Genomic DNA, 72,089 nt, shown 5'->3' with positions numbered 1-72,089 from the left:
AAATATGAGTGTTAGCTACCTAAAATTTGTGCATGTATTTCCTAGAGGGCATCGACATCCTATTGAGGAGGTGGCGTGTGAATGATACGTGGTCTCTTGATAATGACCAACATGGTCCAAGTATAATGCACAAGCATCATATTGTAGTCCATATCATGCCCTACATAATCCAAGGCATAATCATTCCTATAAGTTGGATGACATTGGGATATGGACTAGCCCTGGAGTAGGTGTTTGAAGTATCATACCAACCATATAGAGAATCCTCATCCCAATCTATAGTAGCATAAATGATGCAATAGGAAGAAATATATGTGATGCCTCTATTATCCCTATTGTCTAGAAATATGCTTTCCAAATGTGTCCAAGTATTGTTGATCCACAAAAGTCTCCCAAAAGCAATAGCACGGTGAAATAAATTTTTGAGTGATGGCTACCTAAATTTCTTGCATGTATACGTGTAATACATCATCGTCCTCTTTGAAACAGTAATACCATGGGAGAGGTCAATCATAAACAAAATTGGTATGCTTTCATGTAGACTTATGCAAGTTACCTCTTGCTTAAGCATGATGCACCTCAATTCAATGACACCAAAGGGAATCCCCACGTTCTCTCAAAATTATTGACATGAGAGAATGTAAAAATGTTAGCTCTTGAGCTTGGAGGGAGCCTAAAGAAATCGGGTCACCGTTCGTGGACCTGGGGCGAATGAAAAGAAACTAAGCCAAATGTGGTTCATGAATTGGACCGAGACTTGTACGCCTCTACGACCATAAACAAGTGGGGGCTCATAGAGGCCAATGAGCGTGTAAAGAAGCGGGTAAAGCCATGTTACGATCTCTTTGTGTTTAGACCATCTGAAATTCGTAGGTGCTGGCGAGGACAAAGAAACTAGAGCTCGTGGATGCTAGCGAGCAATACAAATAAGTGGGCAAAGCTAGGTCGTGTCTCCAAAGTCGAGCTACTGTGTTGGTATGGCTGGAACGGCGGAGCAGGTGCCAAAGGAAATGCAACTGCCTAAGGGCGAGTGGTTATGTGGTCCACTATAAAATAACACTTACCCTATGTGGGGACCCTTTCGGATGCCTGGCTACTGGGATGTATGGATCGTGATGGTGGATGTGTGTAATGCTCGAAAACCTGGAGCGAGCTAAAAGAAGTTGGGCCCATGGATCACTCGCTCTCCCTCCATCTTGACAAGCCGCGCAGGGAGCCATAAGTGAGGAGTCAAGTGGACTGGATCGAGTAGTGGGGGCCCCCTCACAACACCAAGCCATGCAGTACGTCACGAGCAACTACACCAAAATCTGACGCTCAGGCTATGGTAGCATCTCCGTTGTGTTCTTAGTGAACATGATTGTGCATCAATGATGATGTGGATATGCATTATTTTTGTGCATGTGGTAATTTGATGTGTCTATGTATGTTTATGGATTTGGTTACCTTGTGATTTTGAGTTTAATTTTATACATGAGTGAAGAAGTGCTATGAAAATACACGCTTTCTATGTGTGTGTGTGTGTGTGTGTGTGTGTGTGTGTGTACTAGGCGCTCCACGCCTAGCTCTCGGTGCTTCGCACCGGGAGAGAGAGAGGGAGGGGGGTGACACGTGGTGATAAGGGGGGTGCACAACAAACTCTAGACCACTTACTATATAGAAAGTTCACACTATAACTAGGAAGAATAGCAACCAAACTAGGAAAAATGCAACAAACTCTAGTCAATTACATAAATTGAGATTTACAACATCATATGCTAGGTAGCCTTAGATCCGAACTCTTGTTTGTTGTCATGAGTGGGTTACAGTAATTAATGTTGTCATCCAATTCCTCTACTAAAGATAATAACATGAACCCTCAGATAGCTTGGTGATAATTGGATAAGTGTCTAAGTAATAATTGTGACATAGATTAGATTACCCTATGTAATGCATTTTGTGTCAAGTTGAGTAATCTATAATATAAAGCATCATTAATTGGTGACTTGGAGAGTTATTTTATGAGCAGATAATGATGTACATCAAGGTGTTTATGCTATCATGGAATTAATAAGACTAGCATGCAAAAATGCTAATGTAGAGATAGATGTGATTGTTGAGGAAGAGTTAAACATGCTCTAGTGGCAATTAGTTGAATATGTGAGTCTCAAGATCAAGTGGCTAACCTTAATAGAAACGTGGCTAAGCCTTGAACTAATCATTGGGTGCAAGAAGCAGGCATCACCTCGAAGGATTATCATTTTCCCCCCCCAAGCATTTTGATCTATTGTTTTGAAAGGCTCTAAAACTCTATGGGATATCGGCTACAAATGGGGACTCGTAAATGGAGGAGCCTTATATTGCTACTATACAAAACTAGCATGCTTAGGTAATGATTTGCCTTACTTGTTCAAGCTTTAAAATTTTAACCCAAGTTAGTTGGCATCATAATTAATATTCTACATTTTGCTTTATCTTTACTAATCAGTAATCAAGAATGCATGGCTATGATTTCTCCCCCTTTTCCCATAACAAAATGACAATGGTCTAGCTAGAAAGCATGGCACACACTTGTCTCTTTTGTATTCTCTCTTAAAAATATGTATGTTTCTCTATTTCTATTTAGTTTCTTCTAAATTTATTTATTGTTATGTTGATTTTTTTATTGATCACATTGATTTAAAGGAGTTCCTTTACTTGTTCAAAATAAATCAATTAGTTATATTGTAGATGATCTAGCATTGCAATTGGTGGAGATTTTAGTAGATGACACTAATAATGAGGTCCTCAGACATATACAAAATGTCACATATTGACAAAACTTGCTTCTACAATCCCTCTTCTCAATTCCTTTGAATTTTAAACTTGTAACCCTACTAGATGAAGTATTTATTAGATGAGATGTTAGCTCTTTGCAAGAAGACAACAAGTTGAGATACCAAGTACATGCTATTTCTATATTTGAAATTCAAGTTATCTTTATGTCATTGTAATAAATAGCACATCATTTCCTTTAAAAGGATCCAAATGGCTAATTATATTGCTACATCATTTTCTTTAAAAGGATCCAAAGGACTAAATTATATTGCTAGACTACACCCTATTTTATTGTAAATGTGGCATGAAGTCCCAAAAAAGGAAGACTTATTATCAACATTGTTCTAGTACTAGGCATGGTTTTTGACCTCTTGGCAAGAAGTCCCAAAAAAGGGTTTTTGACCTCTTGGCAAGAAGCGTTAGGTGAAGACAGCCCCAACGTCTGGATCACGTCTCGCAAAATGGCATCGACTACCTCAAGGACGCGGTGCTCAACCAGGTTTTGCAGAGCTCCATCCCCCTTTCGCTCCCAAACATGATCAAATCTATCGGATTCCCTTTTGGCGGACAGATGCACATCGCCATCACGAATGTCACCCTCATTCGGCTTGTTGTGCCTAAGCTTGTCGTCTCCCTTGGCAATACCAGTGTGGCCGTGCGGGCCTCTAATGTCCAAGTTGACTTGACTTTGGATTGGAGATACTCGTATAGCAACACATGGCTTCCTCAACCCCTGTCCGATGCAGGTGAAGCTGACATCCAGGTGCTTGGGATGCATGCAGGGGTCTCAACAAATATCAAAGAGGAAGGAGGATCATTGCAATTCACCATTCTTCAATGTGGGACTTACATTCAAGATCTGAATGTGCAATTGCATGGTGATAGTTCCTGGTTTTATCAATGGTATGATCTGTCAACCATTTTTTGACCTGTTTTCTGTAGCTGTTTCTTCAAACAGGGCAATGTACTGTTTTCTAGTTACATATATTAGCTTACATTTTATGGATCTCCCATATTTATGTCCTTATGTAGCTGAAGTACTTATAGCTAGTACAGTGGGTTTGTGGCTAACTCTCTGAATAGGCGTGCAATGTGAATGAACATCGAGATATTTGGTGCACAAGCCCAAAGTCAAAGATCCAAGATCCAAGTGAGTTGTCATATCAAGGGCTTTGGCCACATCATGGTTAGTCAGTGACAATAGAAGCAATCGGATGCAAGAGTAAATGCAAATACATTATTGAGTTTGGCAGTTGAATTTTTGAAGATTATGTCAGCTATGTCATTTGTATTCAATCCAGGGTATAAGGTGAACCTGCCATGATGGGAGATGCCATGAGTTCCATCCTGTTATTAAATCTCTTAGATTATATAGTCTGGAACTTGAAGTGGTAATCACATTGGACACTTCAGTTTTTAAGTCGATTTAGGCGTTTTGGGCTGCAACAGGGCCAGTCCCAGTAGAGGCAAGAGCCACAACAGCAGATTTTAGTAAGCTACATGATGGAGAGGATTCAGTTAGATGCAGTTAGATTGTTGTAGGTTTAAGTTGGTTGGGCATCGGTACTGTATATCATTCTTTAATGATTATTGTAGATTATTTAGTAAGGTAGCTGAAATGATGGTTTTTTTGCACGCAGTTTGTTTTGTATTTTTCACTCTGGACTCATATTGGACCTATGTTCTTGCAAAAACAGTTCTGCTTATTGAGCTATGTTAATATAAGTGAGCTCTTAGTGTGAACTCGATGGAGAAGGTAGGCATCTAGTGGGCAGCATCATATCATGACGTGGGATACATTTTACTTCCATTTTTAATCTCCTTTGGTCATAGGAGAATTTGCATACTATGGACTTGGGTGTGCTCTTGTTTGGCATAATGGAGTACCTAGATGGGTTAATTGTTCAGGATTGTTGGATTGCTATAGTTTGTATGGGTGCTGAGTTGGTGGGTTGGCACAGCATAGTCTGGAAGTGCAAGGACAATAGTTGAGCGCCCAAGCACAAGGGCCATCTAGAAGAACATCCCCAGGCACAACAAGAGGCCAGGATACTCTGATGTCTGGAAAGCCCTTGGTCAACTCACATTTGGGGATATCCGGAAATACTTGTAAGCTTCTTCGATGCACTACTCTCGCATTTTATGATCCTTGTAGTGCATTATGACAATTTTGAAGAGCCTGTAATGTGTCCACTAGAGTCATCTAGGACACGTCTTAGCAGTCCATCGGAAAGAATGTTTAGAAAACTCCACCCGGCACTCCCATGGAATGTTATGGGTTTTGCAATCTAGGTCTTTCCGCGTCTGCCACGTAGCAGAAGTATCCTGGCCGTTTCCCACTTAGGATCGACCGGAATTAGGGTTTTCCTGTTTGGTCATTAGCTAACAGCAACTAGCGTCAGACCCGAGCGAACTACTTTACGCAGAAGCGCCAGGTCCGAGGCGGATTCACGCTGCACTTGGTTCAAGGAGAATGGGAAACGAGAGGGATGCAAGGCTCAACCTCTCTGCCATAAGGCATAGTCCCATTCCGTTCCCCTAAAACAACGTAAATCGGGTAAGATGTACCTCTAGGTCATCGTTCTCGTTATTCGTTTTCATGATGATAATCATCCTGTTGTTTTTCAAGATTTTTGAGAAAAGTTCCCGGCTAACCGGGACCACCCATCCATAGGACGGACCCATGGTCCATCCTCCGCACTTTCCTCGGTTTGTTTTAGTTATGTAATTACCTAACACATTAATTTGACATATAACAAACAGCTCCCTTGATTAATCCCGTTAAGCACTGGTTCCTTCACATAATCTTATCACGTGACATAGAAAGACAATATCAAACAACTTCTTTATTATCTTATCATCATTTATCTTTGAAATACAAGGAGTTCCGCCCGTAGGCTTGTCTATAATCCGCCCGAAGGCTTATCTAGTAATCTGCTAGGGATCACTACTCCAAGCTTCTGCCCGTAGACTAGTATGCGGGCCTCGAGATCCAATCCCGAGTCACGTTAGCCTCTTGTGCAGGACCCGGAAGGCGAGGGATTTACGGCCAGAGCCCCCCTGGCACCCAAGCGTCCTCCTACTCCAAGTAGAGCTCAACGGAAAGACCTCTCGCGGCGGGTTCGGTCCACGTTCCCGGCGCGGTTAACAACCCCCTTGGTTAGGGTCAGGCAGGCAGTCGGGGGTAACTGAGCTGCCCCTCCCTTCAGGCCTTCAACCTGAAGCATTTATATATCCTTTCATCCTTTAGTTCCTTGTACAAACAATGCAAACAGTGCTTTCTATACTGTTACAAGCACAATCAATTCTAGTGGTCGTTTAATTGGCAAACTGTTAAGGAGTGATTCCTTCTCTCCGAATGCATCCACCATTCGATCCGAAATCAATTGCAACTTGGCAAGATTCCTATTGTCCTTGGGTTAGGGTCATACCCTGTTAACCAATACCTTAGGTTTTATTAATAGTAAATCCCGGCGGCCATGTCACTTTAATTTATTGATTAATCATTTGCGTCTAAGAAAATACCTAACTTCCCTTAACTTGGCAAATTTCCCCTAATGAGGGCGAAGTAATAGGATGACTACCCATCCCCTTTGCAAGTTAAACTTGCACAGGAACCTGCCAACCTCATTCCAAGGAATGGCAAATCTTTCTTGTGATCAAACCACAAGGCTATGCGACGTTGCAACTTGTTGCGCAAGTGTCGCCTCCATTTCAAGAAATCATTTCACCTATTGAATGGTGTTTTCTGGTCAAGAATTATGATTAGACTCGAAGTAGGGTTTAGGGTGTCTTCTCACTCACCCCAATCCTAAATGCACTAGACCGACAACGTTCGGTCCTAGGGATTCCAACTCAATCCAAGCTCTAGCACTAGGCCGAATGATCCTTAGGGTAGAACCCTAGATCATTATTTGCGTGTGCGTCCCATTGGCTCAACTTTCCGGGAAGGTGGGTAGGACCTTTGGGTTTGAGGACTTCGACTTGGTGTCCAAGTACGATACTTGGCTACATCTCTAACGTGCCAAGCCCTAGCTAGTACTTGAGGTTTTTATTGAATCGGCTAGCTATGCCTATACGAAACCCTAGCCGTCATGATACCACAAATGACTTGGGTAAATTGACCTACTTGTCTTTGACAAGGACAATTTTTTTCCCTAGAGATGATATACTTGATCTAAAGTAGGAAAATAGTTGCAAAATGTTACAATACATGTAATTATGTAATTCCTCACTTCCACGCACCATATGATCCGCAATAGCCCTATCCCTTTTTTGTTAAAGTTAAAAGGCAAGATAATTTGAAGAATATCCTACATAGGGCTTACTAGGATTTAAATCAAGAGATAACACCTACAACCTTGTGTCTAAGTATTTGCATTTCATGTTTTTTTTAAATTATAAGCCATGCAATCATTCCTAAATACTACATGATGAAATGAAATTTGCGAAAGTAAAAGTGCGACCCTTAGATACAACAACATCGTGAATGAAGTTCATGCCATACTAAGGCAAGTGTCGATTTAATCTAATTGCAAGCATCTTTTTCCATGCAACTTATAAGATCGGGGTTCTTTATCATGCCGTGCAAAAGAATCCAACAATTTCCTAATTAAACCTAGGCAATATGTGGCTTTCCTTTGAAATGCACGACAAGGCAATTAAGGTCGTAAGATGGATGGACAATTTGCGTTTATATTGAAAATACCAATTTTTCCCTATTGTATTTAACTAGGTTAGGTGAATTTGAACATGCACGGATACTTCCTAATCCTTGGAGTTGTCATGCTTAATGCATTACTTTAATAGAAAAAAATAAAACCTGGGTTTGTGGGCTCGGGGATATGTCCACTTGAATGCTAGGAGAAGAACCTCCCGCAGGCGCGCCTTGTGACTTCTTGGGAGCCATCGATAGCGTGCTTACGGATTTCTGGTTTTGCCTTTACCCTTACGCGATCGATGAGTCTTCTCCAACCGCTGCGAGCGCTTCAAAATTGTACGCCGGAGATCCCTTCCAAGTGCGGATCCTTGAGAGCACCGGCTCACGGGTTTTTTTGGGTATATGGAAGGCCCGGTTTTAAAACCGAAAAGCCCGCGTAGGACCAAGGCTTATGGCCTTAACCTTAGAAGCTTCTTAAAGAAGCCTTTAAAAAAAAACTTCTGTTCTATCCAGAAGACGTGAAGGCCAATGATTGGAGTGGAATCGACGAAATAAAGAGGGGGGGGGGATTGCTGGCGATATGGCGGCGAACTGTTGGCGGCGAACTGTTGGCGGCGACCTGGTGGCGGCTCCCCAGCGGAATAGCGACTCCCCCTCTTCTTTCCACGTAGCCTCTGATGGCAGCAGCCTCGTCTTTCCTCTCCTCCCCAATGACGGCGTGGCAGCAGCATCCGTTTTTGCTCTCCCTCCCTCCTTCTCTCCTTAGAGGGAGTATATATAGGCAGGGGGGGGAGAGAAGGCCTCCACCACGTGGCCCCTTGCATGGGTTCCCCCCCTCCCATGCAGCCCACGACTCTTCCATGTCCCATTCCCCCACACTCCCTCTTCTCCAGCCATGCATCGGCTGGGGAAAAGGGATAAAAATAAAAAAATTTGCCTTGATAATATTCAATTTGCCCCTCCCAAGAGGGTGTTTACGTGTGATTTGCGGGTTTGAACTCTCGGGTTTGCCTTGCCAAAGCGGAGGTCCCGATTTCTTGCGTGTAGGTCACAGAACATACTACCGGTAATTCCAACAAGAAGGATAACCTTTGCACGAGGTTTACGTGGTGTGTGGGAAGTCAATATTCACGGGTGGGAATATTACAGAGCCCCTCTCATGCATTTTTCTAGAACCAGCAACAGCTCACATTTGGGGATATTAGTGGTGGTATTAGCTATATATAGACAAACTATATATAGTTTGTCTATATGTAGCATCCTTGGTCCCCTCTATATATTCCAACTATGTGTGATAATGAAGAGTTTGTCTTATAGAGTACTTCTTTGAGCACGCTTGATTTTTGAATTTAGGAACTTTGATGTCATCGAGACATGAGATGATCATTCAACTTCAATCAGCGCGGCCAAATTTGCTTGTGGTGGTTTCAATTTGCTGAGCGCTAGTGCGGACAAGTATGGCTTCCTCCTAAAGTCATGGTTTTTACTTTGAATTTTTAGATTCTCAAGTCTATTTTGTTTTGGCTCAACTATAAAACCACTTACCTGTAGATCAGTGGTGTTTTGCAACATAGAGGCAACAACAATGGGCATCAAGAGTACACATTATCATCAAGAAATGGCTTCTCGTGGCATAGTTTATGATATGGATATTGATCCATACAACAAGATAGCAGTAATTGTTGGACAGGTTGGAAGTTCTTTTCATGGAAGGTTACTACAAGTTTTATATTGAAACATGATTGGCTAATATGTTAAGTTATTTGTCTTGTATGGTTTCAGGATAAGAAGCTTCACCTGCTCAATTTACTATCAGATGGTGTAAAGAACAGGGCAAGAAAGGTATGTGTGTTTTGATGTTTTACAAATGGTGCATAAGATCAAATTGATGTTGTTTTTACAAGGATTTTTGCTCTCTTCAAATAAGAAAGCTCAATATAATTAGGATTGAACCTTGTTCTTCTTAAGGTTGACTACTTGAAGATACTTGGCAAAGCCTCATCTCTTTATATCTCACTTTTTCTGTTTGCAAATTTGCTACTTTTGATCTTTAAGACATTGGGTTTGTGTACAATATTTGTCATCATAGTTTCTGGTGTCTTTTGCCCCTTTCTGTGGTAGGTTCGCATTGATCCTAGTGGGTCATAAGTAGTTTGATCACATTCTGATAAGAGCATGCACATGTATGACATATCAGATGGAAGCATTTTATCCCTGGGGCAAGGTCATGCTGAAGTAATAACATGGATAGCTTTCATGCCTGATTTGCAAGCGGCTAATATCGATAAGTTTAAGGTGGCCTTTAGAGTTGTATATATGCTGACCTTGGCTTCTTTACTTTAAATTTTTCACTTGGTGATGCTAATTTATGGTTTTCAAAGAGTTCAATGGAGAGAGTTGCATATTTGTTTGGAGGCTTCCTAATCTTCTGACTAAGATGATGTGAAAGCGCTGTAGTTCTGACTCAAAAGGGCAACTAAACAATACTTCTTCAAACCCCTTGAGACGTGACTGTCAGAAGTGGAGCAACGGTGGAAGCATAAACATGTGCTGAAATAAACTGCTGAAACACAAGACAAAAAGAGAAAAGAAAAGAACACCATACAGATGAGAACTCAGATGTATGCACGGGAAATGGAATCCATATATTTGAACACGAGATAGTCGCATACAACAGTGAGTCACTGGCTGCGTGGGCACTGGCACTGGCTCCTCTCTCCACAGAGTCTGCAGATGGTGAAGATGATGATACTGACTGAGGAGGAGCACTGAGTATAAATAGGCTGAAAAAGTGGGGAGTAATAATGCTGGTTGGACAGCATTAATGCTGGCCGACTGGTGCATAAAAATGATCCACTGGCATAAAATGCCACACCAGAAAAAACCTAAAATACCTAATAAAAATGCCCAGCCCAGATCAAGCTCAGACTCACACATGAGCTGAAAAATACTCTACTAACACCCTCTCTCAGATCATGGGTGATCTGATACAATACAATAGTACAATGAAAAGGGATCAGAAACTATACAACATAGAACCACCAAGTAGAACCATGGATACCCAAGCAGTGGGTGATCAAGCCACCACCAAGGTGCCTCGAAGAGAACCTGATGTCGATGTCGAGCGTACCAAGGTGCTCCTTCTTCCTGGAAGCCGCTAACGTCTTGCAGTCCTTCCGCAAATGTCCCTTCTTGCCACAGTGGTAACACTGGGCCTTCGACTTCTTCTTCCCGTTACCCCTCTCTGAAGCTACATAAGCCTCGCCTCCATAATGTGTTGGAAGCCGCCCTTGTAATCTCAAGGATGTCTCATGCTCAAGAAGCATCGAGGTCATATGTGTAAAACTGACAGGAGTCAATGATGTCTGCGCCCGCAAAGCATTGGCCACTCCATCAAACTCCGGGGGGAGCTTGTAGAGGACCGTCCCGACGAGATGCACCTTGGGAAGAGTAGATTGCATGTGCTGAAGTTGGTCCTGTACCTGCGTAACACGAAGAAGAAAAGACTGAATAGTATCTTTGGGCTCAAACTTCATCTGCTGGAGCTGGCCATAAAGTGTGACTGCCCGCATGGTGGAAGGTGCCTCGTACATCTGCTGCAACTTCTGCCATACTTCAGGAGATGTCCTACAGGAGGTAACCGCCGGTAAGACCGCTTTAGAAATACACCGAAGCAACGCCGAGTAAGCACGGGCATCGTCCGAGTCCCATGTGAGCACCGCTTCCTCATGGTTGTCCTCATCAAAGTCTTTAGGAAGAGGAAAAGGACGGAGAGGTCGAGCAATAGCTCCACAGACGATATACCATAACCGCTTTTGCACAAACCAAGCTTTCATGATAGCACTCCATGTGAGATAATTAGGTCCATGTAACTTATCATCAGTGGAAGTGCATGGAGGAGCCATATGGAGAGGATAAGAAGAGAAGTAGAGAAGAGATGGAATTTAGAGAGGAAACACAGCCAAAACACAAGCACAGACTACAGAAAATGAGAGTTCACATGCAATATAACCCAAAATCTGATCAATAGAAGACAAAATCTGCTGCGGAAAGTCAAAAAATCAGTCAAAAACTGCCAAAAACAGCAAAAACGGCCTGAATTAACAGTCACCCAGCCATGAGAGATGCTGAATCAGCAAAACATAGGCTGTAAACTGGAGAAAAATAGGTAGAAAACTGTCGCCAGCAGCTGCAGATGAAAAACGCAGGCAACAGAGAGTGCATAGGCAACAGGCGATGGTAAGATTGCAAAAAACGCAGGCTGAAAACAACCCCAAAACAGGTCGCGTGGCTGCGACAGCAGTCGTCTGATCAGCAGGGGTACAAAACAGTCCTGAAATCAGCAAGAAAACACAGCAGAGACACAAATCCTGAAAACTGATACCATGTTAGAAGTGGAGCAGCGGTGGAAGCATAAACATGTGCTGAAATAAACTACTCAAACACAAGACAAAAAGAGAAAAGAAAAGAACACGATACAGATGAGAACTCAGATGTATGCACGGGAAATGGAATCCATATATTTGAACACGAGATAGTCGCATACAACAGTGAGTCACTGGCTGTGTGGGCATTGGCACTGGCTCCTCTCTCCACAGAGTCTGCAGATGGTGAAGATGATGATACTGACTGAGGAGGAGCACTGAGTATAAATAGGCTGAAAAAGTGGGGAGTAATAATGCTGGTCGGACAACATTAATGCTGGCCGACTGGTGCATAAAAATGCTCCACTGGCATAAAATGCCACACCAAAAAAAACCTAAAATACCTAATAAAAATGCCCAGCCCAGATCAAGCTCAGACTCACACATGAGCTGACAAATACTCTGCTAACAGTGACAAGTCTCAAACACAAGAGTTGGATGCTTCTGGTACTCTTGTTACTACTAGACCTCAGCTTGCAAGTAGTATAACTCCTGCATTTAAGTTCACTGTGTCCCTGTTGCTGCATTGGGCATAGGCCAAGGTTGTGTTATAAAGTTACTACATGGTTGTATGCCTCCTATATGCTAAGTTTATATGATAAAGTTACTACATAGATGTGATATGTTATAATTTCTTATATGGTAACTTTTTCGATGAAGTTACTATATAGATAATGTCTATTTCTGAAGTTACTATATAGTAACTATTTTTTATAAAGTTACTATATAGATAGTTATGATAATAAACTTCCTATATAGTAAGTTAACCAAAAAAAATCTTTCTATATGGTAAGTTAACTAGAAAAATGTTTTTATATTGGAAACTATGTTTCTAGATTGGCAATCTAGTAAAGTTTGATTTTTCCTATATTAGACTCTTTCTAGTTATGTGGAAAACTAACTAGAAAATTCTCTTTTTTTTCCTATATAGTAAGGCAGCAGGTAGCCCTTGTGTGAGGCAGCAGGTAGCCTTGGGACACGAAATTGCTGTGCGCCTTCTTACTCTGGCAATCATCATCATTACCTGCTCTCTCTCCTGATGATTTCACAGCATCAATGAAGGTGTAAGGGCTCAAGGCCTTTGGCTCTTCCATGATTGTCCCCAACCCTTCTGCGAGGAGGATGCTATCTATCCTCCGGATTGAATGAGTCTTGACGTTCTAGGCGTAGAGGCAGGGCAGGGACAAGAGGCTTTCTGTCTTCCTGATGATGACCATGGCTTCTTGATGGAGAACCCAAAACAGAAAAAACCATCAGGCTGCGTTTTGCAAATCTGATGGTCGTTTCCACTCCTGGCGGCTTATCTCCTACTGGCAACCCACTTTCAGGTTGCATTTTGGTGTTGGCGGCTTCTTTTCTGGTGATCTTCATCAGCTATCTTTGCACTTTGCAGATCCAGGTGTTTGTAGGCTATCACAGCTTGCGTCTTGGTGGTTGGTGACCATTATTAGTTGCAATATATGTAAATAATTGTTGCATCATTACTAGTTTGACAATTCTGATACGTTTCTCTCTCTGGTGAATTTCACAGGTTCCAGATCAGGAGACATTTGGTACACTTGGAGCCATAGTACAGAGTAGGACAGGGACTTGTCAGGTTGGGTTTCTGACAAATCGACATGTTGCAATTGATTTGGACTACCCCAACCAGAAGATGTTCCATCCACTGCCTCCAAATGTTGGACCTGGTGTTTATTTGGGTGCAGTGGAAAGGGCAATGTCTTTTATTACAGATGAGCGGTGGTATGACATTTTTACAAGTGTGAACCCAGGTTTCCCTCTTTGCTACTTTTTTTTGAGCTGTCTGCTGTTAAGGCATTCTTTATTGTCCATTTTATAAACTTCTCTGTGAGTTGAAAGAATAATTCTGGTTTCCGTTTCTTGATATGAAAATATTGATACTTGATGATGTTTGCTCATGGGGCAGAGACATTTGTGTGAGCTGATGGTGCCTTCATTCCATTCGGGGACAATTTTGATGTCTCCAAAGTCACAACTACTATCAAAGGGGTAGGTGAGATGGGAGATGTTATAACTATTGACTTGCAAGCAAGCATCAACAACATCGTGGGGAGGAGGGTAATAAAAGTTGGCAGAAGCTCAGGGCTAACAGAAGGAAGCATCATGGCATATGCCTTTGAGTACGATGACGAGAAGGGCAATTACTTTTTCATTGTTTTCCTGATTATGGGCGAGAACCAGCAGGCATTTGACATGCAGGGAGACAGTGGCAGCCTGGTACTGATGCTTGAGGAAGGCAAGAAAAAGCCTAGCCTTGTGGGAATAATATGGGGAGGCATAGCAAATCGTGGGTGCCTGAAACTTCAGAATGAAGATGCACTTGTGAATTGGACAAGTGCAGTGGACCCACAGTCACAACATCGTCAATGGATCATCACACTGTGACGAGGAGGATAGATTGGATGAGGAATCAGATGCAGCAGCTATTAGGAAATGTGCTGAAATTCAGCAAGCCATATCCATAGGAGTCACATCGTTTTTGCTGACAGAGTACAAGTATTTGGTTTATTTCATGGGCATATTTGCTGCTGTCATTTTCTTGTTCCTGGGATCTCTGAAGGGGTTCAGTACTAAGCCCCAGCCTTGCAGATACGATCCAAAGCATGAATGTGCCCCAGCTCTCTTTACAGCGATTTTCACTACAATTGCATTTATATTGGGAGCTTTGACGTCCATAGTGTCGGGATTTTTGGGCATGATGATCGCAACATATGCGAATGCTCGCACAACTTTGGAAGCCAGAAAAGGGATACGCAAAGTATTCAAAATTGCCTTCCAATCAGGTTCGGTGATGGGTTTCTTACTTGCTGCTAATGGCCTCATAGTTTTATACATCACTATAAAACTGTTCCAGCTTTATTACAAGGATGATTGGGAGGGCCTTTTTGAGGCCATCACTGGCTATGGGCTTGGATGCTCATCCGTGGCTCTATTTGAAAGGGTTGGAGGTGGAATCTATACCAAAACTGCGGATGTTGGAGCAGATCTTGTTGGAAAAGTAGAAAGGAAAAATCTTTCTATATGGTAAGTTAACTAGAAAAATGTTTTTATATTGGAAACTATGTTTCTAGATTGGCAATCTAGTAAAGTTTGATTTTTCCTATATTAGACTCTTTCTAGTTATGTGGAAAACTAACTAGCAAATTCTCTTTTTTTTCCTATATAGTAAGGCAGCAGGTAGCCCTTGTGCGAGGCGGCAGGTAGCCCTGGGACACGAAATTGCTATGTGCCTTCTTACTCTAGCAATCATCATCATTACCTGCTCTCTCTCCTGATGATTTCACAGCATCAATGGAGGTGTAAGGGCTCAAGGCCTTTGGCTCTTCCATGATTGTCCCCAACCCTTCTGCAAGGAGGATGCTGTCTATCCTCCGGATTGAATGAGTCTTGACGTTTTGGGCGTGGAGGCAGGGCAGGGACAGGAGGCTTTCTGTCTTCCTGATGATGACCATGGCTTCTTGATGGAGAACCCAAAACAGAAAAACCAAAAATATGAGCCGATTCAGACGCAATTCATCGAATATCACATGTACCCAGAAGGCGGGTCATTCTGCAGATGACAAGGAAACCCTCTTTATTTTGAAATTTGTTATTAATAGATTCTTAGCGAATCCCGCCCTTATCTATGCAGTGTGCGCTTGATTAACAAAAAGCCAAGACAACCCAAAGTGATCTTTTGGCATTTACTTCTCTTGAATTCCCTGTTTTCTCGAATTACCTTTGTTTGAGACATCAAATGCTGTTCTTGCAGGCCTTTTGAGGAGATCGACATGTCAAAGGTTCATCATTCATGGGTATGCTGTTCCTCTTCACCTGTATCAGAGAATTCAGCACTAGATCGTGATTATTCCATGTCATCTGGGAACTCTAGTCATCTTCCTGGAGAAGATGGTCCTACATTGCAAGCATTGGCATCTGGTGCTCATCACCATTTGGAAGGTAGTGCTGCTTATTTCCTATGGCCTCCTGCATATAGGCCTCATGTTAGAGCAGAAGAAAGGAAAAACTTCTTTTTTGGTCTACAAAAGGATCTAAACTCAGACATAAGTGAAAGGGTGCCCAATGGCAGGCAAGCTTCGACACTTCTGGATGTCATGACTATCCGAGCATATCATAGCAAGCACCTACACAGAGTCAGCCTTGGAACAGTAGTGGGATTCCGCAGAAGGTAGGGGCATTTAACAAGTACTCCCGCAATCATTGTGTTTGTAGCTCGGAAGGTTCATAAAGCATGGCTTCAAGAGTGCCTGAGGCTTCCAACTTATCTTGAGGTGAAGGAAGTTGTCTCTAAAACCCATGGCATGTGGTTTTATGGCCTCTAATTCTGTGATCAAGTTTAAGCAATAACTGCCTAGATTGCCTGTACATGAGAAGCGTTATGATGTCAACTAAAGATCCACAGGTAATACTAGTTTCAATGTAGTGGACTTCTTGCTTAACTTCATGGTTCCTTTTTCAGAGAAGTTTCCTTGCCTGGTTTTCCATGAGTAATGTGCAAGAGAAAAGTGCAGTTCTGTAAAAGTGCTGAATCATTATCTAAGTTGGCAAGTTGACACAGAAATATTATAGTTATACCCATTTGGATGATTTCAGGGACCAACTGGAGGCATATGGTGTGATGTTGATGTGGTAGAGTTCTCTTATTTTGGTATTCTAGCCGCAACCCCTAAGCAAGAGGTATACACAGAGCTGGCTGAAGGTTTTGTTAGCCTACTCTATTTTCATTCTCAGTCTGTCATCTCCTGGTTGTGAGCTCCTGTCAGAGTTTGGCAGGAGACAGAGGAGCTCTGTCAGCTTTGTATTTGCTGTTTGTGTCTGCATTTCTTTTCCGGGTGTCACACAGCCCAAACTGGGCCTTTTGGTCTGCAGTCGGCCCAGATTTGGGCAGGTTGGCCAGATTTGGCCAGGTCGGCCAGATCTGGCCAAGTCGGCCAGTTTTGGCAGGTCGGCCAGTTTTTCTGGCCTGGGGCTATTTATAGCAGCCCCCCAGTCATTCACAGCACATTCTTCTGCAGGTTCAGCACATTCTCCGTCCTCTCCCACTCCGGCATTGGTGCTGCCATTGCTTTCAGTCTGTTCTGGTGCCCTCACTGACGCTCCGGGCTGCGTGCAGGGACTGATCAGTCCATTTCAGTGTATTCAGCATTCATTTCAGTCAATGCAGATTTTCTTCCTTCATTCCCTGCTTTCTCTCCCCCCTCCTTTGTGTTCGTGTTCTTCTTCCGTTGCGCACTCTCACATGGTATCATCGCCTGACTAAGAGCACGGAGGACCTAACCTTGTGGAGAGATACCTCACCCCTCTTCTGCTGCTATCACCTCATCTCCAACTGCCCAGGCAGCCCCTCCAGGTGGCCATTCTTCTTGCGTTTGCTGCAGACGACTCCTCTTGAGGCTGCCACATCATCCATCGACCCCTCCTGCTTGCGTTTTTTATCAGGCGGCCCCTCCTTCAGCTGGGCGACACATCATCAGGCTGCGTTTGCAAATCTGATGGTCGTTTCCACTCCTGGCGGCTTACCTCCTACTGGCGACCCACTTTCAGGTTGCATTTTGGTGTTGGCGGCTTCTTTTCTGGTGATCTTCATCAGCTATCTTTGTGTTTTGCAGATCCAGGTGTTTGTAGGCTATCACAGCTTGCGTCTTGGTGGTTGGTGACCATTATTAGTTGCAATATATGTAAATAATTGTTGCATCATTACTAGTTTGACAATTCTGATACGTTTCTCTCTCTGGTGAATTTCACAGGTTGCAGATCAGGAGACATTTGGTACACTTGGAGCCATAGTACAGAGTAGGACAGGGACTTGTCAGGTTGGGTTTTTGACAAATCGACATGTTGCGGTTGATTTGGACTACCCCAACCAGAAGATGTTCCATCCACTGCCTCCAAATGTTGGACCTGGTGTTTATTTGGGTGCAGTGGAAAGGGCAATGTCTTTTATTACAGATGAGCGGTGGTATGACATTTTTACAAGTGTGAACCCAGGTTTCCCTCTTTGCTACTTTTTTTTGAGCTGTCTGCTGTTAAGGCATTCTTTATTGTCAATTTTATAAACTTCTCTGTGAGTTTAAAGAAGAATTCTGGTTTCCGTTTCTTGATATGACAATATTGATACTTGATGATGTTTGCTCATGGGGCAGAGACATTTGTGCGAGCTGATGGTGCTTTCATTCCATTCGGGGACAATTTTGATGTCTCCAAAGTCACAACTACTATCAAAGGGGTAGGTGAGATGGGAGATGTTATAACTATTGACTTGCAAGCAAGCATCAACAGCATCGTGGGGAGGAGGGTAATAAAAGTTGGCAGAAGCTCAGGGCTAACAGAAGGAAGCATCATGGCATATGTCTTTGAGTACGATGACGAGAAGGGCAATTACTTTTTCATTGTTTTCTTGATTATGGGCAACAATCAAGACACACATGTTGCTTAATTAGTTTTTAGTTCTATTCTCCTTTAAAATTATTTTCATTTTTCTTTTGGTTGCTAGAAGTAGATGTTGATGTCTTAATTTGTTTAATCTATTTTGATCATTAGATGTATGTTATTGATCCTTACTTAGAAATGATGACATTCTCTATATAATTTTCTAGTTAAAAATTTATTGTACAATTTCTTGTTTGATATTAGCAAGAGGAAGGGCAAAGTAGATAAAGTGATAAGGAAAAAAGAGAATTTCCACAGAGTTCCCTAGTTGAAAGTACATATAAGTAGGGAATGTAAAAAATAGGAAAAATGAGAGATTTCCTAGTGAGAGTACCTAGGGAATCACCTCTAGAAAATTTTTCCTATATATGAAATATTTCCTATATAGGAATTATTCCCTACATAGAAAATTTTGTATTTTCCTATGTAGGAAATATTTCCTACATAGGAAATGTCTTATGTGATTCCCTACTTATTCTCACTAGGAAATGTCCCATTTTCCCTAGTTTTTACTTTCTCCACTTATATGTATTTTCAACTAGGGAATTCCATGGGGAATTCTCTTTTTTTCCTATATGGGGATCGATTGAAAGTTCCTTGTGCTAGTTGGTACACATTTGTCTGATCTAAGATATAATTATGTTCTCATATGAGTAGTTGTAATTTCCATGAAGAAAAACCAGAAGGCCCTCCCTTGAATTCTGATCTTGAATATACATTGATGGTGTTGAGTTATGATCCCGTGTGTACTTTGCCTCCTGACTCACGAAATACTTACTGATCAACTCAATAGAGTTACTGCATTCGAAGACGTATTGTTGTTCCTCTTCATAACATCGTTAAAAGCCAACTATTCTCTTGATCTCTTCAAATATAGGAAAATGGCGTACGACCACTGTTAAGAGCTAGCAAAGCACACTGCATTGTAGAATAGCTCATCTTGGGTATACCCACAACAACATCACAAAAGGCCCTCATCTCCTCTTTCGAACAATAAGCATCATTGAAACAAACATCTGCCCTAGCATAATTGAAACAAACATTTGCCACAAAAGGGATGATTTGATTATTTAATGGAATTCTAATGATTTGTTGCTTTATTATGGCTAGCTACATTTATTTAATTAATTATTTTTTAAATATGATTTTTGGAATTTTTTACAGATGATGTGTAGAGCAAGATGAATTGGATATACGCTGCAAGCACAATTTATTCCATAGACTTTTTTATTAAAATATGTAAATAAGATGCAACGTTGTTTGTTCTAAGGTGCATGTATATATATTCTTTGTAAATATTTATTAATATTTGAGACTTTAGGATATATACTACATATATTTAAGAAATATTTTATAGCTCTTAGCAGTGATGAGTTATGTAATTGATTGTAACGATCTATTCAATTAACTCAAACTCTTTTGCGAAAGGAGTGATTGTAAAGGGTGTATCTCCAGGCAAAGCAAGATTCGTTTCAATATTATAAATATGGCCTCAAGGAGATGCTTACTCCAAGTACAAGGGAAAATTGCATTATGTCCCTCAACTTTGCTTTACTTCATATACAGGAGGAAATTGCATCTAATAGTATGTCACTCATCTTTGCTTTACTCTTCTTTAAGTCTATTTTGAGTTTTATGAGTTGTGATTTCAATTTTTATAAGAAAAGAGAGTAAGGGAGAACTTATTTTACTCGCTACATGCAAGTCTTGTTGGAGTTATATAAAGCTCACCCTATTTAGACTAGGTCTCACCTATATATATGTAGATTGTGATCAATATGATGTAGTCTTTGGAAGTGTCTCTTCTCTCCCTATCACGTCTCTACATATCTTCTCTCTCTACATCTCAACATGGTATCAGAGCTATCATGATTGACTACAACAATTCCTTGAAGAAGTATATCTATGTAGTATCTCTTCAATTCTTGATTCATGTTCTTTTCATGCTTAATTTTGATGTATTGTGTATGTTATGAGCATCTTATGTTATGAATTTTAAGCATAGAAGAAGTTCACTCGTTCATCATTGAGATTATAGATATGTTGAATCGATGCCTTGCTTGGATACACTAAAAGCTTAGATTTGGGAAACTCTTAAGGAAATGCATTTCTCAAGAAAACCAAATTTTGTCATGTGCTAGGACCCATAAGTTTTCTTCTTATCAAATCCGTGCTCAATGTGCAGTTCTGTGTCAAAATTTATGTTAGTTCAAGTAAACTCAACTTGAAATAAGAAAACAAACAGGACAATAGCTTTTCGTGCTTGCAAACTTCTATGACACAAGTTTCATCAGGATTACTCACTCTTGAATTTTTGCATTTCTACCAAAATTAGGGAGATTATCATCTATTCTTGGCCAAAAAGTAAAGTGATAACATTTTGAGTGTTATTCATTTTTCTCGTCTATGTTAGAGTGATTTCTTCTCTCACACCTTTTGTCTATTTTGGGTCACTTTATTCTTGCATACGTTTTGTCTATCTTAGGGCTCTTTCTTTTGGAGTCACTATAACATATACATGCTATAACGACGTTTTCTTTATATATAAAAAATATCCCCGTCGTCGGTATTAGCATTAGCATTAGCGCCGCTAGAAAACTGTCGCTATTTGCGTCGTTATTTAGCGACGCAAATACCGACGTTAATACTGATGAAAATAGCGACTGTTATAGACAATTTCCGACGCTAATACCGACGATTGCAGAATAATTTTCCGACGTTGATACCGATGGTTGCAGAGAATAAAATGTTTTTGTGGCAGAGCTGCAGATGCAACCCTGCCACAGTTAGAGACACATAGGGCTAAGAGACAATTCCTGTTGTCAAAAAAGTTAGACAATAGATCCCAAATAACTACAAGACTTTGCAAACAAGTACTTTCATGACATTAATTAATAGAAATGTGCACTGCATTGATAAAGAAAATAACAGAACTTAAATTGAGAAGTGCTACTGCGACAAAGCAAATATGGAGTCATGCTACAACATAGAAGTCCGAATCATATATACTTTGCTATTACATATGGAGGATAGAGGCCATAATGCCATACATAATACAAGATGGTGAGTAATCCTATGTAGCCTAATCTTCTCTCTATGACTCATCCGCATCAGAAAACTCCTCTCGCTGTAGTGGCATATCGAAGGGAGTCTGCAACAGCAAATGCATATATAATTGTGAGTACCAAATACAAACTGACATATAATGATAGATTTCTCAAATTAGGAATGATATTTATTACTACTTACCGATCCTCTGTGAGCATAGAGCTTCTCGATCAGGGCACTCAAACCATGCTTCTCTCCGTATGTCACCTCCAGTGCAGTCGGGTCGCGATTCGTAAAACCTTGCTGTGGCACACAAACATTGAAAAACAACGTACTTGAGATTCATGTTCGAAATACATACATCGACATGGATGTCATTAAATTAGAGTACTCTACCCTATTAATACTTACAAAATCTGCCACGAATGTTGTGTGGCCGCCGCTACCAAGGTGATGCACCGATCCTGTGTCCAAGCGCGCCTTTGCTGCGTCCTTCTGCTGCTTCCACTTGTTTGGAGTGGATGTTGCCTCATCCTGGAGATTACTCCTGTCCTCTATATCCAACCACTTCGGCTTCGATTTTCCCTGCTTGACTACTTCGCGTGCATCAGACCGCCTATGCGACTAATAGTCACGCATACGCGTCATCATCCACCCTCTCGAAAATCTATCATTGCTACAGGGCTGAGGGAACTCTCCATACAATGTATCGATTATGTACTCCTTGTTGGCATTTGGGATCTCCTTCCACTTGTCTGTAATGTTGTGCCGAAATACTTGTTGGCACAACTCATGCATTCTAGAGATGACAACTTTTCCATCATCATTCATGTATAAATGGCCAGAGGCCTTATCTATGAGATACGAGTAACCTGCAAGATTTTGCAAACGGGTACTTTCAGGACATTAATACAAATGTGTCAAACACAATTTGAATTGATAAGTGCTACTGCGAAAATCTTCATGCGAAAATACATACCTGGAGGAGTGGGTTTCGTGTACTTCTTGTCGGCCCTGGGAGTGATCGGTGGGGTGCGTGAAGGAGTGGGAGTAGTAGACGTCTATCCGCCACCTCCAGTGAAAGATGGTGTTGACTCCCTGGCAGTACGAGTGGGAGAGACTACATCCGCATCCCCACAACAGGAGCTACCTCCTCCTCGACCACGTGACTCTGAAACAAAGCGAGACCTGCGACTGCATCTACTGGAGATTGAAGCATCGGACCGTCTAGAGTCTGCCGATCGTGCTGAGGTGGAACGGGAAAGCTGTGCGTCAGCTCTATCTCTGACTCGTGCTAGCTGCTCTGGTGAGAAATGTGCTAGCATCGCCTCAATGTCGTCATCTGTAAAATCCCGACTCATCCTACCGTCCGTGCCCAAATCCTAAACCTGCACATACAAGGAAAAATAAGTCAATTAGATAATGAATTGCAAGACATAATAAAACTAAGACTTAATTTGCAAGAATTAATTTTAAAATAATAAAAAAATTTAGATAATACAAAATACCATACTCCAAAAACATACAAACTGTCCTAACCAATTTGCAAAAAGTGGACATGATGTAGTGGGAGGAACGTTTTGATCGAGTCACTTTTGTTTAGGCTTCCACAATCTCATCTTGACATAGCTCAGTATACACCGGAAGATCTATACAAAATTCTCCACAAAATGAGAACTCTGCTTCATTTTCAAAAAACCCATCCTCTATCTCCTCTATCTCCTCTATCTCCATAGTGAGATGTCTTGGTCCTCCAGGCAATTCATGCTACCCTCAGGACGAGCCCGTTGTCGCACAAATCCCTTTAAGGACTTCATGAACCATTCAAGGAAAAACATCCATTGACTATGAACTGGACCTGCAACCTGCAATTCATCTACAATATGCACTAGAAGATGGGTTTGCATCGTGAGCATGCTAGTGGGAAGATACTTCTCCAAAAGACAAGCAATCTCTACGCCATGCATTTCGCGGATTCAATCGATGATGTGTGAATCTCTTTTTGGGAGACAAACTGAACCAATTCGGACAATTTGTAAATGGCTGTCCGTACCTCCGATGTCAGAGACCCCACGATTGCGATCGGCAATATGAACTGTGAAAACCATGTAATTAACATTGTGTATAAACAAATGGAGATTCTAAAATCTAATATACAGAATCATGCCATACGCAGTCTCATACCATACATACCTGACACATCTTATGCCAATCATGGGATTTGAGTCCTGTCAGTTGGTCATCCTTTGTGAATGTTGTCTTGAGAGAACGCATTAGGCCAGTCGGCGTGCAAAAGGACTCGATGTTTTCCTTTACTCGTCGCACTTCATTGCCAAACAAAACCCAAGGAGCACGCAGCAATTGCACTCGACCGTCGACGCCACTTACAGGCCAATATGGTTCCATCTTTCCCACTGCTTTCAAATCCATCCTTGCTCCTAGTGTGTCTCGCTGCCCAGTGAGGTGGTCCCATAGCAAGCTACCCACATTCTTAAAAATGTGCATGGGATCTAAAAGGTGGTTAATCTTCAGTTTTTCCCAATAAGTCAGTTCATAGAAAATTGAGAAGCATCGCATTCCACTGGGAAGCGAGTCTTGGTCCACCATCCTGCGATCAAACCAGCTCAGTGTGTTCATTCTCGCAGGAGGGCGACCAAGAAATCCTTCTCTCATGACATGACCCTCTGGCAAAAAAGCCCGATGTCTCTCAAATACCATCTTCTTCATAGATTTTGACATACGAGAATCCAACCTTGATCCAACAGAGGACATGTATGGTAACCTGACGTGACTAGCCCTACAGAACACACATGTACAATGAGGCATGTCATAATACCAACATCGCTCAAAGAAAACTAGAAAAATAAGAAAACATCCTTTACCAGAGCATTCTCCATAACCTGGAAAGTCATGCATGGTCCATATAAGAATTGCCCTTATAATTGCGGATCGCCTACCAATATGTTTTCTCATGTCCTCCACTACAATTCCCTCCTACAACTCCTTTAGCTCATCAATCAGTGGAGAGAGGTAGACATCCATATTCTTGATTTTGTATCGTCCAGGCACAAGCAAGCTCAGCAAAAGGTTTCCTTTCTTGGTGGAAAGCCATGGCGGTATATTGTAGTTAACAAAGACCACGGGCCATACACTATAGGAGGTGGAACGTAAACCAAAAGGATTTACCCCATCCATGGCAAGACCGAATCGTAGATTCCTCGCCTCCTTTGCAAAGTCAGGGAAAGTCTCGTCAATGTGATGCCATGCTTCTGACTCAGCTGGTGTACACTGTACACCATCAGTGGATCGATTTTCCGCATGCCATGTAGTCAAATTTGCAAAACTCTTGGTCCGAAAAATGTGACGAACACGTGGTATCAGCGGAAAGTGCCTCAAAACCTTCTGCAAAACAGTCTGTCCTTGCAAGTCATTTCGATACCTATCCGCACCGCACTTGGGACATGTGGCCAACAATTCAAACTCTCCTCGGAAGAGAACACAATCATTGGGGCAAGCATGAATGCAATTATAATCCATGCCTAGCTTTCGCAGCACTTGTCTTGCATCGTCACGAGACTCAGGCATCGTGTTTTGGATAGGCAAAATGTAAGATTTCAACGTTCTACAAATTGCAATGAAGTACGTTATTAGAGTGCTATATAGCACATTTTAATGGCTTTCAATAAAGAATCATACACATCATAATATACCTGAATAGCTCTATCACACTCGCATCACTCCATCCATACTTTGTTTGTATGCTCAACAATGAAAGAAGTGTCTTCAAACGGGATACCCGACTCCCATCATACAATGGAATGGCAGCCTCCGCAATTAAAGGATCTTGGGATTCCGAGTCCGTCGGAAGAAATGATTTCGATCATGTCCTCTAACTCGGGCTCCAAAAAAGTAGGAGGATCGTCCATGTCTCCAGCATTCTCACCCATAGAAGGGGGTTGAGAGTTATCACCTTCTATGAGACAGTTAGTTATCTGGGACGGCATTTGTATAGAGTGCAGACGAACCCATCTTAGTAGATGCAAGATATCTGCAGACTGCAATGTATCGACATGGCCCTGACCCTGTAAAGGACGTTAAGGAGCTAACTTCTAAGATAACCCCAAACTATTATACTTAAATCAATTACATGTCATATAGTACGTAATGAGAGAGAACTTACCGCAATCTCGTAATTCAAGACTGCTTGGTCAATTATCTCAACTCGAAACTCTCCATACCGTTGCACATGCTCTATGGACAAACGACGTTTTCGACGAATGGCCAATTTGCATTGCGTGCATGGACGGGGGACACGTTGATTGAGCCAAGCCTCACGATCACCACCATATTGGTCGGGAGTGCTAGACATCTTGACTGCGATGTAATGGAATGATAATTTAATAAAGATTCTATATTGTATATTGGGACCACTCCACTATATATATTTCATGTCTTTTTTTTTAAATTTTCATACCTATCTCTTTGAGTTCGGCTCTAAACTTATCTATCTTTGAGGTCGGCTCTAAACTTATGTATCTTTGAGGTCAGCTCTAAACTTATCTATCTTTGAGGTCGGCTCTAAACTATGCTCACACACATACATTTTCGTAGCTATATTGCAAAGAATAAAACCAACACAAGAAAATTTTTGAAAACACTCGCTTCCATTTCTCTCTCTTTCAATACTTCCTAACCTACATTGCAAAGCAACACAAAGATCGAAGACAAACCAACACTTTCTAACCTACATTGCAAAGCAAAACAAAGATTGTAAAGAAACCAAAACAGGGCATACCATCGTGCTCTCTTCTTCTTCCACGACCTCTTCGTGCAAGCGACGCTCCTCTCCTCGCGTGCGGCTTGCGGCTTGCTTCCTTGCTCACCTCCCTTGCTCACCTCTCTTGCTCACTTCCCTCTCTTGCTCATAATCCTTTCTTTCTCTCTGCCTTCGCACGCTCATATGAAAGAAATGTTCAGGTTTCAGCGAAATTTTACCGCAGTAATTCGTCGCTATTAGCGTCGGTATCCGCGTCTTTAAAAATGTCGGTATTTGCGTCGCTAAATACCGACACAAATACCGACGTTTTTAAAGACGCAGATACCAACGCTAATAGCGAGGCTAATACCGACGCCGAAAAAAAAACGTCGCTACTTAGCGTCGCTATATGTGTGTACCCTTGTAGTGAGTATATTTTTTAAGCTAAACGTCTTTCCTTATAGTATAGTTTCTGTATATGATTTGTTATGTTGCACTTTCATCTCGTCGTTTCGTACTTGGTATGGAGATTCTACGATCTTATATTGTACCACTACAAGGATATGAGGGTATAGCGACGGGCATTTGTGACGAGAAATAGCAGTGTCGCTATTTGTGCCACAAATAGCGGCACGAATAGCGATGCAAATAGCGACGGTACTCAAATGAAAAAAACGCGGGCCGAAACCCGAGCGCGTCATTTTGCGCACATTCATGAAAGAGAGAGCGAAAGGGAGAGCGAGAGAGAGAGCGAGCATCTTGTATTTGAGAGGGAGAGAAAGAGAGAAAGTGGGAGAAAGAAGACTTCTCACCGTTGTTGCGACCATTCGCGAAGAAGAGAAGGAGGTGTACGGAGGGCGAAGAAGAGCCGCCGTCATGAAGAGGAGCCGCCAGACCCTTCTTCGAGCCTTTACGGTGAGTGCATTGTCCATTCTTGCTTTGCTTTTGTGTTTTCTCTCTCTCTTTTACTTATTTTTGGTATAATTCGTGTGTATTGAGAGAGGGAGAGGAAATGAGAGAGAAAGAGAGGGAGAGGGAGAGGGAGGGAGAGGAAATGAGAGAGAGAGAGAGAGAGGGAGGAAATGGGAGAGGGAGGGAGAGGAAATGAGAGAGGGAGAGGGAGGAAATGGGAGAGGGAGGGAGAGGGAGAGGAAGAGGGAGGGAGAGGGAGAGGGAGAGGGGGAGGGAGAAAAAATGAGAGAGGGAGAGGGAGTTTTCTCTCTCTTTTAATTGTTTTTGGTATAATTAGTGTGTATTGAGAGAGGTAGAGGAAATGAGAGAGAAAGAGAGGGAGAGGAAATGGGAGAGGGAGAGGGAGAGGAAATGGGAGAGGGAGAGGGAAGGACACATTAAACATAATAGGGAAATGAGAGAGGGAGAAGGAGAGGGAAACATCGAACATAATAGAGAAAGAGAGAAAGAGAGGGAAAGGGAGAGGGAGAGAGAGAGAAAGAGAGGGGGAGGGAGAGGAAAAGAGAGAAAAAACATTAAACATAATAGGGAAAGAGAGAAAGAGAGGGTGAGAGTAAGGGAGGGAGAAGAAATGAGAGAGGGAGAGAAAGAGAGCAAAAGGAAATGAGAGACAGAGAGGAGAGAGAAAAAATGAGAGGAGAGGAGAGAGAAAAAGAGAGAAAAGATGTGGGACATAATAGGGAAAGAGAAAAAGAGAGGGAGAGGGTGAGGGTGAGGGAGGGAGAGGAAATGAGAGAGGAGAGGAGAGAGAAAAGGAAATGAGAGAGGGACAGGAGAGAGAAAAAGAGAGAAAAAACATTAAACATAATAGGGGAAGAGAGAAAGAGAGGGAGAGGGTGAGGGAGGGAGAAGAAATGAGAGAGGGAGAGGAAGAGAAAAAAGGAAATAAGAGAGGGAGAGGATAGAGAAAAGAGAGAAAAAACATTAAACCTAATAGCGAAAGAGAGGGAGAGGGTGATGGAGGGAGAGGAAATGAGAGAGCGAGAGAATGAGAGAAAAAAATGAGAGAAAGACAGAAAAAAATGAGAGGGATAAAAAATGAGAGAAAAATAGAAAAAAATGAGAGGGAGAGGAGAGAGAAAAAGAGAGAAAAAACATTAAACCTGATAGGGAAAGAGAGAAAGAGGGAGAGGGTGAGGGAGGGAGAGGAAACAAGAGAGGGAGAGAAAGAGAGAAAAGGAAATGAGAGAGGGGGAAGAGAGAGAAAAAAATGAGAGAGGGAGAGCAGAGAGAAAAAAGAGAAAAAACATTAAACCTAATAGGGAAAGAAAAAGAGAGAAAAAACATTAAACCTAATAGGGAAAGAGAGAAAGAGAGGAAGAGGGTGAGGGAGGGAGAGGAAACGAGAGAGGGAGAGAAAGAGAGAAAAGGAAATGAGAGAGGGGGAGGAGAGATTAAAAAAATGAGAGAGAAAGGAGAGAGAAAAAGAGAGAAAAAACATTAAATCTTATAGGGAAAGAGAGAAAGAGAGAGAGAGGGTGAGGCAGGAAGAGAAAATGAGAGACGGAGAGGAAGAGAGAAAAGGAAATGAGAGAGGGAGAGGAGAGACAAAAAACATTAAACATAATAGGGAAAGAGAGAAAGAGAGGGTGAGGGTGATGAAGGGAGAGGAGATGAGAGAGGGAGAGAAAGAGAGAAAAGGAAACGAGAGAGGGAGAGGAGAGAGAAAAAATGAGGGAGGGAGAGGAGAGAGAAAAAGAGAGAAAAAATATTAAATTTGATAGGGAAAGAGAGAAAGAGAGGGAGAGAATGAGGGAGGGAGAGGAAATGAGAGAGGGATAGAGGAAGAGAGAAACGGAAATTAATTGTTGTTGTTTGTTTTAGTAGTAGTAGTAGTAGTTTTTTTTTTCTTTTCTTGTTTATTTTTGTTTAGTTTTCTTTTTTTTTTGTTGTAGTACTAGTAGTAGTAGTAGTAGTTTTTTCTTCTTTTCTTGTTTATTGTTGTTGTTGTAGTAATTGTTTTTTTTCCTTCTTTTCTTGTTTATTATAGTGGTCGTAGTCGTGGTAGTGGTAGTAACACAACATTAGTGAATTTGAGAATCTCCCAATTCTCATTTTTTGAATACTAAAAAGGTGGCACCCAGATAACATGCCCATAATTTTCTCAAAACCATATGATGTGACCTATCATTAGAAAGTACTTGAGAAATTGAATGTATTGAGATACAGAGCACTTCATTTGGAGTTATAGTGTTCAAGTTATGACAAATCCAAAGATTTGACCACATGTCCCAAACTTATGGTAAATTCCCATATTCCCCAATATGGTGTTTAGTAGTAGTGGTAGATGTGGTGGTCGTAGTCGTGGTCATAGTCGTGGTAGTAGTAGTGGTAGTTGTGGTCATGGTGGTGGTGGTTGTCATAGTCGTAGTCGTAGTCGTGGTCCTGGTCGTGGTCATGGTAGTCATAGTCCTAGTCATGGTCGTGCTTATGGTCCTAGTCATGGTCGTGGTTGTGGTTGTAATCTTTGTCGTAGTCATAGTCGTAGTCGTGATCGTTAAAGAAAATGAGAGAGGGGGAGGAGAGAGAGGGAATAAACATACATCATAATAAAGAAAGAGAAAAGAGAGAGAGATGGAAGGAGAGGAGATAATGAATGGATAAAAAACAAAGAGAGAGTGGTGGCGAGGTCCAGTGCAACACCACGAGACGGGAAACACTCCAACATATAGAGTAAGCTAAGGATGAGATGTCATTTCTTCGTAGAAATCCATGGAGGGATATTGTAGTTGACAAGGACTATAGGCCACACACTGTAAGAAGTTGAGCGCAGACCGAATGGGTTCACACCATCCATTACAAGACCAAGACGAAGATTCCTTGGCTCTCGGAAAAAGCCTAGGAAGGTAGAGTCAATGTGGCTCCATGCGTATGAATCCACTGATATTCGTTGAACTCTATCTATGGATCTATTCTGCGCATGCCACGTTGTCAAGCTCGTCGTGCCGGACGTACGAAACATGTGGTTTATGCGGGGGATAAGCGGAAAGTGTCTAAGAACTTTTTGAGGGATGGTTTTCCCTTGCAAGTCCTGTCGATACCTGTGAGCACCATACTTTGGACATGTCTCCATAGTCTCGTATTCTCCTCGAAACAGTATGCAATCATTGATACATGCATGGATGCTGTTGTAGTCTATGCCAAGCTTTCATAAAACATGTCGTGCATCATCACGAGACTCAGGCATGGTATTTGCAAGTGGTAATATATGATATTTTAGTAACCTGAAAAAAATCATAAAACACCTTGAAAAAACACAAAAATTTTTAATGATAGTGCTGAAAAGAAATCAACGAAGCGTACGTACAAGGTACCTGAACAACTCGGTCACACTCGCATCGCTCCACCCATATTTGGCTTGCACAGTTAGGAGTGCAAGCAGTGTCCTCAGGCGAGATACTCAGCACCCATCATATAATGGTATGGATGCTTCCTCTCTAAGCGGATCAGAAGTCTCGACATCCATGGGAATCAATGCATCAATCATTGCCTCCATCTCAGGCTCCAAGATTGTAGGTAGGTCTAGAAGGCTGCCTGTCTCCTCTGGTATTGACAGTATAGGTTGGGTAGTACCTTCCAAGTGGTGGATTGGCTCAAGCACTCCATCCATTGCACGCCCATGAACTCTTCTAATTGGCCACAAAGGGTGCACTCCTCCTTGGGACGAGACATCATCTCCCTAGATAGAAAATTTACCAGCTACACCCAATCTTCTTGTATATGGTATTCAATTAGCTTGCGAGAAGCATCGTACGTATTCTATAGACAACTGACGTTTTTGTCTAATTGCCAGCTTGCATTGAGAGTAAGGACATGGGACACGCTGATTAAGATATGCCTCGTGATCTTGAACAACAAGGCCTTCATCATTTTCCATTTTGTCTACGTTACGACAAACAATTTGTTTTTGTTATCATTCTTTTTTTCTTTTTTAAATTGTTTGAGAAGGGATTTCTTCTCTTGTAACTCAGCAAAAATTAACGTATGTAAAGTCTCCACCCACCCACCCATAGATTACATCGGTGAGGACAATATGCAAATAGAGGGGTCGATATTGCAAGGGGTGGAGGCCACCAAAAGCTTGGAGCATGTAGAGGAGCCAACATCGGCTAACAATGATGGAAATACAGGAGTCCAAGAATTCTTTGAGAACGAGGTGGACTCATTCTTTTGTGGTGACATGTCTATTGACCTTCTAGTGTATGCAGAGTTGTGTCAGGAGATTTACATGGGACCATAGGATACTTCATACTTGGAGCATCCACTTACTCAATTCGTTGACTAATCACTTATAAGGATACATAAGATATGAATTTTAAGTGAGTTTATTTTTTTAGGATTTATATTACTATGCTTTGTATGATTTAAATTAATTATGCTAACATCATTTTTTGTCTGTGTAGGTGATCTTTTTGGATACTTAGATCATCAAGATGAGTCAAGGGATGAGCGATGAGGAGTTGCAGGATATCTTCATGCGCATGTCTCTAGATCAAATGGCGAGATTCAAAGACATGGCACACCAGGAGCTATCTCGGATATCGTCAGGCCGCTCTATTAGATCTACTTTGGCGCGATCAGATGCTTCAGCTTCAAGTAGATGAGGTTGACGATCTAGACTTGAGCCAGAGGGAAGGAGTGCTTCAGGGTCAGGGGGATGCTGTAGAGATACAGAGGCAGTGAGCTCGTGGTCGGCACGGGATACAACTGCTACTCATCGCTCTTGTGGCGGTTCCAGGGAGCTTGGCTCAGGTGGTTGCTGTGGAGGCACGGACGCAGTGTCTTTATCTCATCATTTTGCTGGAGTTGCATCACCTCCAGGATTTGTCACACCTGTGGGGACGTCTACTCCAATTACTCCGCGGCTATTGCTCAGTCGTTTGCAAGTGGTACCCCTATGGATGCTACACCGATATAGATACTACCTCGGTCGGTACACTGGATGCATAGGGGTCTCCTAGATATGCCCAGGAGCGTGGACGCAGGTGGGAGAGGACTTATCTTAGGCATACCCTAGAGGGATATGCCTATCTTGTCAATGATAGGTCAGGAGCCATCATCATGAATGATGAGGGGAGGAGGGTGATCGCTCGCATGAGAGAGTTGTGCCAATAAGCTTTTCGGCACAACGTGTTAGATCATTGGAAAAACATACCGGAAGAGGGGAGCAAGGACTACATAGTAGCATCCTTGCATGAGGAGTTTCCAGTTCTAGCCACAGCAGATAGATTTTCTACGGGCTGGATGATGGACTGCATGCGTGCATATATGTCACACAGACGATCGGACGCACGCAAGGCACTCAAGAGTGGGGCTCCAAAGCCCGAGTGGCTAGGACAACTGGTGTTGACTGAGGGAGGAGGCTACAGATTCTCCAGGACGTTGGAGTCAGCAGTGCGAGATGGCGAGGGCACGACTAGAGGCCAGAGTGGTCCATCATCTTGGGAGTGGCGGCCATAGGACATATCTAGAGGACTTTGTAAGTTTTTCTTTTGTTTTGCTTGCTTATTTTTTTGCAATATCCTTTGTACTGACAATCATATTTCTAACAGTTAGTATTTTATTTTCTTTGCAGTACTCCATTACAAATTGCGAGCCGAGAGCCGATCTGCAGAGAGGCATGGTCTCATTGCATTGATCGATCGATTATATAGATGCGATGGCCCTATAAGTCACTCATCTTTCTTATCCGTACTTACCATGTTTAATTAGAATACATTATTGTATGGTGGATTGATATGTAGTTTCTTTTTTTGCAGAGTTCGTTCGATGCTCCTTTGCAGCGGGACGAGCTTTCAGATGGGGAGGGTATATAGCTCGCCCTTAGATCCCTGGAGCTTACACACCTTTCTTTTTTGGTCATTTGATATGTGTAGACATTTTCTATGTAGTAGTGATATCTTGCCATGATTGTACCAGTCACTTTCATTATGCGATCATGTATTTATTTCATGTATCAATGTTATGATTTAAGTACACTTTGTTTTTGTTTACACGAGCACTGTACACATTGCAGAAACTATTTTGTATGGCCCAAATAAAGCACACAATGCTATATGTGGCCACAAATTTTTTTTCCCCTGTTACTATCGCTATTAGTGTCACAAATTTACCTACACGCGTCGCTATTGGCGTCGTTATTAGCGTCGCAGAGCATCACTATCAGCGTTGTTATTTGCATCAGTATCATACCGACACAAATAGCGACGCTGATAATGATGTTGATATCGACTGTTCTATGGCATCGCCAATAGCCACGCTTTTTGTGACGATGGGGGAAAATTTTATTATTTACATTTTTGTCACTTTTAACGTCGGTATAAGGCCTATATCTTGTAGTGTACGTATTCTCTTAGCCAACTATGTCGAATTTGATAATCGTCAATGGATTTTCTTTTGGACAATGTTCGTTCCTCACTTTCAAGGATAAGGATTCCTTGGGTGGAAAGTAAAGATGCTGCTAATTCTTGAAAAGGCGATGACTTGCATGATATTGTTCTTGGTAATTATGAATATTTGCCTCAACCAATTGATCAGGCTCATGATAATACCCTTGTAACTAAAGGATCTATCTTTGAAGAATGGAAAAATCTTTATAATGAGTGGGTCAGACATGACAAAGTAGATTGTCAGTATATTCTTTCTGCTCTTCAAGATTCTCTTATGCTTGATGTATGTAGTTTTTCAACCTCACAAGCTATATGGGAGTATTTGATAGCAAATTTTGAGAAGAAATTGATTATAGAAATACTTTATCTTCATAGTCACCTCACTAAGTTACAATACAACATCGAAATTTCTATGACAACACATATCAAATCATTTAGGAACATTATCAATCAGTTTGTTGGTGATGCTGATGCTATTCCACAAAAGCAATTGGTAACACAACTTCTTGATACTGTAAAGGATCCTACTTATAATAATATTGTTACCATATTATGTAACAAAGATGGGATCCATTTTGATCAAGCTTGTATATCTTTGATTGAATATTCACAACGACATGAATAATGATACACAAATAAAAAAACAATTCTCATCTCACAAGAGGACACACAGTCATAAAAAATCGACCAACCTTTACTTGCTTGAAGGCGTCCATTTCCATGCTCTACACGTAGGAGTCGTCATGGTGGTAACTTCTCTCGTCTCAAGTTTCCTAACAGACATTGTTCTTATTGCAATAGAAATAGTCACACTACAGATGATTGCTGGGAAAAACAATATGATGAAGAACATGGTATTACGAATAAACAAATACATTTTAGTAGATATTATTCTCCTTGTGACTACTGTAAAAAGATTAATCATCCAACCCATCTATGTTTCAAGAGGCATTTTGATTCAAATTGTAATAGAGCATATGCTGCTACACATGACAACACTAGTGAAGAAGCAAATTGTGTGAGTTATTCTGTCTCTCTAGAAATGATACTTCATGTTCATGATCAATTTATTTATAATATTAAATCTAGTGCTATGGGAAATCTGACATATCGGTCCCAATGGTTACATAATTATCATTCTATTCTTGTCAAAAAATTGGTTTATCTTGATGATGATACAACTTGCCAAGTCAAAGGTATAGGTGATTTATATCTCGATACTCTTTCTTTAACAAGAATTCTGCATGGAGTTTTACATATCCAAGATCTAAAAAGGAATCTTCTTTCAGTTGCAAGGCTTGTGGATCTTGGTCTCTTTGTCGGTTTTGACCATACCAAGTGTCGCATTGAGAAAGATGGCAAACCATAGCTATTGCTCCTCAAAATGGTAATATTTTTGAGTTATCTTCAAATAAGTATATTGCAAATGTTGTTATAGCTCTTGGGAATCTTAACAGCAAAATATGGCATCATCGCTCTATTCACTCTAATTTTTCAAAGCTTGTTCATCTTTATCGGCATGACCTTGTTCAAGGTATGGAATTCAAAGCTCGTCCTCATATGGGTATTTATGAATATTGTGCACTTGGAAATCATTTTCGTGAACCCTTTTCCATTTCCATCACAACTCATTCTAGAGACTTTCTTGATCTTATTCACCGATATTTGTGGACATTTTCCTCCATCAAAATCTCAATATCAGTATTTCATGACTTTTATTGATGACTTCCCAAGATACACCACTATTTTTCTCATGTGACACAATTCGAAAGCTTTATTATCTTTTAAGCACTATCAAAAAGCTGCAGAACTTCATATTGGTCATCACATCAAGAAACTTCTTAGTGATAATGGTGGAGAATACATTTCAAATGATTTTGATGATTATTATAATAATCAGGGTATTCATCATCATGAATATACGATTCCCTACTCTCCTCAATAGAATGGTATTACTGAATGTTAAAACAGGACTGTTCTCAATGCCATGTGATGTATGCTCGTTCATTCTATCTTAGTGAAAAATCATCTTCCTACAACTACTCCCTCTAGTAAAATACCAATTACTACTTGGACATGTGAAACTCCTTCTATTTCATATTTTCAAACATTTGGATGTATTGCTTATATTCATATACCCAAAGAGACTCGCAAAAAACTTGATCCTTCCAGTTTGAAAGTTATTTTCATTGGATATTCAACTTTTTCTAAGGGATATAAGTTTTATGATCCATCTTCAAAGAACGTAATCATAAGTCCTGATGCTATTTTTAGTGAGGAACTTATGGACACCACATGGTCTCACGAGGATGCTGGGTGGACCTAGTCACTAGAGGACATTGAGGATACAAAGTCATTACTCACTTATTTTCCTTTTCTTTATTATCATGAACCTCCTTCATGGGATAATATTGACTCTTTAAATCAGGATTCACAAACTACACCTATTATTGATGATGATGGCCTTGGCATTGATCTTTATGTTGATCTTCCACTCATAGAAGGGGCAAAGATAATATAGTGGCTGATTCTCTTTCTCATATGTGGGCTTGCAAAGTTTTAGCTATGACAGAATTTCATAATGATTGGATTGAAGAATTACAGGAGGCTTATCTTCTGGATGAAGAATTCAGGCATATTTTTTAGAAATTACAGCAAGGTCTTATGGAAGAAAACTTGCATTACCAGTTCAAAAATGGCATTATTTGGTTGAAAGGCAAGATTGTTATTTCTTCTACGTTTTCTTTTACGTGGAAAATTATGGAGGAACTACATTATTTGCCTCTAGCTGGACATTTAGGAGTTTTCAAGACCTATGACAGGATCAGCAAAAGTTTTTATTGGAAAGGACAGTGGAAAGATGTCAAGGACTTTGTTATGAAGTGTATGCCTTGTCAGCAGAATAAGGACAACACCCATAAGCCAGGAGGTTTGTTACAGCCATTACCTATTCCTACAGGTAAATGGACTCATATTACTATGGATTTCCTTACTGGCTTATCTATTACCAAGAAGGGATGGAATAGTACATATGTGGTGATAGACAGACTCACCAAGGCAGCCCATTTTATTCCAACCAAGATTTAGTTTACTTCTCCTTAAGTGGCCAGTCAGTTTATGGAGTAGATTTTTTTGACTACATGGATTACCGCAGGTGATTGTTCATGATAGAGACTCAAAGTTTATGAGTAACTTTTGGTAGGCGGTATTTACATCTATGGGCACTAAATTGGCTCCATCTACGGCTTATCATCCCCAAACTGATGGACATACAAAAAGAGTCAATAAATTGTTGGAGACTTATATTCGCCATTTTTGTTATGATGTCCAAACTTCATGGGATTCTTGGTTACACTTGGCTAAGTTTGCTTATAACAATTCTACTCACACTAGTATCGGAGTTTCACCCTTTGAGGCTTTGTATGGTTACAAGGTGCCCTTACCCACAGTCATCTTTAATGAAAGGATCAATCCTCATGGGAAGGAAGAGTTAGAAAGAATACAGACCCTTCAGCAATGTAAGATGAATCTTAGAAAGGCTCAAGATCAAATGAAGATGTATGCTGATGAGAAGAGGAGGACTTTGGAGTTCTAAGAAGGAGACTTGGTCTTACTGAAGGTGCCCAAGTCCAAGTACTCTACATTAAAAGATGGATCTAGTAATAAGCTTGCCCACAGATTTTATGGCCCTTACCGGATCCTTAAGTGAATTGGAGATTTGGCATACAGATTAGAGCTTCCCTCTTCCACAAAGATTCGTAATGTCTTCCATGTTAGCCAACTTAAGCCCTTTAATGGTGATGTAGTGGATATAGTTGATGAACTGCTACCTATTGATAAAGAAGGTCTTATTCAGTAGATCCTAGAGGCTGTTATAGGTCAGCGTGAAAAGAAGCTTCGATCTTGTTCTATCATGGAATATTTGATCAAATGGAGAGGTTTACAACCTGAGGAAGCTTCTTGGAGGCCTGATTCTATATTGGACGAGTTTTCTTTCTTAAGGGATACATTGGTGGCTAAAGCCTATTGATTATGGAGCTAGTGATGATGCAGACAGGATCAGGACAGCACGCTATTTTAGAACGGTTTTTATTGTGCCTAATTTTTAGAATTAAGCTATCTACATGGGCTTAAAGTACTCTTCAAGAGCTTCGTTTTGATATATGGTACGTCTCATTTGGACACTTCTATTAGAAGTTATGGCAGATTTGGTCCAACAGGGTCTGTTTATACAACAAGCTGTCTACTTTGTTTTGAGATTATTTGTTGAAGACTTTATGGCTCCATATACTTTTGAAGTACTCCAGATCATGTATATAGCTAAGGCTTACTTCCGTTCTTCAATCTTAGTCCATATAATTAGTCATACTTCATTCATTTCCCATTTATAAAGCTGTAAAAATAGAGTAGTACTCAGTTCTATCCATCTTTTCCTAGTCTTCCAGGTTTGTTTTTGAGGACAAAAACTTTTAGGAAGGGATGGATTGTAAGAAGCTAGGAATAAGGATTTAGTGTCAATAATATTGATATTATGCCATGTCACACTCACATTGGTATAAAAGGAGAGGAAATGTACTTTTTCATATCTTTTGGACACATTAATACAATTACAGTCCTTCTCTTCCATCTTGCTCACAGCTTCTATGGCTTCTCCCTCTTTCCTGTCTTTCTCTCTCCAAATCTAGTATTTCTGTCTTTTTGTCACTCTTCTTCTCTCTCTTCCTGCAGTCTTTCTCTCTCTTCTGCAGTCTTCTCTCTCCTCTTTCTCTCTCTCTAGTTCACTCTCTGACAATCTTGTTTGCCAATGCATAAAAAGACATCATGGTAAGCAGTATGGTTTGTTAATGCCTTTATCTATTCCTAATTCACCGTAGGAACAAATATCAATGGACTTTATTATTGGTTTGCCACCAGTGACTTCTTCACAAAATAATATGCTTTGAACTATTTTTGATAGATTTATTCCATGCGAAATACTCTAACTAATTCACAAGCTGCTAATCTTTTTCTTAAGAATATATTTGTACATCATGGTTTTCCAATCATTATTGTATCTGATCATGATCTCTATTTTTGTAATAATTTTTTTGATACTCTTTTCTCTAACCTTAGTACTAAAATTGATTTTAGTTCAGCATTTCATCCTCAAACTAATGGCAATTTTGAAGCTACTAATAGTACTATTCTTGATTTGATTCGTGTGGATACTATTTCTTCACCCTACACATGGAATCAACATTTCCATCTTTTACAATTTGCTTATAATAATACACCTCACTCTTCTACCAACAAACCATCTTTTGAAATTATCTATGGTTGCAAAATACCAACAACAACATTTCATTTAAGTCAGAAAGTACATTGTGTTGATTATTGGATCCATACTAATTTTATACACCCTCACAACATAAAGGCCATTGAAAGATTTGCAGGTATGCGTGATGTAATGGGTGCTCATTTTTCTACATGGTCTAATGTAAGTCTCATGAAATGCATTGATAAATCCAATAATGGTTTAACATGTGTAAGAATTATTACAAAAATTTGAACTTACATGCGTGCAGTTGTCAAGAAGAGATCAATTGATGCTTGAGATATTGAAAAGTGACTTGTTTTTAGCAATAGATTCCACACTACAATCAAAACTTTTAGATCTTTTGAAAGATGCTAATATAGAGAGACAACTGATAATAGATTGTAAAGAAGGAAATAACTAGGCTTGATGAAGAAAAGATTGAATAAGAGTATTGTTTGCACAATCTAGTGCAAGATGGCAAGATAAATCAAGCTTCTACAAGGTCTCACAAATCAGAATCAGTAGCACTAGGTTATAGTTGAAGCTTTCAAGACTTCAAGACAAACGGAAAATAAAAAATGTGCACGACGAAGCTTAGAAACTCTTGCATGTGTTTCATGAGTTACAGTAGAAGTTTACACACCTCGAAGAAGAGGTTATATTTCTAGATGATATAGGTGTCTTATGTGTGATTTACATAGTACTATCGATGGGTTATTGTCGATAGTTGCTAAGACATAAGGTTGGGTTGAAACATTAATGCAAGAGGATATGTTGCATATGTATTATTTACATGATGTACCTACTGATGTAGATGTACCATCTATTGTGGCTTTGTTTAAAAATGAAAAGGATAGTGCAGATGTTGATGTAGTGGTAACAGGAATTGACAAGGGGCTATTGTTTTGTATGATAAGCAAGATGGGGCCAATGATAAAGATGCATTCACTAAGGTTGCATATGCAATATTAGTAAATGGTGCACATGGGATACGAGCTATGGTTGATCATGTGGATAAATTAGTGACTTAAGTTACTATGGAAGAGTCTATCAATGGTATTTCATTCAATATGTATTTGTTGAGAGGAAAGACAATGGATATAGTGATGCAAGTCACTAAAGCACTTGATGCTTTGAGTGACTCTGTGGTTGTGTTGGCAAAGCTCTAGCAGGGGTTGCTTCCAATGCACTAGTTCCAATGTGAACATAAATGTTTTTATGTGCATGCATTTAGGCATATTGAATGTATGTATATGTAAGCTACAAAAAGATGCTATCATTGTCGCACGGGAATTTTTGTGGGGATTCGTGAAGTCACTCGCCGCAAGGACGTTTTGAGTTGGGAGAATTCAATGAAACTTATTCAGAATAATTTTGAATGAGAATACAAATTCTTGATTGAAAATATAAACAAGTTACGGGTTCATAAGATTTTCAATTTTTGATCACAAGAATTTCGAAAAAGACAACGGTGAATGCTCAATCTAAGAGAGAAGAGAAGAAGGTGGAATATCAAAATTTTATGGATAAATTTTGAGGAGCATGAAGCTTGACTCCAAAGCCCAATATTGCATTGAATTTGTTGATGATCTTAAAAAGAAATAGGTGAGAAGCTTTAAGCTCAACTCAATCTTCATAGCAACTTGCAATGATGATATCTTCATTGTAGGCGAGGGGCTTAAATCTTGTCCTCAAGCCTTCTCTCAAAAATTCGATGACAATCTTCAAAGAAGGTGAGGGATTCACTCTCAACCTCAAGCTATTATCACTTGATTTGATGGTCCGATGGACATTGTGAGCTGTAGGGTCGGTACGATTCTCCATGACATAATGTTCCAATAAGTACCAAAGTCACGAACTCTTTATCTCTGACCATGCATTTGTCATCATCTACCTCAAGCACTCCAGTAGCTCCACGATCCAAGGTACAAGCTCAAGCAAGCTCAATCCTTAAGCTCCAAGCTCCATTCTCCATTGCTGCATGTGAGACAAGAGAAGAGAAGAGAAGAAGAAGAAGAGAGAAGAAGATAGAGAGCTTCTCCACCACGGTCTCTCACCCTCACACACTCACTCCCTCACATTTCCTCTCTCAAGCACAAGCTCAAGCAAACAAGAAGAAGAAGAAGAGAAGAGGAGAGCTAGTTTTAGCCACACACAAGAATGAGCTGCGTTATTCACTTTTTAGCTTTTATACATGCCCTCATCCCTTTTGGGCACCACCTCTTTTTTACATAGCCGGTTGTTTAGCCTAGGTCCTCTTTTCCTACTCTCTTCTATTTACATTATGACTTCACCCATAATCGTCTACTGTTCAAAATTTGCATAGGAGGGAGCTTGGCACTATTTTACAAATATTTAGGGGCACCTCTTTCATTTTAGCACTTGCCTTGGGTTTTTGAGATGTCTTTCGGCTTTTGGCCCTTTTTCCTCTCATTTCTACTATCGGATCATCTTTTCTCTCTTTGCCCTTTTTTTTGCTTTTTTATTTTTTATCTTTTACCTTTCTTGCATTGGGGATTAACGTGACCCCCCTCCTAATCAAATGCCACTTCCATGGCACTTGTTGCACTTGTTGTTGTTGATGAGGACTCGAGTGGTCGAAGGGTTGCCATGTGGGTTGGTGATGGGGTTTTGTGGAGATTGAATGGGTAGAAAAAGCATCACAAAATTGGATGAGATATTGCGCAGACTGAGGGTATATTGAGTGGGTAATGGGGGCCTCCGATATCGATGATTAATCAGAGTTCTTTAGTGTACTTGAAAAGGAAAAAGGAAATGCACTACATGGGTGTGTGTCTACATGATTGTGCAGTGCATGGTGTCCTTAGGGAAGCATGTGGTGTTGTCCCACACTTGAGGATCTAGTTTGTGTACAAGGGAGGTGTTGTGGGTGTGACTTAGGGAGACAGGTCTAACCATAGGTGGTGAGAAAAACTCCCTAATAGGTGTGACTTTCCCTTGATGTGCCATGAGTGTGAAGCCAGGGGCACATGAATGACTAGGGAGTTAGGCATGAAGCTGGTTTCAAATGGTTCTCCAGACATAAGCATTCAAATTGACTTCCTCCAGGGCTCCTACTACAATGATTTCAAGCATGGGCACTTAGATTCTTGTCATAAGTGCAGTGTACCTATGATTCGAGAAGAGTACATGCACCAATTTTGCTTGCAGCTAGACGGTAGCATCAGGAATGTCAACTAAGCTAATTCCAATGTTAGTGTATAATCTTGACTTTGTCATCTTCATCATGTTGTAGAAATCCCTCTTTTGTCTTTTTCCTTGTACATTTGCTAGTCCTAATGCTTTCTCCACCAATTGAGGCCACCTCAGTGCAACCTCGACCTTCCTAGGAGAGCCTCCTTACCGAATATTTAGGGTGCCATTGCCCTTGCTTGCATCAAAGGTCCTTAAGAACTCAATGCATCAGTTGTGGTCGATCTATTGGCTAGATTTTCCATGTATTTGTGAAGGTTGTGCTAGTCAATCATCCTCTTCATTGCATCTTTAGCATTTATCATTTATTTTAGGTTGTTGATGCTATGGTACTTGAGTTGGTTGAAGACTCTTATCTCCAAGGTCAACCAATACCTATTATGGTCTTCTTTTGAGAATGGAATTTGTGCTACCATTTTGGGTTATTTTCAAGACATGATTTCTATTAGTTCACTTGCAAGACCATTTTTCAACATGAAAGTAAAAGATTGCAACTTTATGTGTTGAAATAAGGGGACTTCAAAGATAGATAGAAAATTTTGCTTGAGGCAGCCCATAAACTCTAAGCAAGCATTTCCTAACTATTCTTCTTAAGTGCAAAGTTTATTTATCCATGTTTTTACTTTTGGGTTTTGATCTCAAAGTTTTCTTCCTCTCTACCTTCCCTTTTTATGATTTATCATTCATGTTCCTCTAAGGTTTTGTCTCGAGGAAGTTACTATATATACATCCTCTACATCACGTGCATTCAATGCCTATTTATAAATATCCTTATCTGTGAATTTTTCTTGAATAAAACATAAACCTTTTCTATTCAATATGTAAATAATCCCTTTATATTACACCCTTCTATATGTAAAAAATGTATAAAAATGGTATTTTAAAAATACCTTATTTTGAACCCACTTGATGCACACATATATTCATGAGTAACTTACCCGAGGGTTTTGTTTCCACCTTACCCTCCCCCCTCGAGAATGATGCGAATCCTTCCTAGGATTGGAGGATGGAGGGTGAAGGGAATTAAGCACATGGGTGTGATACTTTTACTTTTTCATGAGCCAAGTGTAAAAGTCCAAGTTGTACTCTAAGGTGGCATGATGGTCCATGTCCTGAGGTCGAATGTTGACACATGTGATGTAGGTCAAGACATTAGTTAGGAGTCACCAGAGTTGATAGGCTAGCAATGTGTAGTTCTTCCTCACTCAAGATGTGATCCAAGTAAGGAGGGGCCATAACATGATCTTCTAAGGGGCGATTACGGGTGATGGCTTTAGTACTTTGAAGGAGATAGGAGCTACATAAGTTGGATCATACTCGGCTATTTTGATGGCAGCTCTCTACTTGGCATTGGTCATGATTTGATAGTCCTTTTGTTCCCATGGGAGACAAAGATCATACCACTTTTGTAGAAATCACGAGTCAAATTCGGCTAGTGTTTTTAGTTCTACTGATTCCTAACGGGCTGTACAGATTTTGCTCTTGCTATAGAATGTGATTAGCCATTGTTTGTGAGCTTGCTCTTGAGAAATTCCATTGGCAATCAACTCCTCAACTACCATGAGGACTTTGACAAACATGAATTTCGATTCTTTCTAGGTGCATGGTAGCATGCATACATTAGTTGTCCCAAAGGCTCTTCTAGAAGACCTAAGTCAAAACCACTCATAGCTTTTAGCAAGCATAGTGAAGGTGGCATCCAAATGTCAAATGCAAGTGACCAAGACATCCATCATGTTCTCCACTAAATCAGAGGGTAAAGTGAGAATAGATTAATGCTCGTAAGAGGGTCTAAGCTTGCAAGAGGTTGGGGTTTGAATTGGTTAAATAACTTAGCAATTGATGCTTGGTACATGGATTGGTCAATAGAGCTCTCATTGGTGATTTCTGTGAGGGGCTTATTTGGGGGCATCAAGATTGCACTAATTTATGCTTGTGGAATAGCAAGGACACTCAGAGTGTTGTTTTTTGTCGATTGAGAGGCAATAAGTTTTAGTTTCGGTCAATAGACCCATTGAGACTCTATGGGTTTGATGGATTTTAGTTTAGGAAATATCTCAGTTCTAGGCGGCTTTGAAGCTTTTGGAGATATGCTAGGAGGTGGCGATTGAGGGGTGTGCATGTGCCACTCATGATCTTAGTAAACTAAATCCAATGTTTGCCTTCATAATAGTCTTGAGCATGGAACATAGTTTTAGGCATCCCCATTGTGACTTGGTCATTTTTTTGGTTCTACACCACCAACTTTGTCGCCGAGGCTGAGGGCACGATGTTCCGAGATTATGGGTTTCAACACCTGTTTGAGCAGCTGCTTTTTGTGGGCTTTTGTGTGTTTTCTTTGGGTTATAGCTGATGGCTCTTAGCAGGGTGGGAAAAGTCACAAACCCCCTCCTTCAACTTTGTGCCAGGTACTTCTATTGTTGGCAATGCGAGCTTAAGTAGGGCCACAATACCCTTGCAGAAAGCTGTCACTATTCACACATGACCAATGTCGAGGTGAATGCATTGCATGTTGTAGTCAACGTTGCAATGGGCTTTCTTCTTGAATGCATGTCCCAACAACGATTCCCTAACAATAGCCTTAGTGTTAGGTAACACATAGAAGATCATAGGGAGGCTTTCAGTCTCGATAGAGACCACTACTTTACACTTTCCCAGTAATGGGTAGGACTGCCCCCCCCCAAACAAGTTGAGCTTAGCATTCATGGGTTGCAATTGGGATTGACCAATGAGAGTCCAATGCTCATGTGTAAGGATGTTGAAGTTAGCTCCCTCATTGATAAGCATATCAAAAGAGTGTAATTTTTGAGTAGCCACTATTATTGGCAAGTAAGCACGTGCTATTGTTTTCTCATCTATATCCTTGATCTTTGTGATAGTGGCCACTCTTACATTTAGAGGGGCTTGTAGCATTGTGGTGGCTCATGCAACAGATGGATTAGAGGATAGTACTTCTTGAGGTGACTACCATTGAAGAAGCCTATGCCATCATCCTCTAAGGTATGGATCTCAACATTGCTAGTTCGACTAGTGTTGTGGACTTTGAAGGGCCCCAATCCTTTGAATTTCATTTTCTGCTTGTGGCGCTTCACAAAGTATTGGCACACAAGGTCACCTTACTTGAAGTCACGCTGTTTGATATGTTTGTCAAACCAAAACTTGTGTCGTGATTTTTCAAAAATTAACTCATGGGTAGCAAAGAGTCAGATCTCAAAAAGAGGCTCTAGCTCTACTAGGCATTCCATCCATGTCTCCTTTCCATCCCATCTCTCTTGTACTACTTTCAAGCTTGGAGTGAAAAAAATCTATTGGTAAGATTACTTCAGTCGTGTAGGTTAGCTAAAAGGGTATTTGCCCCACTTCCATTTTATAGGTTGTCCTATATGCCCATAACGTTGCCATGAGCTAATTATCCAAGTTCCTATGTGAGGCACACATCACTTTAGTAAGGACATTCATTAGGATTTTGTTCGTGAATCCCACCTAACCATTGGCTTGAGGGTAGTAGGGTAATAATTTCCTATAGATGATGAGGAATGTGGATAGTAAATGATCAATTACTTCATGAAGTGTGTGCCTTGGTCTCTAAGTAGCTTGATGGGGCAACCGAATCGTGAGATCACGTGCTCCCAAAGGAACTTAGCCCTAGTCCTAGCATCGTTCTTCATGGTGGCTCCACATTTTGTGAGATAGTCAGTGGCTACTATGATATCTCATGCCTGTAGGACCGTATGGCTAAGCACACTAACTCTTGCTCTTGCGTCTACAATCCCTTTCTTGTGATGTCTCCTAATGCCACCACTGGTAGGACTACATGTATCTCTATGCCCTCCCAAAAAGCATTTAGATGTAAGAACTTAGACACTAAATTTAGTGTTAGGCTTGGTATCTGTGTGGCTGCATCATGGTCATGTAACTCGACTACTCCTAGCTTGTTAGATCCCTCTATCCATTGCTGTAACTCTCACCAAAATGAGAAAATTTTCCTAAGGAGATCCTCTAATGGAAGAGTTATAGGGGTGGATATCAATGCTATAGGCAAGCTACTAGCTTTTCTTGCATTGTGTAGTTTGCCCACCTGTGGTGCCTAAGCTTCATCTTTGTGGTGCTGCACGGAGTGCGGAAGCTTCTCTGGATTCTATGCAAGTAGGCAAGACCGGTATGCTCACACTAGAGAGCTCATTGATTTCATCTTCCATGATGGGTTCCACATCTTTTAGGTGTGCTTGGGCTTCTCTCACCCACTCCTTGACCTTATCAACCACTTCTAATTGGTACCTGGGATTTGGATATTCTCCAATATGGGCACTTCCCTTTTCTACTATCTTAGGAGTAGATGTCTCTACTTTTGCATTCGTGACTTGCTTCCCCTTTGGTAACGTAGTGGCACTATCACATTTGAGTGCAATTTGTGTCTCAACTCTCTTTCTTATTCTCCTACAACTCCTCTTCCCTATGGAGGCTGCATCAAGGTTGCTTGGTCTAGGTAATGAGACACTAGCCTGCCTTGTTCTACAGCCTAGTCATGACATTCAAAGAGATGGGAGTGGCCTCGCCATCAAGTGTCTCCACTCCAAATAGCCCCAAAGGTATAGATGGCACGATAGTTGAACTGGTGGATGATTTCTTTTTAGGGCACTCGGCATCTCAAGTCAGCCTTTTCTCAATTTTCTTACTCTCATTTAGGGCAATGAGATGAGATGTATCTGGGGTAGCCATAAGTCCAACATGCGATAGGTTCTTCGTTTTGACTAGGGCATCTACCCCTTGCCTGACCTAATGCCATCACCGCTGTAATTGGTCTCAAATCCATTAGAATGGGATTACCCTCTTCATCATAGGAGACATAAGGATTTATGTACGTCTCTTTCTCATTTGTCTCCTCGATATAATGCACAGGAGCATTACTTGGTGGATAGGTCACAAAGGGTCTAGGTGGTCTAGATATCCCTATGTGGTTGATCTCCATCCTAGGGATAGTTGGCCTTGAATCATTGGGTGCTGGAAGAGCTAATGAAGCTCCCATTCCATAAGGCAGTAGCCTATTTCCAAGGTAGTAAGGCTGATTGTATGGCTGTGGGTATGGAAACCACCTTGGCAATTGGCAATACATTGCATCATGACCAAACCTACTGCCATTGGCACATGATCTAGATGTAGGATTCATGCACTTGCACTGCAAAAGGTGGTTTCCTCAGCAATGCATGCATTGCACATGAGTTGTGCGGACCTTCTCATCATCTCTTGAAGCTTAGCCAACTCTAGCTTCACATTTGCCAACTCTTGGCTCTAATTGATATACATTCCCTTGTCTTGGGTACTTTGGTTAGATCTTTCACCAATTGTTATAGCCCTTTTTGAAGTTCTAGAGATAGTGATGTCTCAAGTTGTGGGTCTTGAACTCCTCTCCTTGAGTAGGTCATCCACTTGTATGGCTTCTTCGAAGACCCTAGCTAGCACATCCCTTTACAGGGTTGAGTTTCTCACCAAGGCCTTTTAAAGATCTTTGCTTTGGATTCCACTTATGAGCAACACGGAGATTGCTCATTTGCTAGGCCACTTTGCAGCTGGAATTCTCTTAAAAACACATGTGGACATTGATGATGGACCGCCTGGTTAGATGGGTCCACACATCTACACTTAGCACGTCGGTGGTCATTATGACTCTCACATAGCCACTGACTCAATACTTATTATATTCAGGTTGTTACACCTATTTACAGCTAGCATAGTTATAGCGCTAGTCGACTAGTGTAGTCGGTTATGCATTGTTTGACTTAGTAGGCCACTTTCCTTTATGTTGTATCTTATCTATACTTTGTGTACATTGTAAAGTGTGTGGAAGAAGAAGAAGAAATCAGCAAGAAAACGTTTTGGCCTCCATCTCTCTTCTTGTCTCTTGAGTGAGCTTCTCCTTGTGCATTCTATGTGTGTTCGGCGCAGCATCTTGAGCAAGTCCCCCCACCACGCGATTCTTGACAATAGTCTTGAATATCCTCCTTGTACTTTTGATTGATGTTCATCAATCTAACGATGAGGTTGTCAAAGTATCTTTCCTCAAAGAATCTCTTGATGAAGATACTCTTGAGGTTATTAAAGTCATGTGTTCGACATTGTCTAGATTAGTGTACCACATACGTCCTTTGTCTCCTAGATAAAGTCCAAAAGCTTGTGCTCATTGAGTTAGGTCTATGAAGCCCTTCGCCTCACATACTTTCTCAACTACTCAACAAAGCCGTATGGTTCATTATTAGGGTGATACTTGTCGATTTGCCTAACAACTACAGGTATCTTGGTCTGGCTCTTAGAGTTTAGGGTCATTCCTAGTCCTACTAGTAACGTAGTCACTAGAGGTGCTCCGCAGCTATGTTGTCTAAGAGTCACTTTGTGAGAAGCTCGCTTAGCATAAGATTAGCCTCTAACGCTTTCTCCCTCTTAGCACATTCAGTCCTATCTCTTGGGTCTTTTGGTGATAGCTAAGACATGTTGAACCTTGTGCATTTCTATGTCTTATCTCAGCCTTTGAGCTCGTTGTTCTAGATTGTAAGTGGCTATGCCTTGCAATGCTTTCCTTACCAATTTTGCCTCTTCCTCAAGGTCAACTATGATGTCCTTATTTGGCCTACCGTGATGCTCCATCTTGGTTTGCAAGTCATATCGATTGACTATCTATTGGATTTTGAATGTGAAATCTCCCATGTCAAGTACATCAATTTTGTGATTGGTGCTAGGGCCACACATGTCAGCTATTTCCTGAGCCACTAAGGTGTCAATCAGGTTGATCTGGTTAGGCAACATCCAGTGCCAATTTTGGCATCTAATCCAATCTGAGTCTAGGTTCAATTTTGATTCTTTGATTTTTGGGTGAGTGTCCGATTAGACAGAGAGAGTTAGTTTGATTTCAATTCTCGTGTTGGTATCCAATTCCAATTTTGACAATCGGACATTCCTGGTCGAATTGGATCATCTGATCCCCTTGGTGTGCAAACTCATAGTGTGGCTCAAATTTGATTTCTTTGGGCGTGATTCTCAACCCCAAGGTCTTGGAAGCTCAAGATATGATCTATGGATGTAAACAATTGAGATAGCTCACCTGTAGATGTCCTCTATACTCAAGTTGCATGAATTGATGCAATCTCCACTCCCTTGGCCTCATGTAGCAACTTGTTCGCTCTCTCTCTCTCTCAAATTTGCAAATAAAAATGAGTTTTTTCTCCCTTCCTAAGGGTCTTAAACCCCCTTGCCATCAATACCCCTTCAATGCCCTTTTCTCTTTCTTTTCGGATTCCAACCTCATTTTCCTCTTTGCACCTTGATTCAAGCCTATTGTTACAACAAAACCCTATTGTGTCTTTCCTTCATTTTCCCTTATTTTTTCCTATCTAAATTCCTACAAATGCCTACAGATAAGAAGAAAATATAGATGCTAATCAATGAATATCAAATGCCCCTTCTCCTACCTATCTACCTCAAGCACCAATTCATAGGAAACCCTACTTCAATGTTTAATTCGCAGCACGCAAGCACTGAAGGCTTGAATCCATTGATCTCGGCGTGACAATACCAAAATGTGTAAGATTTATCTTGACCATCAAGACCTGCGGACCACTTATTGCTTCAAGTTTTAAAAGCCAAGTGCAATGGCTACCTCTCACATAGCCGTATCAGCTCTCACACCTACGAGTGTAGTGAGCTTACCTCCACGCTTGATTGAAGTCCTTTTACCTGAAGCACTTTGGTAGCTCCATGATCCAAGGTGCAAGCTCAAGCAAGCTTGATCCTCAAACAAGCTTGATCCTCAAGCTCCAAGCTCCATGCTCCATTGCCATGTGCTGAAACAAGAGAAGAGAAGAGAAGAAAAAGAAGAGAGGAGAAGATGGAGAGCTTCTCCACCATGGTCCCTCACCCTCACACACTCACTCCCTCACTCCCTCACTCCCTTATAATCCCTCTCTCAAGCAAGCAAACAAGAAGAAGAAGAAGAAGAAGAAGAAGAGAAGAGGAAAGCTAGTTTTGGGTAGCCACACACAAGAATGAGCTTCTTCATTCACCTTTCAACTTTTATACATGCCCTCATTCCTTTTGGGCACCCACCCCTTTCTTATATGACTGACCATTTAGCCTTGGTTCTCTTTTTCTACTCCCTTATATTTACATTGTGGCTTCACCATGCCCATCTACTTTTCAAAAATTGCACAGGAGGGAGCCTCACACTCTTTTACAAAGATTTAGGGTCGCCCTTGCATTTAAAAATGTGCCTCTTCCATTTTTGCACTCACCTTGGATTTTTAAGGTGTCTTTGTGCTTTTGGCCCTTTTTGCTCTCATTTCTACTATCATACTATTTTTTTTCCCTTTGCCTTGTATTTAAAAAATTTCTTTTGCTATTTTTTAAACTTTTTTGTCCTTGCACTAGGGGTTAAAACCCTCTATCTCTACTTTTCTCTCTACTCCTCTCTCTCATTCTGTTATTTTTTTGTATTTCTCTCTTCCTCTCTCTTTCTCTCTCTCTTTGTTTTTGTTTTTTCCTTCATCTCTTTCTCTCTCTCTCTCTCTCTCTCTCTCTCTCTCTCTCTCTCTCTCTCTCTCTCTCTCCCTCCATGTCTTTATTTGTCTCTCCAACCCTCTCTCTTTTTCTCACTCTCCTATGTCTCTTTACTTTGCCCTTCTTTTCTCTCTTCTTCCTCTCTCTCCCTTATCTATTTTTATCTCTCCTCACTCTCTATTTCTCTCCCAACCTATCTTTCTCTCTCTCTCTCTTTCTCTTTCTTTCTTTTCTTTCCTTCCTCTCTCTTTGTTTCTCCCTCCCCTCCATCTCCCTCATTGTTTCTCTTACTCACCCTTCTTCTCTTTACCTCCTTACAACTCTATATTTCTCTCTTCCCCTTTCTTTCCCTCCCTCTTTGTTTCCCTTCTTCTCTTTCTCTCCCTCTTTCTCTCTTCCTCTCCATCCCTCTCTCTCCCTCCTCTCTCCTTCTCTCTATAATGTATCTCTCCATAAAAAAAATAAAGAAAGAAAAGAAGAAAATGCAAAAAAAAAGCAAGAAGAGGCAATGTAACTTTCTCAAAGTCTCAAATATGAAACCCTTTGCACCTCCCTTTCATGGCTTCCCTCCCTTCTCCTTTGCACCCTTGTTCTTCTTCTTCACGTATAATGGCGGTGGTGATGGCAATGGTGCTGATGAGCTCTCCCTTCCTCCCTCTCTCTCTTTGCCTCTCTCTCTATCTCAAAGATTTAAGCTCTCTCGCTCTCTCTTTCATTCTCTTTTTCACATGGTTTCAAGAAATTCCACACTTGGATTTTCAACATTTTTTTCTCAAAGAAACATCACTATCTATGTCACTATTGGCATTGTTAATAGCATCTCTATTGATGTCTCTAATAGAGAGGGGAAGAGAGAAGAAAGGGAGATAAAGGGAGCTTCATGAAAATTAGAGAGGTGGAGGGAGAGAGAAATAGAGAGATGGATGGAGGGTGAGAGAGAGAGGGTGAGGGAGAGGGAGAGAAACAATGGGGGGGAGAGAGAAGGAAGAAAAAGAGATGAAGTTTCATTAAAAATAGAAAGATGGAGGGAGACACAATGAGGGAGAGAGAGGGGGTGAGATAAACAAAGAGAGGGAGAGAGAAAGAAAGAGAAAGATAAGGAAGGGGGAGAGAAAAGAAGCGAGAGGGTGACAAAGAAAAATACAAAGATGGAGGAGAAGAGAAAAATAGAGAAAGAGGGGGAGAGAATTATACAAAGATGAAAGGAGATAGAAAAAGAGAGATGGAGAGAAAAAAGAAAAATAATAAGAGACAGAGGGAGAGAGAGAAAAAGAGAGATGGAGAAAAACAACAAGATAAAAAGAGGAAGGGAGATCTTGCTTCCCATTCCTTTGTTTTTTAAGTTTCTTATTTTCTCTATTTAATTTTTTGTATGGAGAAATGGATGGGAAAGAAATAGAGAGGGAGGGGGACACAAATAGAGAGATGGTGGAAAATATAAGAATAAAGAGCGACTGAGAGTGAGAAAGAAAAGTAGAGACTAAAATGAAAGAAGAGAAACAAATGTATATTTTTTGCTAGCATAGATAAACTGGACAATGATGATGGTCATGATATCCAAGATCATAAGGCATATCTCAATCAGCATGTCACATAGCCTTGCACTCAATCAATGCAAGTTGGCAATTCAATGAAAGTGTCACTTGTCTATAAACCATGTATGACACTTTGACAAGTTTCAATCAAAGATCATTGACCATGTAATCTTGAACTTTAAGCTAATAGTAAAAGAAATCATCTACTATCACAAGTTAAAAATGGTCGCTTCCAAGAAAAATGCCACCATTTTCAGTTTTCTATGAGTTTCATATTGGAACCACTTACACATCAACCATTTATTAGATCCCATGTACATTTTTAAAAATATGAGCAGCTTATTGTGGGACCATATCACAAGAAAGAGAGAAAATGTAGGGGCACAAATGGATTTAAAGTAGGTTGGAAAGATGGTGGCACTTTGGCTATACCCTAACTTGGCAACTTAGCCTTACAGAAGGGTAATGTAACAGGATGACTACTCAACCTCTTGAAAATTAGACTTGCACTAGAACCTGCCAACCTTGTTCCAAGGAGTGGCAAATCTATTTTGTGATTCAAACATAAAGCCATGTGACGTTGCAACTTGTTGTACGAGACAAGTGTTGCACCTAACTTGTGGGATCATTTCTCCCATCAAATGACATTCCTTAGTCAAGAAATACGTTTGGTCAAGATGTAGGGTTTGGGATGTCTTTTGATCCAACCCAACCCTAACCATACTAGGCCGACAATGTTTGGCCCTAGGGTTTCTAATTTCAAATAGACGTTTGGTATTTGGCCAATTTACCCTAGATCATTACTATATGGGTGTCCAATTAACCCTAACATTGCATGAATGTGGGTAGGACCTTTGGGATTGAAAGTCTTAACTTGGCATCCCAAGTGCGATACTAGGCAGAAATTTTAACGTACTAAACTTTACCTAGCGCATTGAGGTAACCATCGTTTGAGTTACCATTTGCAAGTGAATTACCTAATCGAACTAATTGTCTTGCGACAAGAAGTGATCTTCACTTAAAGATGATAATACTTTTTCCTAAAAAGATGTCAACATTCCATGCAAGTATCCAAATCATAGACTTTTCCTTCTATGCAACTGTAGGGTTTGCAATGACCAATTCTTTTCCTTTCTAAAATCATAATGATTGACAATTTGGGGGATAACTCGCATAAAACCTACATAGATTTACATTAAGAACTATGCCTATAAACCTCTCGTTTAATGCAATTGAATTCATGCTTTAACATGAAATGCATCTTTTTGTAAAACAACTTCGATAAAGAAGTTCATGCATGAGGAATGTCATAAGACTATTGTTGACTTAATCCATTCAGCGGCACTTAATTTGACTTAAAAATGCAAGCATCCTCGCATGCAACGAGTAAGTTCATGGTTTCCTTTTCATGCAATGCAATTCTTTGGATAACATCTAACGGATGTTAACGAATTACTAATGCAAATCACAACAAGTTATTGCCTAAATGAATTATGCGCTTGTTCTTTCTTGCGAGGAAGACAAGGATGCATTTAAACAAATTTTCATCCTTTTAACCTATGCAATATGTGTTTAGGAATGTCACTTTGGAAATGCAAGAAAAGTGCAACATGCAACTAAAACTTGTAAGATGAATGAATAATTACATTCATAACTTCCTCATGAAATTTAAACGTGCCTAATGCATTCCTTTTATGCGGAATTAAACTTCTAAGAACCTGGGCATAAGGACTCACAGCGATGTCCACGTGTAGACCTAGTTTGGAGGCTCCCGCATGAGCACCTTGCATCTTTTGTTTGGGGGCCATCGATGACGTAGACTCTTGACTCCGCAACTCGTCCTTGCCTTTATCCAATCTATGAACTTCCTCTAGCCTTGGGCAAATCAGTCTCAAAATCCGCGTACTCCCTCCCTTGTGCAGAAATTATCCTTACAAGGCATGGTTATAAAAATCCGAGGAAGGCCATGTGCACAAGGCTTATGGAAGTCTAACTTTAGAAGCTTCTATTTGGAAGCTTCTATGCTTCTGGATCAGGACAGAAATGACATGGGGGGGAAAAATGATTGGAAAAGGGGGGGGGGGGGGGGGGAGATAACAACGAAGAGGATGACGATGATGATGGTGGTGAGGACGATGGTGGCGCAGCACAGCATGGCGACAACAATGGGCAGCGGCGGTGGTTATGGTGGCTCCTCCACGACAGGCGGACATCATAGAAATCTTCGTCTCCCTCCCTCCTTCACATGCTCCAGGGGGGTCATATAGGCTGGGGGTGGGGGGGGAGATAGCCACACACATGGCTTGTGTGCATGCATCCTCCCTCATGCTTCCCCACACCACTTAGCTCTACTCCCTCTCACATTCCTCCCCCTACCATGCATTAGCTGAGGGGGAGGGGTTTATTATTTAAAAAAATTGCACTAAAGTTATCCATTAATCCCCTTTTTCCCCATGAAGGGTGTTCCCATGCGGCTTGCGGGTTTTAGCCTCAGCCTTATTTGCACAACACGGTTGGGGTTTATTAATGCGCATGTGGGGTAAGCATTTAACTGCCAAGTTTTTATGATGTGGGAGATTACTTTGGGATGCCTTATTGCGCAGGGTGTGCGGGGTTTAAGGTCGACTTAATATTTCGAGCGGAAATATTACATTTTAAGAGTACTTTAGTATATGTATTTTAATTAATATTCTCTTTTACAAAGTTATGTTATCATGATTTACCTAAATCCTTATATTGATTATACTAATATCATTTTTTGATTATGCAGGTTACCTTTGACAATACCCAAAGAGTAGGATGAGTCAAAGGATGATAGATACAAAGTTATAGGAGATCTTCATGCGTATATCTCTGGATTAGATAGCCCAATTTAGAGAAATTGTAGACCAAGAGTTTTCTTGGTCATCATCTTGTTGTTCTATGTGTGCTTTATCTTAGTACACTCTGATGCTTTGACCTCTAGTAGGTGGAGTTGATGCTCCAGACTAGCCTTGAGGGAGGCGTAAGGACGCCTCGCTTAATTAGTGGAGGAAGTGGTTCTAGGAGATACTAGAGAGATTTAGATGTTGTGATCCCATGGCCAATTTCTAATTCTCACTCTCATAATACATATTCTAGAAAGGATGGCGCAAATGGGTATTGTGGAGGCATCAATGTAGTGTCTCTCTCTTGTCAACTGGACACTTATCACCTCCAAGATTTATCACATCTTTAGGGATATCTACTCTCATGACTCCAAGTTTCACTGAGCTATCCAAAGGTGGCACCCCTATGGGTGCTACTCTGAGAGATACCATCCCCACATAGGTACGCCAAATGGACAAGGGTCTCCTGGTTATGTTTAGGACCATGGTTATAGGTGAGAGAGGACACACACTATACATACCCAACAAGGTACAAATACCTCATGGATGAGAAAACAGGTGCTATAATCATGAATGAAGAGGAGAGGAGGTTAATGGCTTGCATCAGAGAGTTGTGGCAACAAGTATTTATGCACAACATTTTAGACTATTCAAAAAATATACCAAAGAGAAGCAAAAACTATGTGATAGCATCCACACATGAGGAGTTCTTGATACCTATACAAGCAACAGAGAGATTCTCCACATGATCGATGATGGATTGTGTGCATACATGTCACATGGATGATTAGATGCATGCAAGGTAATCAAGAGTGGCATCTCAAAGCCCAAATGATTGGACGTTATGTCCATATTGGGGAATATGGAAATTTTCCATAAGTTTGGGACACGTGGTCAAATCTTTGGATTTGTCATAATTTGAACACTATAACTCCAAATCGAGTGCTCTATAGCTCAGTAGATTCTATTTTTCAAGTGCTTTCCAATGATAGGTCATATCATATGCTTTTGAGAAACTTATGGGCATTTTATCTGGGTGCCACCTTTTTAGTATTCAAAAAATGGGAATTGGAAAATTCCCAAACTCACTAATATTGTATTGGTAGAGGATTGGTGGAGACTCAAGGAGGAGGCCAGAGACTATCCAAGTTGATGATGGCAATAGTAGGATGTAGCAAGCACATGATTGGTGGTAGGGGTCATGTATCATTTGGGAAGTAGTGGCCATATAACTTATTTGGAATATTTTGTAAGATTTCTTTTAATTTTTCTCGTTTTCTTATTTAGAATATCACTTGTACTAATAACCTTATTTCTTATAATGCTACTTTGTTTTCTTTGCAACACTCTATCATAAACTGCAATTCTATAGGTTTCGAGACTCAGAATGGAGAGAGACACAATCTTATTGTACTCATGAATAGATTTTATATGCATGGTAGTCTAGTAAGTCAAGCCCCTTTCTTGTTTTCACTCATTAGTTTTTTTGTGATGCATTTTGTATTGTGGAAAAAGAGAGATAGGAAGAGAAAGAAAAATAGTAAGAGAGAGAGACATAGGGAGAAGGAAAGAGAGATGAAGTGAAAGATAAATATAGAGAGTGAGAGAGAGGAAGAGAGAAATAGGGAAATAAAAAGAGAATGAAAGAGAGGGGAAAAGAGAGAGATAAAGAGAGGGAGGGAGATAGTGCTTGTAATTTTTTTGTTTTTTAAGTTTCTTATTTTCTCTTAACTTTTGTTTGTGGAGAGATGGATAGGAAATAAATAGATAGGGAGAGGGACACAAATAGAGAGATAGAGGGAAAGATAAGAATAGAAAGCGAGAGAGAGGGAGAGAGAAAAGTAGAGAAATATGGAAAAAGAGAAAGCAATGAGAGAAAAAAAAGCATAATGCCTACCATAACATAAATGAAATGGACAATGATGATGGCCAAGACATTCAAGATCTTGAGGCGTATCTCAATCAGCGTGTGCCATGCCCTTGTGCTCAGTGCAAGCTAACAATTCAACAAAAACGTCACTTGTCTATAGAGCACATACAATGCTTTGATGAGTTTTAATTGAAGATCATAAACCAATCAGTCTTGGACTTTGAGCTAACAAAAGTGCGTACCAATCATGCTTTATATTCCAATTGTAATTGAATATCATATACAATATTATTAGATGTGCCTTGGAAATGTCTACAAAGAGATGTCATTCCGTCCCAAGAAATGAATCTATTGTAGCTCCCATAAGAAGAGCTCATGATCATATAACGGATGGAATGCCTAAGTCAATAAACCCATTGGAGGGCATACTACTAATTATGCCCTCAACATAAGAAGAGATCATGGGCCCTTTGGACCTTCCTCCAATCTTAGAGTCCAAGATGCAAGCAATGATCAATACATTACTGCCTATGGATGCTGTGTCATTTGATACATCAAGATAGGATGTCCATACCATTATATGATGGATGCCAGGTATCTCGCTTAAAGATGTTATTTATGCTCCTAAGTGCACAGGAAAAGTATGGATGGAGTGATGTGAGTGTGACTAAGTTGTTCAGGTATACAATATGCTTATTTGTCTTAAACTCCATTATAAAAATGGTTTTTATGCTTCTCAAAGGTACTTGTATTTTTTTAGGTTACTAAAATATCACATATTTCCACCTTAAAAAATGATGCTCGAGTCCATGATGCAGGACTGGTGTTACAAAATCTTGGCATGGACCACAACAATATTCATGCATGTGTCTATGATTGTGTTTTGTTTCAAGAAGACTACAAGACAATGGAGACATGTCCAAAGTGTGGTGCTTATTACAAGTATCAATAAGACTTGCAAGGGTAAACTATCTCTCATTAGATTCTCAACACTTTCCACTTATATTGTGTATACATCACATGTTTCGCACATCAAGTACGGCAAGCTTGACAATGTGGCATACACAAAATAGATGCATGTATGGAGTAACATTGACTCCACCTTTCTAAGCTTTGTATGAGGGCTAAGGAATCCTCAACTCGATCTTACTATGGATGGCATGAATCCATTCAGTCTTCTACTTAAGTTCCTACAATGTGTGACTTGTAGTCATTGTTACCTACAACATCCCGCCATAGCTTTTTACGAAGAAGGGACATCTAATCCTTAGCTTTCTCATTCTTGGATACTATAAACTCAAAAATATAGATGTCTATCTCCATCCATTAGTTCATGAGCTTAAGATTTTGTAGGAGGAGGGGATTGATGTGGAAGACATGAGCAAGCATATTGATCAATGGTTTGCTAATATACGAGCTATTTTTATATGGACCATGCATAACCTTTTGGGACTCAATGAGTGCTCAGATAAATGAGCTTATGTTCTCATTGCTAATATCTAACATGTCTCATTTATGTTTTAGTTGACTAGATAAGGATATTGTGAAAGATCTAGTTACCTCAATTTATCATGCATGTCCATTCCCTAGACCACAATTAGACTCTTGAAGGTCACGGACCATGAAGAAGATGGTATATCAAGGACATGCCACTTTCTTGCTGAAGGTCATGAATTGAGGGCAGGTTTTCTTAGACAACCTCAAGCACAGCCACAAATGGTACGAGTTGAACATGATCCACAAGTGATTCTCAATTTTTATGAGTTGTTATATTGGATCCCATACACATTTTCAAGAACGTTGTTACACGCGAGTGGTGATCGAGAGCAAGCCTCACTCACAACCTGATAACGAGACGTCAAGGAGTGCCGGGTGGGGTAATTTGACTTTGTCAAATGCACAATACAACTTGAAAAATTCAAATATTTGACAATACACCACAAGCCACACACGAAAACAAGACAACACACAATGCGTCTTGTAGCTCAAAACAACTAAAAACCTGAATGTGGGTAGAGCATCACACAAATACAACACAATGAAAATACCAACAATTCATAAAAAAACCAAGTGAAATATATTCTCATACCTTAACAACCTTGAGCCAACACTCGATGCTTCGACATCCAAAAGCTCCAACTTTCAAATTGGCATGACAAGAGCTCACTCTAGCATGCGACCCTTCACTCTCCTCTCTCACAAAATACAATTGTAAGCAAGGGGGAAGGCCTTTAACTCTCCATTCTCATCTCCTTATATAGTTTTCTATCCACACTCACATACATTAGGCTTTTTGCTTTTTGCTTTTTGCTTTTGCCTTTCTACTGCTTTTCACTATTTTCATTTTTTTCTGCCCCATGCCTGTTTGCAACTTGTTTGGACATAAATTCATCATTTGAATTCCAAATATAGTCGTTTGGATACTCAAATTGATCGGAATGCATTTGATGGACAAGCCATTGTGGGCATAATTACGAAAATCCATTAAAAATTGGCAAAAATATTGATTTTTGTAAATCGCATCTTTTTTCTCCATCTTTCATCTTGGACGACTTATTCCCTTCCTTGGCATATTGTTCTTATAATTACACACACTTTCAACACACATGTCCTCTTTTTCTTCAAGAAATACTCGTTGACAATGTAAAACTTATGACCTTTTCCTTTGATCCTTGAGTCTTCAAAATAAATATTCTTTAGATATGAGCCTGTTTTTTTAAATGTGGTGTGTCCTAGCAGGAATATGGTTTTTTAAATGAACTCTGTGCCCAATCATTCATGATTTGAAAAGATATGCAATATTGGATCCATGATATGCAACCAATCAATCAATGCTATACACAAAAATAATGTATGCATTGAAGAAAGTGTGCCTAACCTATCTAAATGTGATCGTGCGTCATGCATAATGCAAACAAAATTCCTTGTTAATTGAGAATTCCTTATCCTCACCTCTCCCTCTCATCAATAAATTATCAATCTCCACTCCACCCATCCAAAATCTCACAATCACTCAAAAAATGATGGTCCTCAAGATGTTGGCCAGATAAGAACATCCCATCTCACAGTTGGTGGCGTCCTTCACGACCCTCTAACTAACCCAACCACCTTACACACTCAACCATAGGTTCCTAACTTTGTGATGAACATCCCAAATATCATGCATGCAAGAAATGTGTATGCTCAATGACAGGTGCTCTCTCATGTGCGCATGCAACTAAGATTTACTGCATATAGCTACAATGGACCTCATGCTGTGTAGTGCTCAAGGATGGTGCAAAACGTGCATAATCCCAACCCATGGCATGGAATTATTTGATAAGAACAGGAGACAACCCCCGAGTGCAGTGCATCAATAAGTGCAACGTGAAGTGCTCGTGAACCCATAGTCCTCATGATGTACAAGATTCTCAGTAGGAAAACATACCATGTTCCACAATGTTCGACAACTACTAGCAAACTCCACCTTCATCCTGTCCAAAAAAATTACCAAGCTCGACCAAGGCTATCAAGTTTCACACTTAACAAATCAAACAAAATGACATAAACAAATCTTAAGCTAGACAAACACAAGAAATTCAATTACAAAATGACAAAACGAACTGTCACACAAAAAAGTAAGCTAGCAGAAATCAAACCTAACTGTAGTTAGACTATGGGTTTTTAGTTTTCACCAAAATGCTTGACAACATGGACAGCTTATTGTGGAACCATATCATAAGAAACAAAGACATTGTAGTGGGCACTGATGGATTTGAAGAAGGTAGGTAATATAAATACCCTTTGGCCATAGTCAGTGGTTGACCACAATGTTAGCGGAGCTCTAATAGTTCTAAGCAACTATCTCATGCTCCTTTGATCCTGTTTAGTAAATAAAAGCAAAGCAAATTATCAAGTCTATCCATACCCTAATGAGTGTGATGCATTCTCTCAAATCTCCTTCTTCTAAATATGATCAACTAATATGACTAAAATCCTATGATTGGCACAAGATATGCCACGTTTGTCCCAATCTTGATAGCAAGTACAAACAATATTTCATTAATTTATGTTATTTGGATGTTTATAAATTTCTAGCAGTTTTTGTACGACCAATCATGATTGTTGTAGGGTGTCTTATTCTAGAAATACATTTGGCAATTTATAAGTTATCAAATTTATTGCGATGTATCTCACAAAAGGAGATAAGGACATCCTCTATTAAATCTATAAGGCAAGGGGCAATGAAGATGGTCCCTATCTTTGAGAAGTATCTACCAATGAGCATGCTTACAATACAAACTCACCTCTTAGTACATCTCGTGGGTGAACTGGAGATTGTGGGATACATCCATACCCAATGGATGTTCTTCTTGGAGCGCTTCATAAAAACTGTGAAGGGCTTTGTGAGACAACGAATTCATCTAGAAGGCAGCATGATTGAACATTTGCTAGTATTAGAGACATTAGTGTATATTTTGAAGTGGTTGCCAACAATGGGTTCAAATAACAGTATGCTATGAACGTTGAAGGATGATGATAGACTGACAGGATATGTAGTGGTTAGAAATGGGATAAAAAAGAGGATTGATGGTTACATGGAGGAGGAGAAAGTGAATCGTTCTTCTATGTTGCATCATGCATTCATGGAGAAATGGATCAGTAAATCTGAGTAGGCTAGAGGATGAGAGGGAGCACAATCAAAGTTTTGGTAGAACACACACCATCGACCAGCTTAATATCTCAAGGACATGGAGGAGATGCTCTGGTTCATGCATATGAGGTGACTGCATGAAGCTTTGACCATAGCTTCACCTGAAAGGGTAGAGGTTCCTAGGGAGGAGTGGAAATTCTTGAGGGTATGTAATCTGAAGGTGACCATATACTTTCTTTGTTATTATATCTAGATTTTATACACAATCTATAGTATGGCATGGTCACATGTGAGATATTTTTGAGTTGAGTGCATAGATAGAATATGGTCCACAACAATGGATTGTGATATCATAGCAAAGTTCGAGCAAAAGAGTCGACGACGGGCTAAAGATTTGAATAATGTAGTAGATGAGATGAAGTAATTTGCCAACTTGCAAAGCATTATCTCAGTGGATCATTGTAGCCTCTATGATCATATTCAATGTATAGTGGTTTAAAGTTGTATTGAAAGGAGTTGGCATAACTGTTCGGCTAGGTCCATCTAGATTTCTGGAGGTAGATTCTGAGAAAAGATGGAACAATTTTCATGACATGTTTGTCTTCCCAGTCATTGTGAACAAGTGTGTGGCCTTTTCTATTTTTTAATGATATGAAACAATCACAAATGTTGCTTCATTATTTGTGATACACTTATATGTGATATTGAATAGATAACCTTCTATCTAGATCCCCAGCAACCTGGTTGGTAGTATGTTGTGATATCAACACCTTGGACTGCTTAACTATATGATGAAATTAATGTTCTTTGTGTGGATGAGGAGAGCATATAAATAAAGGAGTGGATATTGTGGGGGTGGAGAGCAAAGAGGGCTTGAAGTGTGTGGAGGAGACAAGTACGGATAATGTAGCGGAAGAGACAAGTGGCCAATAAATTTTTGAGAATGAACTAGACTTCTCTTTCTATGGAGATCTATATGTATAGACCTTTCAATGTACACCAAGCTATGCCAATAGCTTGACATGGAACCATAGGGCCGATTGTATATACATCCACTTGCTCAATTCGTTGATAATTCTCTTTTAACGGTATTTTAGTATATACGTTTGAATTAACATCATTTTTTATAGAGTTTTGTTATCATATTTTATCTAAATCCTTATATTGATTATGTTAACATCGTTTTCTGACTATGCAGGTTCCCTAGAGAGCAAGATCGATCGAGGGATGACAAATGAGGAGTTACAGGAGAGATCTTCATATATATGTCTCCCGATCAGATGGACCGCTTCAAAGATATGGTAGACCAAGAGTTATCTCTCTGAAAACTCTATGTGTTCTGCCTTAGTACACTCTGATGCTTTGATCTCAAGTAGGTAGACTTAACGCTATAAACTCACCCTAGAGTGTTAGAAGATAGGCATAGGAACCCATTGTAAGCAAGGGTGTATGAGGGTAGATAGGTGTGAATAGCCTGAAGGGACGGGAAACCCTAACCCTAGCTAGATACAAGCTATATAAATAGCCTATGGGTCATTATCAAAGTGAGATAGAGTGTACCCAAGTTGTACCTTGAGCAACTTAGTAAACAAAATTTTGTTCTTATACTTTGAGCTTCTATCTCCCTCTTGTGCACAATTTTTCTTGCTGCAACTCTACTCTTTCACATGGTACTAGAGCCAATTTTGATCTACTTAACTTCCCACAGCTCTATCTTAGTTAAGTGCACAAGGAGAACTCCATCTTTCATCCTATCTTCTTCACCTCCACAGCAACCTGTTCTGGACCCCCTGACCTTGGTGGACTTGATGCATGCATAGGAGGGAATTTTAGCTCATTTGTCTTCTACAGATCCTCTCTCCACCTCAATGCACAATTGTGTGGGAGGTCAAAGCTGAACATTGGGCACTCACGAGCACCGCATTGAAGGTTCTCTCAAAACGGCGCAGTTCTGGGCAATCAGGTAGTTTGTACAGCTAGCAGGCGCAATAATGGTGGCGATCATGGGGCTTTGATGGTCTCCCCAAGTGTGCTATCTTCACCCAAGAGGGTTCCCAAAAATTATTCCTCTAATGCTCCCATAGAGTCAAACCTAACTGTGGGTTTCATGGTAGCCATAGCCACAAGCTTGAAAGATTGACCTTGTTTTTTTTCATCTTCTATTGTCACTAATAGTGATTTTAATAATTCAGTTATCTTTTTGAGAGTCAGTTGCTAATCTGGAAAATCGATTTAGAAGGTTCATTCACTTGGTAGAGCATCACCAAGCTTATCAAGTTCGACATCTACCATCTCTAGCAGCATAAACTAGACATGAGTGCTTGTAAGCACTAAAGTACATTGCTCAATCATTTTGATGTTGGTATTTACTCAATCTAAGTTTTTCATCAAAAAATTAAAACCGTTGAGTGCTCTAATTCATTTTTTAAGGCTATGTGTACAACTATAAACACATAGACCATCCTATCCTAAGCTTGTATTGCTTGCTGCATATCATGTGTGGTTCTTTCAAGTACCTTGGTCAATGAAATCAGAGAGATGAGTGTCATTGTACTCTCCTTGAAGTCATCAGCAACAAGCATTGAGATCATAGACTGTTCTCGTCCAACACAAGGTTCATCTACTAAACCATACCCCAAGGAGGATCCAGAAGTCCAGTCTAGGTTCACATCATTGAAGCCTAAAAAGACTATTAAACCTCGAAAGAAGATTGCACATAAGAAAGGATTACCAAAGTCATATTTTGAAGTACTACATATGTATGATTTTTAGCCCTTCTCTTCATTGCAATTTTGAATATCAATTGTTTGTAAGGGTGTCCTTGATTTTCTTCCGCATTCATTGACAATTTTGTAAGGGACTAGACACTGCCCTTGTCTTAGCAAGTGGTAAGAACTTTCCAATGGCCACAACATATGCTGATGTCCGCCCTCAAATTCAAAAATTAGATAGCAAAGATTTCCACTAGCACGTACTTATAAAGTACAAGATGATGGGGAGAGGGTATTGGCCTCTCATTCAAGGCACTAGAGCTGTAAACTCTGCAAATCTGGTTGATGTAGAGGGGATGACCAATGTGCCCAAGCAATCATCATGTTACACTTAGATGAGTCCTTGATTCATCATGTTGATCAACTAAATACTGCTAAAGAAAAATGGAATGAGCTTGAAAAGCTCTATGGAGCCACTGGTAAAAATACTAAAATCTTCCTTAAAATTGAATTATTTATCTTGGAATATAAGTCAAGAGAAGACTTGGGAAAATTAATTTCTCACATGAAGGGTCTCATGGCATAACTTGCCTCAATACAAGCTCCAATCCATGAAGAGGATGCTATTCCTATTCTCCTAAAAGCTGTGAAAAAGGTGTTTCCTACCCTTGTAACCACTCTTACCAACATTCCACATCCTACCTTGGCAAGTACCATCCAATTCTATTTGAATGAAGAAAAGAAGAAGGCAGCACCAGTCATGCATCTTTAACTTCCTGTGATCAAGTATTGGTACATACATTTCTCACTAGATGTTCTTTTTGTAAGAAAAAATGGCATATTGTAAACAACTGTTGGAAGAAGTATCCTAAAAAAATGAAATGTAACAAATGCAAGAAGACAAGGCATATCACTAGTAAGTGCCCCAACGTTCCTAAAGTATCCAAAGAACTCGTGGCCAACTATGCCTCAAATCCATCTAATGATCGACTTTTTTGAGTTAACACCATATTGGGGAATATGGGAATTTCCCAAAAGTTTGGGACACGTGGTCAAATCTTTGGATTTGTCATAACTTGAACACTAGAACTCCAAATCGAGTGGTCTATATCTCAATAAATTCCACTTTTCAAGTGCTTTCCAATGATAGGTCACATCATATGGTTTTGAGAAACTTATGGCCATGTTATACGGGTGCCACCTTTTTAGTATTCAAAAAATGGGAATTGGGAGATTCCTAAACTCACTAATATTGTGTTAGTCCTTAAATCATCTAACTATAAACACTCGTAGCTTGATCTATAAAGGCATCCCATTTGTTTAAGGGGGGAGGGGACATCTTACATGCTTTGTAATACAATGCCACCCTGGCATTGAGGGGGGTGTTAGAAGATAGGCATAGGAACCCACTGTAAGAAAGGGTGTATGAGGGAAAATAGGTGTGAATAGCCTAAAGGGCAGAGGAAATCCTAACCCTAGCTAGGCAGAGACTATATAAACAATGTATGGGTCACTATCAAAGTGAGATAGTGTACCTTGAGCAACTTAGTAAACAAGATTTTGTTCTTGTACTTTGAGCTTCCATCACCCTCTTGTGCGCTTTTCTTGCTGCAACTTTGCTCTTTCACATAGAGTAGGCTCAAAGATGCATCACTTGACTGGCGAAGGACGTGGTTCAAGAGGGGTTCTGCAGAGATGGAGATATTGTGAACCCATGGCTAGTTGTTGCTGCTCCTCACTCTCATATTGGTTCTAAAGAGGGTGGTTCAAGTGGGTGTTGTGGAGGTAGCCATACAATGTCCTCATCTCATCGATCTAGTGGACACTTATCATCTCTAGGGTTTATCACACTTATAGGGATGCATACTCTCATGATGTTATAATTCTTATATAATTACGGGATATAGCGTAGTTCGGTAGCGTACCATCTTGGGGTGATGGGGGTCGCAGGTTCAAATCCTGCTATTCCGACTAGTGAGATCACTTGCTCCCATAGGAACTTAGCAGTGGTACTAGCGTCATTCTTTCTCGTAGCTCGTGCTTTCACCCATTTGGTTAGATAGTCAGTGGCCACAATGATGTATTTAGCTTGTGAATATTATGCCCGAGACTAATGGGTAAATTCGACTATTTTAGATCTACTGAAGTGTTATGTTTCAGATCATAAGACTTCTTGGGAACACTTGTAAAACCATGGTAAAGTAGAAATCTATGCTGAAATAAAAGTCTTCGTGCCAAAGAAGAGTCCTTAAAAGTTGTTTACAACAAGTGGCACCCATTTCGATGCTACTCCGAGAGATAACAGCCCTATAGGTATGCTAGATGGACAAGGCTCTTCTATTTATGCCCAAGAACGTGGTTGTATGTGGTAGAGGATGCACCTTAGAGGTACCCAAACAGGATACAGATACCTTGTGGATGAGAAAACATGTGTCGTGTGATCATGAACAATAAGGGGAGGAGGGTAATGGCTCACATAAGAGAGTTACCAACAAGTATTTAGGTACAAAATTTTAGAGTATTGGAAAAATATATGCGAGGGGAGTAAGGATTATGTGGGATTTTGTAAGTTTTATTTTGGTCATCTCACTTTCTTATTTGGAATACCACTTGCACTAATAACCTGATTTCTAAATTTGCTACTTTTTTAAATTTGTAGCACTCCATCACAAACTCTAATTCTACAAGTTTGGAGACTTGGTATGTAGAGAGACACAGTCTCATGCACTCGTCGATAGATTGCATGCACATGGTGGTCCAGTCGTTCATGCTTCTTTCTTTTTTTCAATCATTAGTTTCTTTGTGATGCATTATATATTGTGGATTAATCTCTAGTTATTTATATTATAAAGTCCATTCAATGCTCCATTGCATTGAGGTGAGCTTCAGATGGCAAGGAGCTATAGTAGTCACTTGGATTCGTGGATCACACATCCTTTCCTTTTTTGGCTCTTTGATCTATGCAGGTTCTTTCCATGTAGCATTTCTTGGATATATTTTTCATTATTTGTTTAGACTCACATTTTACGATATTTATAGATACATTTTCCTCTTTATTTTAGACTCTCCTATCTATTGTTCCATATAGTTTTATGAGTTGTCATCATTGATTTTGTACTTATTTGAATATTGAATTAACCACTCATTTTTTTAGCATCTCATATATAGGTGTCTCTATGACAATTTTTTACTCAATTTATAATTTTTTAATTATGAAATATTGCTCAACACATGGTTTCGAAAGGTAGGAGGGCAACATCTACCCTACCACCCCTTTTTTTTCTCTTTGTAACCATTACTATTAGCATTGCTAATTTATAGCATGCATCACTATCAGCATCATAAATGCATTTGAAAGTGTCACAAATAGCGACAGATATGTAGAGATGTATATATTAACATTTCTACTGACGACGAGGATAAGTTTTTAGATGAATATTTTCATTGCTTTAACGTCAGTATATGGCATGTATCTTGTAGCGTTTAGGGGCATGAATGACTACCAAAACTTCTAGATCATGCATATCATATTTCTTCTCATAATGTTTGAGATTTCAAAAAGAATATGCTTTGGGTTTGTCTTCTTGGGAAATAATACATCCTATTGCAATAATATTGGCATCACTAGATGACTTCAAATTCTTAAGGGAAGTTAGGAAGCTTTAGTATTGGGGCCATAGTGATACATTTCTTCAACTTTTCAAATATTTCTTTCTTTGTAGGAGAGCATACTATCCTTGTTTGTTTTTTAAGAAGTTCAGTCAAAAGAGTGGCAACATAAGCATAATCCTTGATGAAAATGCAATACACCCTATGAGTGTTAGAAATGCTTAGATTACCTAGAAAGTCTAAGGAGATTACACTAAATTTGAAATGGCCATATCTTGTGTTCAATGTAGCTTTTGGGATATCTTGGTCCTTAATTGGCATTTGATAGTATCATGACCTTAGATCCATTTTTGAGAATAGCTTTGCTCCTTAAAACTTGTCAGGTAATTCATCAATTTGTGGGATCTGATATTTATTTTTAATGGTTACGTAATTTATCCCACGATAATCAATGCATAGCATTAATGTTTTATCCTCTAAAAAGAAAACTATAGGAGCACCCCATGATGAATTACTTGGTCAAGTTAATCCTTATTTAAAAAGCTATTTAAATTATTCCTTTAATTAAATGACCTTGGATTTAGACATTTTGTAAGACCTCTTTGTGTCAGTTTATCCCTTGGAGTTAATTTAATTTCATGGTTGGTAATTCAGTTAAATATTCGAAAAACACTTTTACATATTAATCGCTAAGCTATGAAGGTTCTTTAGGGTCTATATTTAGATATAATTTATTAAATTTGACTTAATAAATGGGTAATCCCTTCTTTAGACCCTATATTAGCTGACTTACTTTTCCCGATTGAAGTCTAGGTTTTCCTATTTTTCCCTGAGCTTAAACTAAGGTTTCATTAATGTTATTAAAAGTGATTGTCTCTTGTGCATAATGGTTTCTTGTGAGATAGGTCATTGCTAATCCATGCTTAAAAGGCAATCAAAGATTCCTAGGGATAAAACCCTAAACTTTTTTCTACTACATTGATTTTTAAAGTGTAAATGAACATTCTTATAATTTGATTTGAGTATTCTTCTCTCCCATTTGCTAGTTCAACTAGGAGTTTTATAGCACGCTCATGACTCAATTATAGTTTCTTAATACACTTAGAAGACATAAATGAATGAGTAGCACCGCAATTAATAAGGATTCAGAAAGGCTTACCTTGGTGATTTGTAGGCATTGCATGACAGTGAACTAGCATTTAGTCTCTTGATTATGAATGGTTGCATGGATAGTTCTTCTTTCCATTTTCTCATAGAGGGTAGGATCCTCTCCCTCTTCTTACAAAAAAACATGTAGAGCCATCCATTCCTTATCTTGATCTCCTCATTCTCACCCTTGATTGTTAAAGCTACCTCTTGTTGGAGGATTGCTAGGAGGGTTAGCATTATTTGTATGAACTAGACATTAAGCCCTAAAATGGTCTAAATAGTTATATTTGAAGCAATGTAGCTAGGCTCCAAGCTTGGAATTTGTAGGGTGAAGATAGTGATTGTTATTGGTTTGATGATTGGAGCCATTACTAACAAGATTGAGGTAGCTCCAATTCCAATTTCCCAACCTGAGCTCTCTTTTGAATGGAAAATCAACAGTGTCTAGGTAGAAGGAGGTAGCATGAAAATTCCTTCTTAGGAGAGACTCCAGTAAAGGCTGAGTCCATATCAATGAGTTGTCTAGCTCAGAAGGTTTCATGGCCTTTCATTTTCCATTCAAGGTGAAATTTAAGCCTTGGTAAAAATGCGTTACTTTTTGCATCATAGTCAATTGGGAGAGTACTTTGGAAGGGAAACAAAATGGGAGTAATACCCTTCCATCATTAGTCCCTATATGCTTTAGGCTAAAAAATTCATCCATTCTACATAGTTGATAGACTAGAGATAGGTATCTCCCTTGAACAACCATCTTGATTTGTTTCTAAGTTTGGGATATCTTAGTGATGACCTTGTCTCAAGACACCATTGTTTCCACAAGAATTGGGCTATAGTTGAGTGATTATAGCCTATCTGGCTACGCTTATAGAAAAACAGTCTTCTATTTGTTCGATTCAAGTTTCAACATTGTTTCTATCTTTATGAATTTTCCATTAAGCTTAGGTGGTTTAACATGCTTTAATATAAATTACTTTTCTTATTGATCAGTCACACTGCTATAAAATTTGGTGGCAGTGATACTTGAAAGATGTAGGATAATCTTAGATAAGATCATTCAAGATAATATATTTTCACATCATCAAAAGCTTAAGTTTTATTGCCTCAATATGTACAATATCTAGCTTTTTTTAAAATATATTTTTGATACATATGAAAAAAACTTTTAGTCATGGAACTTGGATACATGTATCTCTTTGTGTATATATGGGTTTTTATGGACTATAAAAAGTTGATAAAAAGTTGAGCTATTCTATTTGGAGGTAGAACATTGTTGATCCAATCATAGATATATTGATTTGGATGGATACTTTTCTCATTCACAATTGTGATAGCTTTTAAACATGGCTCTTGAAATAAAAATATCCTAGCATGCTTGCATTCTTCCATCCACTCAATTCTTTTGAGGTTAGGCTAATCTTTTAGTATCAATAAAGAAATAGTTGCCATGACAAGTCGAAGGTTTTTCTTGATAGTATCCTAGGTCTTCATGAAATCTTCTCACCAAGCATAATCGAGTGACTACATAGCGAATTCATACATTATGTAAAAGATCAAGAAGTCTTGCCAAGATTTATTTGGAATCTACATACGACAAGGTAGATTAATTTAACATAATAAATAAGTTAATGAAAGCAAAAGAATCCAATTGTATTACTTCTATATTTATATACAATGCTTTTTTTTACTTCAAATCATTTGATATAAAAATCAACCACTATACTTCTTCTTTTTTTAAACCCTCAAATTTGGGTGGCTCACCATAATATCTAAGGCTAGATACTTGGTGGAGATCGAGAAATCCCTTTGCTTGATAATCGAAAGAATAGGATCTATGTGCAAACATAATATAGCTTGGTCGTATGACTCAGATAATCCTATGATATAACCATTAGGCTCAAGTCATCTCCTTGCCCTCATGAAACTCAACAAATTCTAGATAACCTAGGTAGAAAGTAAAACACTAGTTAATATTGAGCCCCTCAGCCCAACAAATTCTCTAGAATTTATACTCAAGTTTCTCGATGTGGTCAACATGCATGCAATAATTGGTAGACATTCGATACCAACTCATATATTGTATCCACTATTGTGCCTAAAAATACTGGTGTTATAAAGGTATAAAAATCAAGTCCATCAAGCAAAACATGTGCTTTCTCAAGGGTAGGCTACACTATGAGCCAATCTAGTAAGCTAAGGAAAACATTATACGGAAGTTCTCTTGCACAAAATAACAAAGCAAGACATCACTACAGCTTTCTCTCTTTTTTTTTACCCTCATAATGTTGAGTGTTGAAATGACTTGTTTTTTGGCTGATTTTTGTTGTTTTTGAGAGCTGAATGGTTGATTTTATGGGATGATTGGTTGATTAGGAAGTGGATTGAGAGTGTTTTGGATGATATTGATTGTGTTTTGGAAGTTCATGATGTTTGTTGATGGTTCTGTGATGTTCTGATAGGTTCTGAATGGTTCTGTATACCTTCTGTTTTGTTCTGTTTTGGTCTGTTTTGTTCTGATTGTCTTCTGTAAGGAGGGATGAAGTATTCATTGATGAAGAATGAGATATTGTGAAAGTTTATTGAATGGTTTGTGAGAGTTTGAAATGATTTGAGAGTGAGTTATTAAGTTTTGATAACCTTCTGTAGGTCTTCTGTAGAGCTTCTGCTTCTGTTCTGTCTCTGTTCTGTTCTGTACTGTAGCTGTTCTGTAGACTGTTCTGTATGCTTCTGTAAGTGTTCTGTGGAATGTATGTGTGACTTTGGGAAAGTTTTCTAGCCTTGGAAAGAGGTGAATACAAGTGCAAAAGAGCTGAAGGAAGTGGAAGAAGTAGCTGTTAAAGACTCAAGAGAAGACTAGAGTGAAGTGACAGTAGTGAGCTATGAAAGGACACTGTAGTGGCTCAGGTGACTCTTCATATCAGACATACCTCTTGGGAGGGGTATCCACGACCTAAGAGGATTATTGGGAGTGATTTTTTTGAGATATTGTAGTAAGGATATGATGTATTATTGATGGAGAGAGAGAGAGAGAGTCAGAGATAGCCAATTCTACTAAAACAGAGTGATTGTATATGAGAGATTGAGAGAGAAGACTATGAAGATATTGAAGATGAATACTATGTGATGTATTTCCATTCAAAGATGGTGTATTCCTTTGCTTTCTTTGTTCT

At 39.9% G+C, this 72,089-nt stretch overlaps 1 pseudogene; it reads left to right on the top strand.

The window, feature by feature from the left end:
* The first annotated feature begins 15,671 nt into the window (after positions 1 to 15,671).
* Positions 15,672 to 54,881, top strand: LOC148040641 (protein NARROW LEAF 1-like; annotated as a pseudogene).
* The last annotated feature ends 17,208 nt before the right edge of the window (positions 54,882 to 72,089 follow it).

Source organism: Lygodium microphyllum, chromosome 2 (assembly GCF_053477565.2).
Source record: "Lygodium microphyllum isolate KBCC chromosome 2, Lygodium_microphyllum_v1.1.10, whole genome shotgun sequence".
Classification (NCBI taxonomy): Eukaryota; Viridiplantae; Streptophyta; class Polypodiopsida; order Schizaeales; family Lygodiaceae; genus Lygodium; species Lygodium microphyllum.
This window is presented reverse-complemented; position numbering and strand designations above follow the sequence as displayed.